This window comes from Carettochelys insculpta, chromosome 34, assembly GCF_033958435.1.
Source record: "Carettochelys insculpta isolate YL-2023 chromosome 34, ASM3395843v1, whole genome shotgun sequence".
In the NCBI taxonomy this organism is placed as follows: Eukaryota; Metazoa; Chordata; order Testudines; family Carettochelyidae; genus Carettochelys; species Carettochelys insculpta.
The window spans coordinates 274,418-340,871 of record NC_134170.1 but is presented as its reverse complement, the minus strand read 5'-3'; the positions used below and the strand labels follow the sequence as shown (position 1 = coordinate 340,871).

The window sequence follows — 66,454 nt, the reverse complement described above, 5'->3', positions numbered from 1 at the left end:
ACTCCTGGGTTCTCTCCCCTGCGCTGGGAGGGCAGTGGGGGCTGGTGGTTGGAGTGGGAGCCAGGACTCCTGGGTTCCCTCCCCGGCACTGGGAGGGCAGTGGGGACTGGTGGTGAGAGCAGGGGGTGGGAGCCAGGACTCCTGGGTTCTCTCCCCAGCGCTGAGAGGGCAGTGGGGGCTGGTGGTTAGAGCAGGGGGGGCCGAGAGCCAGGACTCCTGGGTTCTCTCCCCAGCGCTGGGAGGGCAGTGGGGGCTGGTGGTTAGGGCAGCGGGGGCTGGGTGGGAGCCAGGACTCCTGGGTTCTCTCCCCAGCTCAGGGCAGGAGTTTACACAGAGTTCCAGGCTGCCGCGCACAGACTTTTAATCTTATCGAGCCGTGTTACTTGAGAAAACAAACTCCCTCCTGCAGGCCACGATAGGGGAGTTAACCACAACCACACGGGTCACAGGGCAGCAGCCTCGGGTCCCCCTCTCCTCCGGGGCCCAACCCCTGCGTCGTCACCTGCCCCTCTAGCCTCCTATCCATGCAGCCACAAGGTGGAAGCTCGGACGCCTGGGTTCTCGAGGGCAGTGGGGGTGGGTGGTTAGAGCAGGGGTGGGAGCCAGGACTCCTGGGTTCTCTCCCGGGCAGTGGGGGCGGGTGGTTAGAGCAGGGGCTGGGAGCCCGGACGCCTGGGTTCTCTCCCAGTTTGGGGAAGGGGGTGACGGTTCAGTTTCAACAAACAGCCTGAAACTCTCTCTGCAGACTGGGTGTGGTGTTTACCTTCCAGCCATGACTTCCCTGAGGGAGCCCCTGCTCCAACCACCAGCCCCCTCCCAGCGCCGGGGAGAGAACCCAGGAGTCCTGGCTCCCGCCCCCCTGCTCTAACCACCAGCCCCCACTGCCCTCCCAGCGCTGGGGAGGGAACCCAGGAGTCCTGGCTCCCACCCCCTGCTCTACCCACCAGCCCCCACTGCCCTCCCAGCGCCAGGGAGGGAACCCAGGAGTCCTGGCTCCCACCCCCTGCTCTAACCACCAGCCCCCACTGCCCCCCAGCGCCGGGGAGAGAACCCAGGCGTCCTGGCTCCCGCCCCCTGCTCTAACCACCAGCCCCCACTGCCCCCCAGCGCCGGGGAGGGAACCCAGGCGTCCTGGCACTTTCACTTCCCCTCTGCCCCCTCCTCGTGTCGTGCGAAAAACTCCCTTGGGTGCTTTGGTTTTAGCCTCAGTGTTTGTTGGGAAGCCGGGTGGGGGGGGGGGCCAGGGGACCGGGCTCCTTATGGGGCAGCAGCGGAAGAGGTCCCCCCCCCGCCCCCCCAGGCTACAGGTGGAGGCACCTGCGTGCGGGGAGGGGGGAGCGCACTTTGGCCCCGGTCTGAGCCGCAGGGCGAGGCCCCAGGACTCACCCGACCGGTTCCGGGCCAGGGAGAGAGTGTGGGGCAGGGGGAGGGGAGATTTCATTGTACCTCGGGGCGGGGGTCCCCCTTCACTCCCCCCCCCCCACAGCCATCGCCTTTGAACGCCGGAGCTCCCGCTCCCTCCCCCACACCATCCCCCACTGCTCCCCAGCGCCGGGGAGAGAACCCAGGAGTCCTGGCTCCCACCCCCTGCTCTAACCACCAGCCCCCACTGCCCTCCCAGTGCTGGGGAGAGAACCCAGGAGTCCTGGCTCCCACCCCCTGCTCTAACCACCAGCCCCCACTGCCCTCCCAGCGCTGGGGAGAGAACCCAGGAGTCCTGGCTCCCACCCCCTGCTCTAACCACCAGCCCCCACTGCCCTCCCAGCGCCAGGGAGAGAACCCAGGAGTCCTGGCTCCCACCCTGCTCTAACCACCAGCCCCCAGTGCCCCCCAGCGCCGGAGAGAGAACCCAGGAGTCCTGGCTCCCACCCCTGCTCTAACCACCAGCCCCCACTGCCCCCCAGCGCCGGGGAGAGAACCCAGGAGTCCTGGCTCCCACCCCCTGCTCTACCCACCAGCCCCCACTGCCCAGGAGAGAACCCAGGCGTCCGGGCCCCACGCGCCCCACTCACAGCTGAGGTTGAGGATGGAGTCGTAGGCCTTGCACTGGATCTGGCCCGTGCTCTGCCACGCGCAGGACATCCACAGCCCCTGGTACACGGCCACGGCCGTGATGATGCTGTCCCCCGCGTAGGAAGACATCCGCCACTGGGGGAGGATGGTGGCCGCCACCAGCGCCACCCAGCCCAGCAGCGCCAGCACGAAGCCCAGCAGCTGCAGGCCCGAGTTGGCCATGGGTCCGCGCGTGGGGGAAAAACACGCGTGTGAGCCGGGGAAAAAAACACGCGTGGGCGCGGGGAAACCCGCGTGGATCGGGAGGGGAGGCGCGCGAGGGCAAGAAGCTCCCGCCGGGAAAAGTCGAGCGAGGGGGCGGCGCAGTGAGGGTCCCCCCCAGCGGCAGGCGGTGCGCCCCCCAGAGAAATCACGCGTGGGTCCGGAGAACAAAGGGGGGGCGTGGTCCGCGGGAACAGCGCTGGCTTCCTCCCCTGTCGCGGTCCCTTACCTGGGCAGGTGAGGGACTCACCTGTATTTATGCCCTGGGCGGGGAGGGGGAGGGGCACAGGCCCGGAGGGGGGAGGGGACAAGCCCGGAGGGGGCGGGGGGGAGGTCTGATGACATCACCCCGCGGCCATGGGGACGGAAGGCGATTCACCTGGGGGGGGGGGGCGGGTGGAGCGCGGGTTCCGGTGGCGGGGGAGGGAGCAGGACCTCCCCCTCCCCCGCGATCAGGGCCCCGCTCCCCTCCCCCCCCCCCGCCGTGACTCAGTTTCCCCAGTTTGACCAGAGGGGGCATTGCACGGCGGGGCGGGGGGGTGGGAGGGGGGTGACCCCCACGTGGGGCCGAGCCCCACAGCGGAGCAGCGGGGTAGGGGTGGGGCGAGGTGTGTGAAAGGCCGGGGGGGGGGTGCCCCGGTCCGACCCCCCATCCCCCGCGGTGCGTGTGGGGGAGGGGAGGACGGCGCCTTTCACAAGTGCGTGTGACTCACTGTGAGACGTGCAATAGAAACTCCGCTCAGAAAAGGTTCAGAAAAGGGCGACTAAGATGATTAGGGGCTTGGAAAGGGTCCCATACGGGGAGAGGCTAGAGAGACTGGGACTTTTCAGTCTGGAAAAGAGGCGATTGAGGGGGGATATGATAGAGGTATATAGAATCATGAATGGTGTGGAGAAAGTGAACATAGAAAAATTATTTACCTTTTCCCATGATACAAGAACTAGGGGACACCAAATGAAATTGCTGGGTAGCAGGTTCAAAACTAATAAAAGGAAATTTTTCTTCACACAGCGCACAGTCAACCTGTGGAACTCCTCGCCGGAGGAGGCTGTGAAGGCCAGGACTCTATTAGGGTTTAAAAAAGAGCTTGGTAAATTTTTGCAGGTCAGGTCCATAAATGGCTATTAGCCAGGGATAAAGTATGGTGCCCTAGCCTTCAGAACAAGGGCAGGAGATGGATGGCAGGAGATAAATCACTCGATCATTGTCTTCTGTTCTCCTTCTCTGGGGCACCTGGCATTGGCCACCGTCGGCAGATGGGATGCTGGGCTGGATGGACCTTTGGTCTGACCCAGTATGGCCATTCTTATAGAGAATACACACACACACACACACGCTCACACACAGATGCCTGGATATAGAGGATACACACACAGATATGCCTGGGTATACAGAATACACACACGCACACACACACACACACACACAGGTGTGGGACGAACACACACACAAAACTGGGCATAGAGAATACACACAAACACACATGCACACACAACTGGGTATAGTGAATGAACACAAACACACAGACAAACACTGGTGTGGGATATACACACGTGCACAGAACTGGGCATAGGTAATACACACAAACACACACACGCACACTGAAGTGGGTACAGAGAATGAACACAAACACACTGGTGTGGGATACACACACAGAAGTTGGGCAGAGAGAATACACACAAACACACACACACACACACACACACCAGTTTGGGATACACACACACACACACACACACACTGGTGTGGGATGCACACACACACCCCTCTCTCCAGCCATAGATCTCTCACACTCACACACACACACAGACACACACACACCCCTGCGCGTAACGAGGACCCGCACAGATAACAGGGCACCAGCGTCCGTTCCGGAGAGCTGCCGGCCGATCCAGTCCAGGTTTTCCCGGCGCTCCCCTGGCCCCGCCTCCGCCACCGCCTCCCAACAGCGCCAGGAAAACCAGGACAGGATCCCTCAGCTCCCTGGACGGGACTCTCAGGAAAAGGCGCGACCGAGCCATTCTGAGGACGGCCGCTGGGGGGCAGCCGTGCCCCAGGGCTGGGGGTGCGGGCCGATCCTGGGACTCAGCCAGGGCCCCCTACATCTATCCCCGCCACCCCCGTCCACCAGCTAGCCACCCCCACACCCCCTCTATCTCCCCCACACCCCAGCTGTGTCTGTGCCCACCCCCACACCCCTCTCTGCTCCCACGCACCCCAGCTGTGTCTGTGCCCACCCCCACGCACGTCTCTGCTCACATGCACCCCAGCTACGTCTGTGCCCACCCCCACGCCCCTCTCTGCTCCCACGCACCCCAGCTGTCTGTGCCCACCCCCACGCACGTCTCTGCTCCCACGCACCCCAGCTGCGTCTGTGCCCACCCCCACGCCCCTCTCTGCTCCCACACACCCCAGCTGCGTCTGTGCCCACCCCCACACCCCTCTCTGCTCCCACGCACCCCAGCTGTGTCTGTGCCCACCCCCACACCCCTCTCTGCTCCCACGCACCCAAGCTGTGTCTGTGCCCACCCCCACACCCCTCTCTGCTCCAACGCACCCAAGCTGTGTCTGTGCCCACCCCCACACCCGTTTGTTCCCACGAACCCCAGCTGCGTCTGTGCCCACCCCCACGCCCCTCTCTGCTCCCACGCACCCCAGCTGCGTCTGTGCCCACCCCCACGCACGTCTCTCCTCGCATGCACCCCAGCTGTGTCTGTGCCCATCCCCACGCCCCTCTCTGCTCCCACGCACCCCAGCTGTGTCTGTGCCCACCCCCACACCCGTCTGCTCCCACACACCCCAGCTGCGTCTGTGCCCACCCCCACGAACGTCTCTCCTCGCATGCACCCCAGCTGTGTCTGTGCCCACCCCCACGCCCCTCTCTGTTCCCACGCACCCCAGCTGTGTCTGTGCCCACCCCCACGCACGTCTCTGCTCGCATGCACCCCAGCTGTGTCTGTGCCCACCCCCACACACGTCTCTGCTCGCATGCACCCCAGCTGCGTCTGTGCCCACCCCCACGCCCCTCTCTGCTCCCACGCACCCCAGCTGTGTCTGTGCCCACCCCCACGCCCCTCTCTGCTCCCACGCACCCCAGCTGTCTGTGCCCACCCCCATGCCCCCCTGCTCCCACGCACCCCAGCTGCGTCTGTGCCCACCCCCACGCACGTCTCTGCTCGCATGCACCCCAGCTGTCTGTGCCCACCCCCATGCCCCCCTGCTCCCACACACCCCAGCTGCGTCTGTGCCCACCCCCACGCCCCTCTCTGCTCCCACGCACCCCAGCCGTGTCTGTGCCCACCCCCACGCCCCTCTCTGCTCCCACGCACCACAGCTGCGTCTGTGCCCACCCCCACGCCCCTCTCTGCTCCCACGCACCCCAGCTGCGTCTGTGCCCACCCCCACGCACGTCTCTGCTCGCATGCACCCCAGCTGCGTCTGTGCCCACCCCCACACCCCTCTCTGTTCCCACGCACCCCAGCTGTGTCTGTGCCCACCCCCACGCCCCTCTCTGCTCCCACGCACCCCAGCTGCGTCTGTGCCCACCCCCACGCCCCTCTCTGTTCCTACGCACCCCAGCTGTGTCTGTGCCCACCCCCACGCACGTCTCTGCTCGCATGCACCCCAGCTGCGTCTGTGCCCTCCCCCACGCCCCTCTCTGTTCCCACGCACCCCAGCTGTGTCTGTGTCCACCCCCACGCACCTTTCTGCTCCCACGCACCTCAGCTGTGTCTGTGCCCACCCCCACGCCCCTCTCTGCTGCCACGCACCTCAGCTGCGTCTGTGCCCACCCCCATGCCCCTCTATCTTCCCACGCACCGCAGCTGTGTCTGTGCCCACCCCCATGCCCCCCTGCTCCCATGCACCCCAGCTGTGTCTGTGCCCACCCCCACGCACGTCTCTGCTCGCATGCACCCCAGCTGTCTGTGCCCACCCCCATGCCCCCCTGCTCCCACACACCCCAGCTGCGTCTGTGCCCACCCCCACGCCCCTCTCTGCTCTCACACACCCCAACTGCATCTGTGCCCACCCCCACGCCCCTCTCTGCTCCCACGCACCCCAGCTGCATCTGTGCCCACCCTCACACCCCTCTCTGCTCCCACACCCCTGCTGCGTCTGTGCCCACCCCCACGCACGTCTCTCCTCGCATGCACCCCAGCTGTGTCTGTGCCCACCCCCACGCCCCTCTCTGTTCCCACGCACCCCAGCTGTGTCTGTGCCCACCCCCACGCACGTCTCTGCTCGCATGCACCCCAGCTGTGTCTGTGCCCACCCCCACACACGTCTCTGCTCGCATGCACCCCAGCTGCGTCTGTGCCCACCCCCACGCCCCTCTCTGCTCCCACGCACCCCAGCTGTGTCTGTGCCCACCCCCACGCCCCTCTCTGCTCCCACGCACCTCAGCTGCATCTGTGCCCACCCCCATGCACCTTTCTGCTCCCACGCACCTCAGCTGTGTCTGTGCCCACCCCCACGCCCCTCTCTGCTCCCACGCACCTCAGCTGTGTCTGTGCCCACCCCCACACCCCTCTCTGCTCCCACACCCCTGCTGTGTCTGTGCCCACCCCCACGCACGTCTCTGCTCGCATGCACCCCAGCTGTGTCTGTACCCACCCCCACAACCCTCTCTGCTCCCACACCCCTGCTATGTCTGTGCCCGTGCCCACCCCCACGCACATCTCTGCTCGCATGCACCCCAGCTGCGTCTGTGCCCACCCCCATGCACGTCTCTCCTCGCATGCACCCCAGCTGCATCTGTGCCCACCCCCACGCCCCTCTCTGTTCCCACGCACCCCAGCTGTGTCTGTGCCCACCCCCACGCACGTCTCTGCTCGCATGCACCCCAGCTGTGTCTGTGCCCACCCCCACACACGTCTCTGCTCGCATGCACCCCAGCTGCGTCTGTGCCCACCCCCACGCCCCTCTCTGCTCCCACGCACCCCAGCTGTGTCTGTGCCCACCCCCACGCCCCTCTCTGCTCCCACGCACCCCAGCTGTCTGTGCCCACCCCCATGCCCCCCTGCTCCCACGCACCCCAGCTGCGTCTGTGCCCACCCCCACGCACGTCTCTGCTCGCATGCACCCCAGCTGTCTGTGCCCACCCCCATGCCCCCCTGCTCCCACACACCCCAGCTGCGTCTGTGCCCACCCCCACGCCCCTCTCTGCTCCCACGCACCCCAGCCGTGTCTGTGCCCACCCCCACGCCCCTCTCTGCTCCCACGCACCACAGCTGCGTCTGTGCCCACCCCCACGCCCCTCTCTGCTCCCACGCACCCCAGCTGCGTCTGTGCCCACCCCCACGCACGTCTCTGCTCGCATGCACCCCAGCTGCGTCTGTGCCCACCCCCACACCCCTCTCTGTTCCCACGCACCCCAGCTGTGTCTGTGCCCACCCCCACGCTCCTCTCTGCTCCCACGCACCCCAGCTGCGTCTGTGCCCACCCCCACGCCCCTCTCTGTTCCTACGCACCCCAGCTGTGTCTGTGCCCACCCCCACGCACGTCTCTGCTCGCATGCACCCCAGCTGCGTCTGTGCCCTCCCCCACGCCCCTCTCTGTTCCCACGCACCCCAGCTGTGTCTGTGTCCACCCCCACGCACCTTTCTGCTCCCACGCACCTCAGCTGTGTCTGTGCCCACCCCCACGCCCCTCTCTGCTGCCACGCACCTCAGCTGCGTCTCTGCCCACCCCCATGCCCCTCTATCTTCCCACGCACCGCAGCTGTGTCTGTGCCCACCCCCATGCCCCCCTGCTCCCATGCACCCCAGCTGTGTCTGTGCCCACCCCCACGCACGTCTCTGCTCGCATGCACCCCAGCTGTCTGTGCCCACCCCCATGCCCCCCTGCTCCCACACACCCCAGCTGCGTCTGTGCCCACCCCCACGCCCCTCTCTGCTCTCACACACCCCAACTGCATCTGTGCCCACCCCCACGCCCCTCTCTGCTCCCACGCACCCCAGCTGCGTCTGTGCCCACCCCCATGCACGTCTCTGCTCGCATGCACCCCAGCTGTGTCTGTGCCCACCCCCACGCCCCTCTCTGCTCCCACGCACCCCAGCTGTGTCTGTGCCCACCCCCACACCCGTCTGCTCCCACGCACCCCAGCTGCGTCTGTGCCCACCCCCACGCCCCTCTCTGTTCCCACGCACCCCAGCTGTGTCTGTGCCCACCCCCACGCCCCTCTCTGCTCCCACGCACCCCAGCTGTCTGTGCCCACCCCCACGCCCCTCTCTGCTCCCACGCACCTCAGCTGTGTGTGTGCCCACCCTCACACCCCTCTCTGCTCCCACACCCCTGCTGTGTCTGTGCCCACCCCCACGCACGTCTCTGCTCGCATGCACCCCAGCTGCATCTGTGCCCACCCCCACGCCCCTCTCTGCTCCCACACCCCAGCTGCGTCTGTGCCCACCCCCAGGCACGTCTCTGCTCGCATGCACCCCAGCTGTGTCTGTGCCCACCCCCACGCCCCTCTCTGCTCCCACGCACCCCAGCTGCGTCTGTGCCCACCCCCGTGCACCTCTCTGCTCCCACGCACCCCAGCTGCGTCTGTGCCCACCCCCACGCCCCTCTCTGCTCCCACACCCCCCAGCTGCGTCTGTGCCCACCCCCACGCCCCTCTCTGCTCCCACGCACCCCAGCTGTGTCTGTGCCCACCTCCACGCCCCTCTCTGCTCCCACACCCCAGCTGCGTCTGTGCCCACCCCCACGCCCCTCTCTGCTCCCACACCCCCCAGCTGTCTGTGCCCACCCCCACGCACGTCTCTGCTCGCATGCACCCCAGCTGCGTCTGTGCCCACCCCCACGCCCCTCTCTGCTCCCACGCCCCAGCTGCGTCTGTGCCCACCCCCATGCCCCTCTCTGCTCCCACGCACCCCAGCTGCGTCTGTGCCCACCCTCACGCCCCTCTCTGCTCCCACACCCCCCAGCTGCGTCTGTGCCCACCCCCACGCCCCTCTCTGCTCCCACACCCCAGCTGCGTCTGTGCCCACCCCCACGCCCCTCTCTGCTCCCACACCCCAGCTGCGTCTGTGCCCACCCCCACGCCCCTCTCTGCTCCCACACCCCAGCTGCGTCTGTGCCCACCCCCACGCACGTCTCTGCTCCCACGCACCCCAGCTGCGTCTGTGCCCACCCCCACGCCCCTCTCTGCTCCCACACCCCCCAGCTGCGTCTGTGCCCACCCCCACGCCCCTCTCTGCTCCCACACCCCCCAGCTGCGTCTGTGCCCACCCCCATGCACCTCTCTGCTCCCACGCACCCCAGCTGCGTCTGTGCCCACTCCCACGCCCCCTCTGCTCCCACGCACCCCAGCTGCGTCTGTGCCCACCCCCACGCCCCTCTCTGCTCCCACGCACCCCAGCTGCATCTGTGCCCACCCCCACGCCCCTCTCTGCTCCCACGCACCCCAGCTGTCTGTGCCCACCCCCACGCACGTCTCTGCTCCCACGCACCCCAGCTGCGCCTGTGCCCACCCCCACACCCCTCTCTGCTCCCACACCCCTACTTTGTCTGCGCCCACCCCCACGCCCCTCTCTGCTCCCACACCCCAGCTGTGTCTGTGCCCACCCCCATCTCTGCGCCCACCCCCACACCCCTCTCTGCTCCCACACCCCCCAGCAGGCTCGCTCTCTCACTCTCTCTCCCTCCGCCCTCCCTCTTTCTCTTCCCACATTCCCTTGGGTAACTGAGCGTGTTTGTGTGCCTCGGAGGGGTGAGTCCAATGGGGGGGCATGTTTTCGATTGTGTGTGTGTATCAGCTGGTTGTGTGTCCCTGGGTCCTCGGGGGGGTGTGTGTGTGTTGTGGGTGCAGCATATAAGGTGGGGGTTGTGTATACTGAGTGTATGTGGCAGGGGCTGTGTGCGTCCCCCTTGCAAGCGTAGGACTGCGGGGATGTGTGTCACCAAACACCTCTCCGGCCCTGGCTGGTCCAAGACAGAGCCGGGCCAGGTGCGTCCGACCGGCCAGGGCCCCTCCCACCGGCAAAGGAATCCAACACCACAACAAACGCTGCACGGCCAACACACAGCTCCCAGCCCCCTGCTCTAACCACCAGCCCCCACTGCCCTCCCAGCGCCGGGGAGAGAACCCAGGAGTCCTGGCTCCCACCCCCTGCTCTAACCACCAGCCCCCACTGCCCTCCCAGCGCCGGGGAGAGAACCCAGGAGTCCTGGCTCCCACCCCCTGCTCTAACCACCAGCCCCCACTGCCCTTCCAGCGCCGGGGAGAGAACCCAGGAGTCCTGGCTCCCACCCCCTGCTCTAACCACCAGCCCCCACTGCCCTCCCAGCGCTGGGGAGAGAACCCAGGAGTCCTGGCTCCCGGCCCCCTGCTCTAACCACCAGCCCCCACTGCCCTCCCAGCGCCGGGGAGAGAACCCAGGAGTCCTGGCTCCCGGCCCCCTGCTCCGACCACCAGCCCCCACTGCCCTCCCAGCGCTGGGGAGAGAACCCAGGAGTCCTGGCTCCCACCCCCTGCTCTAACCACCAGCCCCCACTGCCCTCCCAGCGCTGGGGAGAGAACCCAGGAGTCCTGGCTCCCGGCCCCCTGCTCTGACCACCAGCCCCCACTGCCCTCCCAGCGCTGGGGAGAGAACCCAGGAGTCCTGGCTCCCGGCCCCCTGCTCCGACCACCAGCCCCCACTGCCCTCCCAGCGCCGGGGAGAGAACCCAGGAGTCCTGGCTCCCACCCCCTGCTCTAACCACCAGCCCCCACTGCCCTCCCAGTGCCGGGGAGAGAACCCAGGAGTCCTGGCTCCCACCCCTGCTCTAACCACCAGCCCCCACTGCCCTCCCAGCACCGGGGAGAGAACCCAGGAGTCCTGGCTCCCGGTCCCCGCTCTAACCACCAGCCCCCACTGCCCTCCCAGCGCCGGGGAGAGAACCCAGGAGTCCTGGCTCCCTCCCCCTGCTCTAACCACCAGCCCCCACTGCCCTCCCAGTGCCGGGGAGAGAACCCAGGAGTCCTGGCTCCCGGCCCCCTGCTCTAACCACCAGCCCCCACTGCCCTCCCAGCGCCAGGGAGAGAACCCAGGAGTCCTGGCTCCCACCCCCTGCTCTAACCACCAGCCCCCACTGCCCTCCCAGCGCCGGGGAGAGAACCCAGGAGTCCTGGCTCCCACCCCCTGCTCTAACCACCAGCCCCCACTGCCCTCCCAGCGCCGGGGAGAGAACCCAGGAGTCCTAGGCCATGATTTGGCAGCAGACCCCCAGCAGAGAGCTCCTGGGCAGATCAGCCTGTCCGGGGCGGGGGGGGGGGCGGGTGTGTGACAATTCAATGACTCAGAGGGGAAAAGACACCCTGGCCTTTAAGTGCCCCCACGACATAGACCCTCCCCCCCACACGTGTCCCTCACTGACACCCGACAGCTGAGAATGGCCTAAAAATACCAGCTGGGCCACAGCCCCCACCTCCGCCCCTGACCTTTCTGTGCCCACCAGCCACACCCCCTCAGGATCCTCCCTCTCCCGGCTCCAAGAGAGAACCCAGGAGTCCTGGCTCCCACCCCCCTACTCTGACCACCAGCCCCCACTGCCCTCCCAGCGCCGGGGAGAGAACCCAGGAGTCCTGGCTCCCGGCCCCTGCTCTGACCACCAGCCCCCACTGCCCTCCCAGCGCTAGGGAGAGAACCCAGGAGTCCTGGCGCCCAGCCCCCTGCTCTGACCACCAGCCCCCACTGCCCTCCCAGCGCCGAGGAGAGAACCCAGGAGTCCCGGCTCCCACCCCCTGCTCTAACCACCAGCCCCCACTGCCCTCCCAGCGCCGGGGAGAGAACCCAGGAGTCCTGGCGCCCACCCCTGCTCTAACCACCAGCCCCCACTGCCCTCCCAGTGCCGGGGAGAGAACCCAGGAGTCCTGGGAGCTCGCAGTTCTGGCCTGGCCTCCTGCCCGTCCCCCACGTTGCCTCACCCCTGCCCCCCTAATTCCCCTCCCCCACACCTGGATCCTTCCCCCTTCACCGCCAAGGTGGGGCAAGGGGTTGAGGGGTGGGTGAAGGGGGGGGCTAAGGGTGGGGGTACAGCAGGGACCCCCCAGCAGCACCCCCCTTCGAGGGCTAAGTGTAGGTCAGTGAGCCCTTTAGGGTTGTTAAAACTTGTCCAGAATTCCCCTTAACTCTGCCCCACAGGAAACGTCCTAGGCAGGGTCCCCTCCCCCCGCCGCCCCGTGACTCCTTTGTTTTCCCAGCTCCCATACGCAGCCCCGCGAGCCACCTCGTGACCCCCATCTCTCCTCACCCCACCTTCTCCAAAGCCACCCTCGGCCATCCCACATCTGGCCGCCAGGGGGGGCGCTCCCCCCAGCTCTGTGAAGAAGTGAAGGAAACCCAGGTGTCCGGGCACCGCCCCCCCGCTGTAACCACCAGCCCCCACTGCCCTCCCAGCGCCGGGGAGAGAACCCAGGAGTCCTGGCTCCCGCCCCCTGCTCTAACCACCAGCCCCCACTGCCCTCCCAGCGCCGGGGAGAAAACCCAGGAGTCCTGGCTCCCACCCCCTGCTCTAACCACCAGCCCCCACTGCCCTCCCAGCGCCGGGGAGAGAACCCAGGAGTCCTGGCTCCTGGCCCTGCTCTAACCACCAGCCCCCACTGCCCTCCCAGCGCCGGGGAGAAAACCCAGGAGTCCTGGCTCCCACCCCCTGCTCTAACCACCAGCCCCCACTGCCCTCCCAGCGCCGGGGAGAAAACCCAGGAGTCCTGGCTCCTGGCCCTGCTCTAACCACCAGCCCCCACTGCCCTCCCAGCGCCGGGGAGAGAACCCAGGAGTCCTGGCTCCCACCCCCTGCTCTAACCACCAGCCCCCACTGCCCTCCCAGCACCAGGGAGAGAACCCAGGAGTCCTGGCTCCCACCCCCTGCTCTAACCACCAGCCCCCACTGCCCTCCCAGCGCCGGGGAGAGAACCCAGGAGTCCTGGCTCCCACCCCCTGCTCTAACCACCAGCCCCCACTGCCCTCCCAGCGCCGGGGAGAGAACCCAGGAGTCCTGGCTCCCACCCCCTGCTCTAACCACCAGCCCCCACTGCCCTCCCAGCGCCAGGGAGAGAACCCAGGAGTCCTGGCTCCCGCCCCCTGCTCTACCCACCAGCCCCCACTGCCCTCCCAGCGCCGGGGAGAGAACCCAGGAGTCCTGGCTCCCGCCCCCTGCTCTAACCACCAGCCCCCACTGCCCTCCCAGCGCTGGGGAGAGAACCCAGGAGTCCTGGCTCCCACCCCCTGCTCTAACCACCAGCCCCCACTGCCCTCCCAGCGCTGGGGAGAGAACCCAGGAGTCCTGGCTCCCCCCCCATCTAACCACCAGCCCCCACTGCCCTCCCAGCGGGGGGAGGGAACCCAGGAGTCCTGGGGGTGGAGCTACCCCGAGGGGACGGACGTCCCGGCCACTCCTCGCTCAAGGACTCCCCGTCCCAGCCCGGGGCTCAGGCCAGGCGCCGGCCGGACCCAGCGCGCCCCCGTCTCTCCGCCCCCCGCCCGGCCCCACTGTCCCTGCGCCCCGCGGTGCGCCCCGGACCCCCAGCCGCCGAGATGCCGACCGGCTTCCAGCAGATCAGCCGGGAGGAGGTACCCCGGGGGGGGCCGCTGTGGGGCAGGGTGGGAGGGTGATGGGGCTGTGCGGGGCCGGGGGGTGATGGGGTTCGCGGGGGGCAGCGTGGTACTGGGAGGGGTGTTGGGGGCTGTGGGGGGTAGCGTGGGGCCGGGGGGTGATGGGTTGGGGGGCAGTGTGGGGCTTGTGGGTGATGGGGTTCAGGGGGTCAGCATAGGGCCTGGGGGGTGCCAGGAACCATGGGGGGCAGCGAGGGGTCATGGGAGGTGACGGGGTGCAAGGGGCAGCGGGGGGGTGACGGGAGCTGTGGGGTGCAGTGGGAGGGCCATGGGGGGCGTGATGGAGGCCAGAGGGGGCTGTGGGGGGCAGCGAGGGGGCATAGGGGGCCCTGGGGAGCCAGGAGGCGCCGGGGGACCCCATCGGTCAGATGCAGCTGCGTGGGGGGCCACGGAGGCTGGGGGGGTCGTGAGCTGCCCTGGGGGCGGGCGCCGGGGGAGGGGCTTCCTCTGCCTCGATTCTGCTGGGCTGGTTGAGTTTTGGAGGGGCCCAGCACCCCACATTTCACCCCCCTGGCCCAGCTCCCCTGTGATCCAACCCTCCCCAGCGCCGTGACATTAACCAGGAGAACACCGGCTATTTATACCACCGCTCTTGTGTAACCGGCGCGGGGGCACGACACTCGTGAACTGTGGGAGGGGCACAGCGACGGGGTCTAGGGGACACGGGCGTGTGAACTCACGAGGGCCCTTCGTGTGTCCAGTGCACAGCCCAGCTGCGAGGAGCCCCCGTGCGAGAAGCCTGCGTGTTATCTAGAACACGCGTGTCCAGACACGTGTCTGCTCTGTTAGAGAGGCACACGTGTGGCCCGTGTTTTACGGAACACGCGTGGGACATACGTGTGATGTAGCACGAGTTTCGGGGGGGGCGGGAGCTGGAGGTCCGGCCCGTGTTATATCGCACGCGGAAGAAGGCTACTTTTTGTAATTAATGGGAGGTGAGCGTGTTTGTGTGTCTGCGTTTCCGTGTGCTCTGGGCGCACGGGAGGAGTGCGGGGTATGGTGAACGCATACGGGGCCTTTTGTAGCTGGCCTGTTGTGCAGCACATACGACACGAGTACAGCATGTGTGTGCGGTGGCGTGTTGGATCTGTGTCCAACAGCACCTGTCAAGGCAGCCTATGATAACACGCTGGGTTGTGGTGTCAGGTCTGTATGACCGAGCAGACACATGCGGTGTCGTGCCAGGGCTGTGTGACCTACCCAACGCGTGCGGCGTCGTGTCAGGTCGTTGTGACCTCGCACACGAGGGCGGTGTCATACCAGGTCTGTGCAACTTAGCACATGTGTGCGGTGTTGTGTCAGGTGTGAGTGACCAAGCACAAGGGTGCGGTGTCGTGTCGGCTCTGTGCGACCTACTGAACGTGTGCGGTGTCGCGTCAGGTCTGTGTGACCTCGCACAATCATGCAGCGCTGTGTCACATCTGTGCGACCCACACGTGTGTGCGGTGTCGCGTCAGGTCTGTGTGACCTCGCACAATCGTGCAGCGCTGTGTCACATCTGTGCGACCCACACATGTGTGCGGTGTCGCGTCAGGTCTGTGTGACCTCGCACAATCGTGCAGCGCTGTGTCACATCTGTGCGACCCACACGTGTGTGCGGTGTCGCGTCAGGTCTGTGTGACCTCGCACAATCGTGCAGCGCTGTGTCACATCTGTGCGACCCACACGTGTGTGCGGTGTCGCGTCAGGTCTGTGTGACCTCGCACAATCATGCAGCGCTGTGTCACATCTGTGTGACCCACATGTGTGTGCGGTGTCGTGTCAGGTCTGTGTGACCTTGCACAATTGTGCAGTGCTGTGTCACATCTGTGCGACCCACACGTGTGTGTGGTGTCGCGTCAGGTCTGTGTGACCTCGCACAATCGTGCAGCGCTGTGTCACATCTGTGTGACCCACACGTGTGTGCGGTGTCGCGTCAGGTCTGTGTGACCTCGCACAATCGTGCAGCGCTGTGTCACATCTGTGTGACCCACACGTGTGTGCGGTGTCGCGTCAGGTCTGTGTGACCTCGCACAATCGTGCAGCGCTGTGTCACATCTGTGCGACCCACACGTGTGTGCGGTGTCGCGTCAGGTCTGTGTGACCTTGCACAATCGTGCAGTGCTGTGTCACATCTGTGCGACCCACACGTGTGTGCGGTGTCGCGTCAGGTCTGTGTGACCTCGCACAATCGTGCAGTGCTGTGTCAAATCTGTGCGACCCACACGTGTGTGCGGTGTTGCGTCAGGTCTGTGTGACCTTGCACAATCGTGCAGTGCCGTGTCACATCTGTGCGACCTACATGTGTGTGCGGTGTCGCGTCAGATCTGTGTGACCTTGCACAATCGTGCAGTGCCGTGTCATGTCTGTGCGACCTCCCCGTGTGTGTGGCGTCGTGTTAGGTGTGTGTGTGATCAAGCACACGCAAGTGGTGTCACGTCACAGCCGTGCGACTGACCACACGTGCATGTCGTGTCTGGGGGGGTCACATCTGCTGGTATGACTGGCCCCCCCCACTATTCCCGCCTCCCCACCAGCGCACTGAGACATGGGGGCGGGGGGTAGCCAGTGTGCTGTGGGGTTAGAGGGGGAGTCAGACATTGGGGACAGGGGGCAGGTTTGTTACCCTTGTGGGGGAAGCACTGACCCCTGCTGGTGGGAATCAGGGTGTGTGTGTGTGTGTGTGTGTGTGTGTGTGTGTTAGTGGAGTGTGGATGTATGGGTGTGTCTTTGTGTGTCTGTAAGTGATGTGTGTGTGGTGCGTATGTGTGAGTTTGTGGTGTGTGGGTCTATGGGTGTGTCTTTGTGTGTGTCTGTATGTGATGTGTGTTTGTGGTGTGTGGGTCAATGTGCCTGAGGCGTGTGTTTTTGTATGGTCTGTGAATGTGTGTTGGTGGGGTTTGTGTGTATGTCAATTTGTGTGGTGTATGTCTGTGTTTGTTGCAGTTGTGGGGTGTGTGTGTGTGTGTCTGTGTGATATGTGGCTGGCTGTGTGGTGAGTTTGCCTGTTGTCTATTTCTCTCTCTTTGGAGTGTGTGTCCACCTGTGATTGTGTTTGTGTCTGTGTGTGGTGCTTCTGTGAGCAGTGGCTGTGTGTGCTGTAGCTGTGTGTGTGTGTCTTTGTGGGGTCTATGTCCGTGTTTGGTTGTGTCCGTGTGGATGCCTGTGTGGTGTGTTTGCCTGTTGTGTGTCTGGCTGTGATTGTGTGCCGGTGTGGGTGTGTCAGCCAGCGTGTGGTGTGTGTCTGTGTGCAGTAGCTCTGTGTTTGTGGGGGGGTGTGTGTGTGCGACAAACACACAGGCCTTGCCTTCCGGGTGTGTGTGGGTGGATGGCGGGGCGGGGGGGGGCGGCTGGAAGGTGTATAGACAATGATTTGCCTCTGGTCTCTAGAGAGAGAGAAACTCTGTGTGTGTGTGTGTGTGAGAGAGAGACCCACACACACACACACACAAGCAATGCTGGTGATATTGTTCACTGGGCCAAGCTGAGGCGGTCTTGCTCAGGCCCACGTGTTCCCGTGTGAAACAGGTTGTGTGACAAGAAACACGAGTTTAAAGGGCTGCGTGAAGGGGAAGTGGCCTGTTCTCTCTCACACACACACACACATACACACACACACAGAGTCCTGGAAGGGCTCCCAGTTGTGTCTCGCTTAGCGTGCAACTCGGTGACACGCCTGGGAACACGCAGCTCACGAGCGTGCGTGAGACTCGTGCGTGAGTGAGAGACGGCTGAGACCCGATGCACAAGCGTGGGTTTGCACGGGGGAAAGGGGCGTGCAGGGGCCGGGGCGGGGGAGTCCCTGGGTTCCCAGCCATGCATGGGTGTGGGGATGTGATACCCGTTTACATTCAGATCCCTCTGGGTTTGCACACCTGGGGGGGGCCGTGTTGCCCCTCTGCTGGCGTGCGACGCCGTGCGAGCCCCTCTTCATTTGCACAAGACCCTGCGGGGACCGGCCCCCATCTCCTGGCCATTTCCCATGGGGCCGGTGTGTTTACATTCCTGGGCCTCGGCTCGGCGCGACCTTTCCTAAAAAGGGATTTTCTCCGCCGGGGCCCAGCCCCCCTGAGGGATCGGAGCTGTGGGGGAGGATGGGAAGGGCTCTCCCCGCCCCCCCATGGCCGCCCCACGGCTTCCCAGCCCCGCAGCCAGCTCAACCCCGCTCCGGGCTCTGGCAGGGCAGCAGAGGAATCTGGCGGGGGGGGGGGATCCCTCCCCATTTTACAGACGGGGGAAACTGAGGCATTTCATGGGGCCGGGTCGCAGCCAGGCAGGGAAGGAGCCAGGAGTCCTGGCCCCCCCACCCCCGTCTGCCCCGCCTCCACGAGTTCTGGGTGTGTTCTGGCACCACTGGCCCCCATCTGGCTCCGGAGAAGGGCAACTGGGACCGGGGAAGGAACCAGGCCGGCTGAGTCAGGGAGGAGAGGGTGTGGGGCTCAGCCGAATCCAGCTGGGCTTGCACGTCCCCAGGGGAAGGCGTGCTACCCCTCTGCCCTCGTGCAAGGCCGTGCAAGCCCCTCTTGTTATGCACGAGGTGCAGGAGGAGCATAATCCCTCTGCCGTTGTGTGAGAGCAGGCGAGCCCCTCTCCGTTTGCACGACGGTGGGGGAATGCGCGACCCCCTCTGCCTCTTGTGCAAGGCCGTGTTTGCACGAGGGTTGGGGGATACAGCACGCTTCTGTCCATCGTGCGAGCCCCCCTGAGTTTGTAAGCGAGCAGGGGGATGTGTTACCTCTCTGCCCAGCGTGCGAACCCCTCTGGGTTTTCATGAGAGCTGGGGCGGGGTTACCTCTCTGCCCCTCGTGCGAGACCGTGCGAGGCCCTCTGCGTTACCTCTCTCCTCGTCGTGCGAGGTGGGCTTTGCCTCCTCACCGTAGGAGATCCTGGCACCAGGACCTGGCGCCAACGCTGCGAACTTCCCTGCAGCAGTGCCGGGTACGTGGGGACGGAGGGGACCCCCCACCGCGCCCCACATGGGCAGGTAACTCACCCCCCATCCCGGGCGCCACTTGTGTCTCCGCAGGACGAAGATGTCAAGCAGGAAGCCAGGCCCGGCGTCACCTCCACGCTGGTGCTCTCCGTTTTCACGGCCGTGCTGGGCTCCCTGCAGTGCGGATACAACATCGGAGTTATCAATGCGCCCCAGAAGGTGAGATCCCCTCTGGGCCCTGGCCCCTCTAGGGCAGGGAATGGGGCAGGGCCTGGCCCCTCCAGGGGCGCCGGCTCCCCCAGCCCAGGGCAGGACTGGCTGGCTCAGGGGCAGAGAATGGGGCAGGGCCTGGCCCCTCTAGGGGCGCCGGCTCCCCCGGCCCAGGGCAGGGCTGGCTGGCTCAGGGGCAGGGAATGGGGCAGGGCCTGGCCCCTCTAGGGGCGCCGGCTCCCCCGGCCCAGGGCAGGGCTGGCTGGCTCAGGGGCAGGGAATGGGGCAGGGCCTGGCCCCTCCAGGGGCGCCGGCTCCCCCGGCCCAGGGCAGGGCTGGCTGGCTCAGGGGCAGGGAATGGGGCAGGGCCTGGCCCCTCTAGGGGCGCCGGCTCCCCCGGCCCAGGGCAGGGCTGGCTGGGGGGCAGGAAGTGGGGCAGGGCTATGGGGCGCACTGGGGTGACCCGCGCCCTGCCCCACAGATCATCGAGCAGCACTACAATGCCACGTGGCTGGCCCGGCACAATAGCTCCATCGACCTGTCCACCCTCACCACCCTCTGGTCCCTCTCCGTGGCCATCTTCTCCATCGGGGGCATGGCCGCCTCCTTCCTGGTGGGGGTCGTCTCCGAGTGGCTGGGGAGGTAACGCCTCTGCCTCTCCCCTGGCGCCGTGGGGCAGGAAGCGGGGCAGGGGCCCGGCAGGGGGCACTGTGGGGCAGGAAGTGGGGTGGGAGCCCGGCAGGGGGTGCTGTGGGGCGGGGATGGGGGTGGGAGCCCGACAGGGGGCGCTGTGGGGCAGGAAGTGGGGGTGGGAGCCCAGAAGGGGGTGCTGTGGGGCAGGAAGTGGGGTGGGAGCCCAGCAGTGGGTGCTGTGGGGCGGGGATGGGGGTGGGAGCCCGACAGGGGGCGCTGTGGGGCAGGAAGTGGGGGTGGGAGCCCAGAAGGGGGTGCTGTGGGGCAGGAAGTGGGGTGGGAGCCCAGCAGTGGGTGCTGTGGGGCGGGGATGGCGGTGGGAGCCCGACAGGGGGCGCTGTGGGGCAGGGAGTGGGGTGGGAGCCCGACAGGGGGCACTGTGGGGCAGGGAGTAAGGCAGGGGCCCAGCAGGGGGCGCCGTGGGGCAGGGACCTGGGGGGCGGGGGATGGGCCGTGGGTCTGACGCTCTCTCCCCTCCCCCGCAGGAAGCGGGCCATCATCGTTAGCAACGCCCTGGCCTTCCTGGGGGGGGCGCTCATGGGGCTGGCCAAGCTGGGCTGCTCCTACGAGATGATCATCCTCGGCCGCTTCCTGATTGGCGCTTACTCAGGTAACGGCCAGCGCCGACGGCCAGTCAGAGCAGCGGGGCCGGTTCCAGGGCGGGGGGGGCTCTTGGGGCCCCGCCCACTCCTGTGGAGTGGAGCCAGGTGTGAGGCCAGGGACCAAGCCCCGCCCCCACCTGCTGATTAGCATATAAGTCCCACCCCACTTCGAGATTAGCATATAAGCCCCGCCTTTTAAAGGGGAAACCGCTGGGGGGGCCCACAGCCCTCTGCCTTGACAACCCCCCCAATACCGACCAGCCCTTCCCCCCAACAGGGCTGGTGTCCGGCTTGGTGCCCATGTACGTGGGGGAAATTTCCCCCACCCACCTGCGGGGGGCGCTGGGCACCCTGCACCAGCTGGCCCTGGTCATCGGCATCCTCGTCGCCCAGGTAACCGGCACTGGGGGGGGCTGGGGGGGCAGCGGGGGGGGGACTTGGGGGGGGTCTCAGTGGGGGGCTGTCTGGTGAGGGGGGGGCCCTCGCAGGGGGGTTGTGCTTGGAAGTTTGAGGGGCCCAGTGGGGAAGGGGTGGGGGGATCCTGCGGGGGGCCTGGGGGTCCTGGGGGGGCCCTGCAGGGAAGCTGTGCGGGGGCCCTGTGGGGGGCCTGGGGGGATCCTGAGAGGCCCTGTGGGGGGGCTGGGGGTCCCAGAGGGGGGGCCCTGCAGGGAAGCTGTGCAGGACGGCCCTGTGGGGGGCCTGGGGGGGGATCCTGGGGGGGGCCCTGCAGGGAGGCTGTGCGGGGGGTCCCAGGGGGGGGCCCTGCAGGGAGGCTGTGCGGGGGGTCCCAGGGGGGGGCCCTGCAGGGAGGCTGTGCGGGACGGCCCTGTGGGGGGCCTGGTGGGGGCCCTGCGGGGGGGCGCGGGGTCCCAGAGGGGGGGCCCTGCAGGGAGGCTGTGCAGGACGGCCCTGTGGGGGGCCTGTGGGGGATCCTGGGGGGGGGCCGTGCGGGGGCCCAGCAGGGGGCCGCTGACCTACAACCCCGCCCCCCCCGGCAGGTGCTGGGGCTGGAGGCGCTGCTGGGCACGGGGCAGCTCTGGCCCCTGCTGCTGGGGCTGACGGTCGCCCCCTCGGCGCTGCAGCTGCTGCTCTTTCCCTTCTGCCCCGAGAGCCCCCGGTACCTCTACATCGTCCGCAACCGGGAGGCCAAGGCCAGGGAGAGTGAGTGCCCCGCCCCCGCCCCCGCCCCCGCCCCCCTCCCGTCCGTCCGCCCGCCCGCCCGTCCACCCGCCCGTCTGTCCGTCCGTCCCCTCCTCCATCCGTCCACCTCTTCCCCCATCCATCCGTCCGTCCACCTGCTCCTCCGCCCGCCCGTCCGTCTCCTCCTCCATCCGTCCGTCCGTCTGACCCCTTCTGTACCCATCCCTCCGTCTGCTCCTCCGTCCGTCCGTCTCCTCCGCCCGTCCATCCAGCTGTCCTTCCCCTCCTCGGCCTGCCCATCTGTCTGTCCATCCCCCCCCCACCCCCGGCTGCCTGTGCGTCTGACTGTCCGTCCATCCCCTCCTCTGCCCATCAGTCGGTCCATCCTGCCCCCGCCTGCCTGTGCATCCGTCAGTCGGTCTGTCCGTCCCCTGCCTCCCCGCACATCCATCCGTCCGTCCCGCCCCTGGCTGCCCGCGCGTCTGTCTGTCTGTCCGTCCGTCCGTCCATCTGTCAGTCGGTCCGTCCGTCTGTCTGTCCCCCGGCTGCCCGTGCGCCCGTCGGTCGGTCAGTCTGTACATCCGTCCGTCCCCTGGCTGTCCGCGTGTCGGTCGGTCGGTCGGTCGGTCGGTCAGTCCGTCCCCCGGCTGCCCGCGTGTCTGACGGTCGGTCGGTTTGTCCCCCGGGTGCCCGTGTGTCCGTCGGTCTGTCCCCCGGCTGCCTGCGTGTCCGTCGGTCGGTCGGTCCGTCCCCCGCCTGCCCGCGTGTCCGTCGGTCGGTCGGTTCATCCCCCGGCTGCCCGCGTGTCGGTCAGTCCGTCCCCCGGCTGCCCGCGTGTCCGTTGGTCGGTTGGTGCGTCCCCCGGCTGCCCGCGTGTCCGTCTGTCCATCCGTCCGTCTGTCAGTCCGTCCGTCCATCCGTCTGTCCCCCGGCTGCCCGCGCGCCTGTCGGTCGGTTGGTCTGTACATCCGTCCGTCCCCCGGCTGCCCGCGTGTCCGTCCGTCGCTCGGTCGGTCGGTGCGTCCGTCCGTCCCCCGGCTGCCCGCGCGCGTGCCCGGCGGCGGGTGGGTCAGCGGGTCGGCCCGGCTGCCCCTCACGCCCGGGCCCCGGCAGGCCTGCGGCGGCTGACGGGGCAGCCGGAGGTGGGCGAGGCGCTGGCGGAGATGAAGGAGGAGAAGCGGCGCATGGACATGGAGCGGAAGGTCTCCCTAGCCCAGCTGCTGCGCTGCCGGGTCTACCGCCAGCCCCTCCTCGTCGCCGTCGTCCTGCAGCTCTCCCAGCAGCTCTCGGGCATCAACGCGGTGAGCGGGGGCGGAGCCTGAGGCAGCGGAGGCGGAGCTTGGGGCGGAGCCTGGAGGGGGCAAATGGGGTGGACCTGGAAGGGGGCGGAGCCTGGAGGATCGCGGGGGCGGAGCCCGGATGGGAGAGAGGAGGACGGAGTTGGGGGGAACAGGGCCTGGGGGAGTTGGGGTGGAGATGAGAGTGAGGGGCGGAGCCTGGATGGGAGAGGTTGGGCGGAGCTTGCAGGGGGCGGAGCCTGGTTGGAGGAGGAGCCTGGGGCAGGGGCGGGGCCTCCTGGTGGGGCTGCCTCGGGGGCGACTGACCCCCTTTCTCTGCCCCCCGCAGATTTTCTATTACTCCACCAGCATCTTCGAGTCGGCCGGGCTGGAGCAGCCGGTGTTCGCCACCATCGGCGCCGGGGCCGTCAACGCCGCCTTCACCGTCGTCTCGGTAGGAGACCCCCCCTCGCCCCCTCGGCCTTGGGGGATCCCCCCGCCCCCCGCTCTGATGTCTCCCCCTTGTCCCCCCAGCTGTTCCTGGTGGAGCGGGCGGGGCGCCGGACCCTGCACCTGGTGGGGCTGGGCGGCATGATGGGCTGTGCCGTGACCATGACCGTCGCCCTGCTGTACCTGGTGAGCGGTGGGACCGCGGGCAGAGGGGGGGAAGGTAGCCCTGCCGGGCCCCCGCCCCACTCCCTGCTCCCCGGCGCCCCCTGCAGGGCCCCCGCCCCACTTCCAGCCCCACGGCGCCCCCTGCAGGGCCTGTACCTCAGTCCCTGCCCCACGGCGCCCCCTACAGGGCCCCCACCCCACTCCCTGCTCCCCGGCGCCCCCTGCAGGGCCCCCGCCCCACTTCCAGCCCCACGGCGCCCCCTGCAGGGCCTGTACCTCAGTCCCTGCCCCACGGCGCCCCCTACAGGGCCCCCGCCCCACTCCCTGCTCCCTGGCGCCCCCTGCAGGGCCCCCGCCCCACTTCCAGCCCCACGGTGCCCCCTGCAGGGCCTGTACCTCAGTCCCTGCCCCACGGCGCCCCCTACAGGGCCCCCGCCCCACTCCCTGCTCCCCGGCGCCCCCTGCAGGTCCTGTACCTCAGTCCCTGCCCCACGGCGCCCCCTGCTGGGCCCCCGCCCCACTCCCTGCTCCCTGGCACCCCCTGCAGGGCCCCTGCCCCACTTCCAGCCCCACGGCGCCCCCTGCAGGGCCTGTGCCTCACTCCCTGCCCCACAGCGCCCCCTAGCGCCACCCGTGCCTACCAGAGGAAGGGGCCCCCTGCAGGGCCTGTGACCCGTTCCCTGCCCCACAGCGACCCTGCCGGGTCCCTGCCCCACCCCCTGCCCCACAGCGCCCCCCTAGGTGTTATGAGGATCTCAGCCTGCCCCACCTCCCTGCCTCCCCCCAGGAGCGGGTACCGGCTATGAGCTACGTCAGCATGGTGGCCATCTTCGGCTTCGTGGCTTTCTTCGAGGTCGGGCCAGGGCCCATCCCCTGGTTCATCGTGGCCGAGCTCTTCAGCCAGGGGCCCCGGCCGGCTGCCATCGCCGTGGCCGGGGCCTGCAACTGGACTTGCAATTTCATCGTGGGCATGGCCTTCCAGTCGCTGGCGGTGAGTGCGGCGCACGAGCGCGTGCGAGGCTGTGGTGGGTGTGCACATGCGCACGGGGCTGGCGAGGCCGGTGCGTCCCCACAATGCCCCCCAACTGGGTGCGTGCCCAGCTGTCCCCCCACAACTCTGCGGGCATGGGGAACCGCCCCCCCATTCTGACTCCCTCCGCCACAAGTGTGCGTCCGCTTTCCCCAAAGTGGCTTGCCGCTTGTGAATGCACAAGGTGCACGTGGGCGTGGACACACGAGTGCATCGGTAACAGAGCGCGCGGGGGCAGGCGGTGCTGCGAGGCTCCCAGCCCTGGTTCGCTGCTGCTGGTCCCAGCTGGGGCCTGCCCCCAGTGGCTCGCCCGCTGGCGTCGACACGACTACTCGTGCGAGAGGCCACGTGGTTCCCAGGCGTAGCTGGAGGGACTCCCGCCCTGCCCCCTCCTGCGAACGTTGCTTTCAGGGCCGGGAACGCCACAGCACCGGCACGTACATCTCAACCCCCTGCCGGCTTTTTCCAAACAAGCCCGTCTCTTGTGAAGGCAGGGCGCTTCCCAGACAAAGCCCAATCGCAACAACAAACAGAGCCCGGCGCCAGACTAAACGAAGCCAGGCTCGCCGGGAGGCCGGCTTTCTCCCCGCTGCAGACTGCCCGGACCCTCCTACACCCCAGCCGGTGCCATGCTCCGGTTGGTGGAGCTGCCCCGGTTCCCCTCGCCCGCCTGGGTCCCGAGCCGGGTTGCCGCCAATGCTGTTCGTCTGGGGTAGAATAAATTTTGTTCTGCGTACGGCAGCGTGTGTAGGTGCACGCGAGCTGTAGAAACGCCCGCTGCTGGCGGGGGCCGGTCCGCGACTGTCTCCAGGGCCGGCTTACAGGGAACGCCGGGTGCCCAGCTGCAGCCAGCTGAGGAAGGTAGGCCGTGGGCTGGGCTGGAGGGGGTGTCTCCCCCATCTGCAGTCATGGACTTGGTGGGGGACCAGACGCCCCAAAAACCAGGCATCTGGCCAGCCTGGGTAGCACACCACCTCGCACGCACATTCACTGACCCCCCCCTTGTTTCGCACACCAGATTGTGCGTTGCACGTGAGCTCCCCATGTGCAAGGGTGCGACAGCCTCTCTCTAGGCCACTGAATGACCCCCCTCCCGCTCCTTTCCGGCAGGACGTCTGCGGGCCCTACGTCTTCCTCATCTTCGCGGCCCTGCTGCTCGCTTTCTTCCTGTTCACCTACTTCAAAGTCCCCGAGACGCGGGGCCGCACCTTCGATCAGATCGCCGCCGGCTTCCGCCGCACCCCCTCGCTGCTGGACCACGAAGTCAAACCCTCCACCGAGCTGGAATACCTGGGGCAGGACAACCCCTGAGCGGCGGTGGGAGCGGCCGGCCAGAAACCCACCCCCAGAGGAACGTAACTCTGCTCTTTAAGGACACGGCGCCGTTTAGCAACTGGTTTTATTTTAGGTTAGCTGTGGTGGTTTTTTTTTTTTTTTTTTAGCCTCGCTGGGTTTCATTGCTAACGATGATCTGCACAACCGTTGTGGTGTATGGCCGTGTGTGTCGGGGAGTGGCCGAAGGAGCTGAGGAGAAGCGAGATTGGAAACGGGCAGAGACCAGGCTGAAATCTCATCCAGAATCCCGCCGGCGTTGAGACAGCCCCAGGTGGTGTAAGACACTGGGCCGCACCGGAGGAACTGGGGCTACCTACGGAGCAGATTTGGGGCTGATTTAGGGATGGGAAATTGTAGGAGGACGCTGCCAGGCCCTTGTGGGCTCAACGGAGTTGAGCGGGGCTTCCTCCTGTGAGGTAGAAAGGTGTTGAGAAGTCCAACCGTCACGGAAGCTATCGAGTGCCTTTCTCTCGGAGACCGGACGCAACCGGATCCATTGTGGGCAGGTGTGGCTGGGAGGACACCTTTCAATGATATGTTGACGTCTCCTCTTTGCTCTCCCCCCGGCTGGCGACTGACTCCTTGAGGCAAAATATCTTGAGAACGTGCAGGAAGGTTCTTCCATCCAAGCCAGCAGAGCTGAGGTCTGGAGGTGGGATCTCCCACGGCGCCCACCAGTTTGGGACACCGAACCAATGTCTAGCGTAAAGTCAGTCGTCTCGGGGCACGTCCTTCATTACACTGACGCCGCTCTGAGCTGGGACACCTCTTCCCCTCCATCTTTGGCGGTCGGTAGGAGGTCTGGGGGAATCTCATGGCCCTTCTTGGAAAGGGTTCGTCAGGACAGGACAACTCATCCTCAGAGGGGAACTAATTACCGGCTCCCCAAAGACCGGGATGGTTCTGAGAACGACTGCAAGTTACCAAACCCGCTGCAGCCTTTGCGGAACTTGGGGCATCTGATCATGTCTAGAGGGACAAGAAACCAGCAGATGGGACCGGGGGTCTCAGCCTTTTAACAGGGCGGCGTCCTCGGCCTTATGGCGACTGGGAAAAGGCCCCATCAGCGGACAAAATCAGCCCAAGACAACGGGATGGCCGTGAGCAGAGATGGTGGAGTTACGGCTCTCCGCTTCGGCTGCTGGACGACTACCGGAAGTCTAAAGCCGGCAAGTCGAGCTGACTCGCAAAAGCCCAACCTTTCCAAAAGGTGAACGATGAATCCAGACCGCCCCGCGGGCCAGCTGTTTCGGTGGATAGGAGACCCACCGACCGAAGCAGGCCACAGGCCCCCAGGCTCTACGGCTGCACTTGAAAACCGTTTGAGTATTAGAAGGGGTTAGTTGCGTCCGAGTTTCTGCTTTGCAATTCACGGAGGCGCTTGTCTTAAGGCAGGGACACAGGGAGAGAGGCGGTCGCGCATTACATGACCTTTTGTATTCCAGTGAGGGAAAAATGTAAGTAATTGTTTGTATATAAAGGACGGGGGCTGAGGCCAGGGTGGCCGTTTGCTTCTTTCTAGGCACTCATGAATACAACTCTTCCTACGGCAGAGGGAGAGGTTCTGAAAGAGAAATGGATTGAAGGGGAAAATAGAGCTAAGGGTTTTTTCCGGATGAAGAGAGCCGGCTGGTTCACAAGCTGGGGAGAGTTTCAAACTGACCAACAAGCGATAGTTCGCTTCCCTCTCCCGGGAGCGCAGAGCCCTTGAGAAAAACCTCCCCTCTTGAATCCAAAACCGCCACCAACGGTGAATTCCCCTCCCCGCAGGCCAACTGTTCCGATAGTTAACTTCCCGCGCCGACGAAAACCAAAGCTTTCTTTCCAGGCTGAAATGTGCAAACCCTCAGCCTCGTCACACGCGATGCGGACAGAGGCGGTCTGAGACGGGCCATCGAGCAAACCTGCTTCCCCATTTCGGGTGATGCTAATTTGAATAACCAACGAACTTGGAAACCATGCTTCGCCACTGCGGGCTCTGGTTTAAGGTGGATTCCGAGCAGGCCCTGAAAGAGGCAACCACCACCCTGCAGTTCAGAGGCCAGAAAGGAGGCGTTGAAGCAGGGCTACTCCAGACCCTGGTTGGCCGGCGTGCCTAGGGCTGTACCAGACCTTGGCTGGCTGGGCCAGTCTGGGGTTGCTCTGTACACCCTAGGAAATCACCAAAAGAACCAGCCAAACTTAACGAAGGCCAATCCTGGACTTGGAATGGGCAGGGACCACGAGAGGTCGTCAAGTCCAGGCCGGCACGACCAAGCACAACCTGGACCCTCCCTGACAGATGTCCGTCTGACCTGCTCTGAAATATCTCCAGTGATGGAGCTCCTACGACCTCCCCAGGCAATTTATCCCAGTGTTTGAGTTTTTCCTCACGTTCAACCTTCCTTGCTCCAGCTTACGCCCATAGCTTTGTCTTGTTCTCAGAGGCCCCGGAGAACATTTTTTCCCTCCTCCTTGTAACGCTCTTTTAGGTGCTTGAAAACCACCTGTCTTCTCTTTTCCACACTAAACAAGCCCAGGTGGTTTAGCTGCCCCATATCCCTCACGTTCTCCAGCTCTTTCCTCGCTTGTGCGAGGTCAGCGTCTCTTTCGTTGGCGAAAGAAACGTTTTCAAGCTCTGACGCAAGCCTCGTCCGGTCGGGAAAACGTCACTGGAACAACAGTTAAAAGAAAGCGCGGCAGGTTGTTAAACAATCCGGCCAGGCAAAGGTGCGTCGTGGTGACTGTATGTCTGGTGTGTCACACCCCACTAAAAGGTTTAGGCTGGATGTCATTTGGAGTCACATGCCACTTCCAGGGAAAGGGCTTATCTCGCTTCCTGGGGGCGGTTTAACCACGCCCTTAGACGTGCTGTTCTACAAATAAAACTGGGTTTCCGTAACAGACGCATCCTTGGGCCGTTCTGCTAGAAACGCGCCCTGATTTCAAAGAGACGGTCGCTGGCGGCTGTTGCGGTTCTTGGGCACAGATGGCCTGTGATGGGGTTCAGGGGTTCCCCCGGGATCTGCACCCCGGCCGCAGGCAGGAGTGACTCTCGCTCGGCAGGAGAACAGCGGGTTTATTAGCCGACAGGGGCACAGGGTCGTACAGAGGAGTCAGTGCAGCTGGCAGAGACATCTAGGCCAATCCATGCTGGGGTGAGGAGGCCCCCGGAGCTGGGGCCTGGCCCCCTCCTTTGTCTCTCTCACTGCTTCCAACTCCCAGTTCCAATTCAAACCCCTCAGGCTCCACCTCCTCCTTTGTCTGCAGCCCAGAGGTGTCACCTGGTTGCCTCAGTTACCCTCAGCAGGAGCCACACACCCTGTGTGAGACACACACCCGTCCCTCACTACATCACATGGCCATTTCTCATACCGTTGGTCCCAGCAAAGCTGGTCTTCCTTAAGAGAGAGGTTTTCCTTTTCCTTCCCAGAGGGCTGGGGACGGTTATAAGGTGCCACCCAGTTCTGTTGAAAAATGCATTAAAGATAGCACCAGAACCCGCCCGTGCTAATAAGTTTTTTTCCAAGAGTTCGTCGCTCCTTAAACAGAGTTATGACTTGTCATTGCCTCAGCTCAGAAAAGAGTCTGTGCTTCCTGCTGGGTTTAATCCATTGTTTTACACCCAGTGGGGGCCCGGCCCTGGAATTTCCTTGTCCTGCCCAGGGCGTAGCTTCAAAAGGTTGGCTGCTGGAGGAAGAATTTGCATGTAATGCCTAAGAAAGGCACTTCAGATGCACCGGTCTAAACAGACTTCAAACGTTGCCTCAGGCTGCTTTTCCTGTTCAAGCCGCTTCATCCCCTCTCGCGTTGGCACAAACATTTCGGTTTCTAATAAAAGAAGGATGAGAGTCCTGGAGAACGTGAGCGAGGAGGGAAAGAACTGGGCATGTGTAGTAGGGGAAAGAGATGATAGAGGGGACGGGATAGTGGTTTTCAAGTACCTCAAAGAGGGTTACGAGTAGAAGAAAGGAAAATGGTTCTCCTGGGCCTCTGGGGAGAATGCAAACGCCCATGGGCTTTAACTACAGTGAGGGAGGTTAAGGTTGGACATCAGAAAAACCTTCCTAACTGTCAGGAGGAGTTAAACACTGGAATTAATTGCCTGGGGAAGTTGTGGGATCTCCATCACCGGCGGTATTGAAGAACACATGAGACAGACATCCATCAGGGATGGTCCACCTGCTTGGTCCTGCTGTGAGGACAGGTCCCTTCCAGTTCTAGCATTCCATGAAACCTTGAGGAATTAACCTGAATTCTACCACCACTAAACCCTTGTCCTCTGAGCGGAGCCTAGGTCACCTACAAGTCTCCTCTGCTTCACTCTGTCTGGGGACAAAGCTTCTAGCCGACTCCAGGAGCACCCCTGTTGTCCAAGGCCTTCCCCTTTTGTGTCTTCCTCGCCCGAGGTTAACTAGGCTCATGGTCACCTTAATTCAAGAAGGTTTAATTTACGCATTCAGGGCATCACGCCTGTGTCATGGCCACCATCTTTTGAGGGGACCTGCCCCCCAGCTCCCAGCTGTGCTTTGAGTTAGGACACTTCTCACCCCCTGCTAACACCACCAGCTTCTTCTGCCCTGGGTGGGCAAGGCCAGTCAATCAACTTGTGTTTAGAGTAGCACGCGGCTGACTTAAAACACATTAAATACGCTGATGATTAGAGCAGCAGGCAGATTTCCAGCCAGCCTGACTCGGGCAACAGCAGCAAAGTCACGAGGACCCAGGCAAGAAGAAACCAAGGCCCAAATGCCTATTTTTAGGCTTCCAGCTAACAGGGTGGCGCTGGCACGTTTCCCACCTGTAATAGGACCTGCGGCAGTGCAGGAAAGCAGCGTTAGCTGGTGCCAAGCACCCAGGGAGGTTAAGCTGGGTGATAAGAAAAGAGTGGCTACGTATCAGAAAGGCCCAACGTGGTTTGACTTGCAAAACTTTTCCAACCTCCCTGCAAACGTGTCTTAGCTTTGTCATTTGCCAACCCAAGGCACATCTACAGCCTTCCGCCAGCCTCCTAGGTCGAGTGCACCGAAGCTGGAAGGCAGCTTCCTCGTAACTTACAGCAGGGTAAGAGCACGGTTGGGCCCGGAAAAGGGGATGGGCCCAGAAGGGGACTGTTTCTCCAAAAACCATACAGCAAGGAGACAATCGCCTCTCTTCCCCTCCAGGGCTGCCTCAGCCCCCCAGGTGCCCTAGGGGAAGGCTGAAATCCACATTGAGGAGGGGGAACTTCTCCAGGAGCTGTTCCCCTGTGTCGGAAACCGAGCAGAAGTACTCCTGTTGCTACCCTTGGGTGAGAGGGGTGAAGGGAGCAGACGAGCCCTGGACTTCACGCTCATTTCCTGTTCTTTGAAAAACGCAGTCATTTAAACAAAACACGGCCCCGGTGCTTTTTATTAACAAAGAAACTCAATTAAGGACCCAAACAGCTGCAGGTCGCTCTGCTCATTTGGGTGTGTTTTACAGGGGCGTCTAAGTCCATCTGTTCAAGAACTCCTAAAGGGTTGAGTTGGGCCTGCGACTTCCTCTGAGTGGACCTGGAAGTGAGGTCCGGGTGGGGTTGTGCCAGGACAATGGGATGTGCCGGGAACGGGAGTGTTGTCCATCAAGCAGGAAGGGAGGGGGCGAAGAAGAGGGACCACATATGACAACGTGGCCACGGGGAGCAGCCATAGCATGAGGAGAGGGGCCAGTGGGAACAAAGCTCTGCCTCCCCCCCCGCCCTTGGCCCTGCCTGAACCTGCTGGGGGGAGCCCCCTACCCCTCCATCTTGTGCTCTGGGGGGGGGGGGATCAGGCCCAGGGGTGAGTAAGCAGCATAGCCCTACTCCCACCCCAAAAATACCCCCTCCTCTAGCCCCTTGCAGACTATAGGGCACAGCTGGAAGCTGAATCCAGCACCTGCAGGGCTGCCCTATAGCCTGAGGAACAGGTGGCAGGTGCCCTCCAACTCAGATCTCACCCCCAGCTGGAGGTCACAGAACTCAAAGCTACACCCCCCCCTCCCCGCAACAAGCTGGACAGACCCAAGCAATGCTGGCTCCAGCCGTAGTCAATTCTATGGCACGGTTACACCCCACGGCAGAAGGGACCTGGTTAAAAGGTGCAGCCATCAGGAAGCAACGTGTGGTTAAGAGTACGTGCCCCCCCTTACGTCACCCTGGGTGCTTATGGGACCTCCATCCCTGGAGATGGTTCAGAGCAGCTTTGACAGATCTGGCAGGGACCATCTGAGGCTCATCCTGCCAGGAGAACAAGGGACCATTTAACATGGCCAGCACCATTTCTGCGAATGGGACCACAGCTCCGATCTGACAAAGTTGGGGAGGTCCCAGGTTGGGCTGGACTCAAGACTGCTCCCCAAACAAAGCTGGGTTGAGGGACACTTCCCCCTGGGGAGATACATCACCCCTTGTCAGAACCTTTAGTAGAGACACTTCTGAGATGAAAAGCAGAGTTTAGGGGCTTAGCTCCTTGACCCCATCAACCTTGTTTGTTACTCCCAGCTCTTCCCTCTTTCAGAAACAGTCGCTCTGCTTGGAGGTACTTAAGCTCTACTTCTGGTCGATTTCAAAACTGGTCTCCACCCCAGGGCTCAGAAGTCGATTTTAAGCAGCTGTAATGCCACAGGCTGTACAGCTCACTTCCCACCAAAGTTACTTGGGAAAAAAAAAAGTCAAAATTTGCACTGTTGAGCTAAACTGGAGATTAACTAGGGTTAAAAATCAATTATTGCCCCCAAAGTCCCTCCAGCTGAGTAGGAAGTAGGTGAGAGGAAGCCCAGGAATGCCGATTACATTTCCCTTCCTCCAGGCCCAGCAGGGCAAGCAGACATGTGGATTACATCTCCATGGCCTACCTAGGGGCTATCACTTCCCAGGATCGTAGGAGATCTTGTTTCAGGGTGGAGCACAGAAGCTATAAGGAGACAGCTCACACCCTGCAAAAGAAATGCTGATATTTATGCTGTTGCAAAAAAAAGCAAACCAGATTCTGGGATGCATTAACAGCTGTGTTGTGAACAAGACACGAGAAATCATTCTTCTGCTCTACTCTGTGCTGGTGAGGCCTCAGCTGGAGTGTTGCGTCCAGTTCTGGGCACCACAGTTCAAGAAAGATGTGGAGAAATTAGAGGGGGTCCAGAAAAGAGCGACAAGAACGATCAAAGGTCTCGAGAATGTGACCTATGAAGAAAGGCTGAAAGAATTGGGCTTGTTCAGTTTGGAAAAGAGAAAATTGAAGGGAAGACATGAGAGTGGTTGAAAAATTGCCTGGGGAGGTTGTGGGATCCCTATTGCTGGAGATATTTAAGAACAGGTTTGATGAAATGTCCATCAGGGCTGGTTTAGCCAGTACTTGGCCCTGCCATTGGGGCTGGACTGGATGGCCTCAAGGTCCCTTCCAGTTCTAGGATTCTACCAGAAATGCAGACAGCCCAGGGGCTGGCAGGGGCGTGACCCCAGCAATGCCACTAATGCCATGAGCTGGCTGCAACCTCTTCCCCACGAAGTTAAGACTCCGCTAGAGCCGACAGCATTAGAAACAGGCCTGCCCTGCTGAGAGCGCAGCCATGCAAGGGGCTAGGGTGTAAATTAGGTCCTGAATTGTCTGATCTTTGCTCAGTTAGAAGTCAATCAAGTGCATTTTGAAGTTTAAGGGGGATATTTTTCACCTAACTCGGAGCTGAAAGACTTGGAAGTTGTTTTCCAGCCCCTTTGAGGATTGTCCGATTTGAAACTTTTATTCGGGAGGGGGAAGCGCTTGAATTCAAGTCTCAGCTGGTTTCTGGGAGCACCACGTTGAACAGGGGCTTGGCTGCAAGGAAGCCCGTTCTCCCGCCAGCTCCTGGAGCCTGTGCATTTCTCCTGGCTTGTGGGGCAGATTAGCAGAAGCCCACCTGGACTTCCAAGGGGCATTTGAACGAATCACACTCCCCCCAACAAGGGTGGAGTTGTCTGTTCCAACCAGCTCCATGACTTCCCTTCCATCAGTAGAGAGGCCCAGCTGGACTCCATCTCAGGGGAGTTTGGGTTAAGTGGCAGGATCTTAACTGAGCCCAAATCTCTTTAGGTTGGCCCCTTAAAAGCCCTGGTGACTGCTGTGAGAGGGATGATCTGACCACAGCACGGTGGTAAGGCCAGGGGGTACTTCTTCCCACCACAGTGGGGAGACACAGGGTCTGAGCATCCCAAGAACATGAGCTGCTGTCCACAGCATTGTAAGGTATCACCTTACAGCAAGAGTCAGATCTTGCTGTCTCTCCTGGAGACAAGGAGGTGGGCTCCCAGCCCTGGCTGCTGAGCCCTTGAGGGAGGAAAACTTAAAGGCCTGAACGTATGGGAGGCGTGAGCTACAACCAAGCCCCTCCACCGCACCCAGGAGAGCAGCTTCAATCCCCACACTACCGCCAACCTCTAAGGCGGAGGGGCTACAGGAGAGACCCCCCCTTTCCCCGCCTCCGCAGGAAAGACCCAGTGACTGCAGAATCTGTGCACATTTTTTACTGACACCCAAACCGCACACGAACATTCGCCAAAAAAAAAATGCTCTTCCAGAAGAAATCCGGGGGAGGCAAGGCTATGAACTCAGGTTCCAACAGCCAGTTTCTCTTTGAACTGGGAAGCTGCGGAAGGGGGGGGGGGGGGGACTAGCCCCTCAAAAAGTCTTTTTTTTTTTTTTTTTAAACTGAAAGATTGTTCCGCTCCCCTCCAGGGGTTCGTATTCTTGGCTTTGATCAGCAGCGAGGAACGGGGGACCAGGTGGAGTTTGGGGGTGTCTGCAGTGTCAGGTAATGGGGGATACAGGCAAGGTGGACACCTAAGGGAGAGAGGACAGCTGGTCACGTCAGGAGAGGGGACCCCAGGAAAATGAGAACGCAGATGACGGGGGGTGCGGGAGGTTATGCCAGTGGCCAGGCAGTAGCTGGTTGAGAGCTGGGCCAGCAGCCCTCATGCGGGGGCCAGCTGGATGACTAGCCCTGCTCCACCACTGGCGTCTAACCCCTCTCAGAGCTCAGGCCTCCTCTTACCCGCTGGCGGCTCTGCCTCCCCTCACCGCGTGCAGGGTCATTACGCCAGCAGGACTGGAGGGGGCTCTCCCCGGGCTCAGGCGTCGAAGTCTGCAGAGAGAAAGCCCAGGTTAGCGCCCGATCTCAGAGCCCCTCGAAGGCCGGCTCATACCACGCTCCGTCGTCCAGAGCCCTCTGGTGGCAGAAGCACGAGCTCGGTGCAGATCTGGCTGAGAAGCTGCCGTCCCCCCGCCGGGCTGGCTTGTAACCCTGCTGCCAGTGACTCACACCTGGGTATGCCAGTCCCCGGGGGCAGCCTGCCAGGACAGTTGGCAGATCTGGTTTCACCCAGCCCAAGGCCTTGGGTTTTTTTTTAATTTAACCTCTCACCACACCCTGCAGCTGGGGGCAAGATGCCCACATCAGCGCGTGCCGGGGGGGGGGGGGGGGGGAGGGGGGATCCAGGAAGTGCCAGAAGCCACCCCCCCGAGCTGGTGAGAATCCAGAGACTGCCTTGCGCCCCCAGTCCCCGACCTACATCCACAAGCTGTCGCTGGCTCTCGGGCGGCGGCTGGGAGGGACCCTCCGGCGGCAGGACAGCAGGTTTGCTGGCTTCCACCGCTGGCTCCTGCGTGGTGGCTGGGGGGCTGGTAGCCGGGGTGTCCCCCCCGGCAGCAGGCTGGTCTCTGGGGGCGGCAACGACAGGCTGCAGGGGAGAGAACAGACGGTATTTCAGTAACCAGCGGGCCCGGCCTGGCCAAAGCCGACCGGGGACAGAACTCTCCTTGCGCTGGCATTCGAGGCTCGTGCCTCCTGGCGTGGGGGGTAGGGAACCGGCAGGGAAAACACCTTAACACGAGCGGAGCCAAAGCCAGGCAGATTATGCTGTGGAACCAGGAGTTTGCGAGGTGGCCGAGGACTGTGGTTTTCTACAGAGGGGGTTGTGATCTGGGCAGGGCAGGATTTTGGCTTGGTGGGGAAGAGGGTTAAGGGGGCTGGGAGGATACCGGGGCAGGCTCTGGCTCAGAGGTACATCTAAGCCCACCAGCTGCGGCTTTCTGCGCTACCCTATTGCCGGCCCCGGCAAAATCTCCGCTCCTCTTGGTTTGTTTCCAGCCTGTGGGAGCCGAGAGGTTTTGCCCTGTCTACGATTTTTCCATTGCAAGTACGAGGTGAACCGCTGTAATCCGGCTCCTCCGGGACCCGGCCCACGTGATGTCAACACTAACAGCATCGCCGACCCTTCCGCTGCTTGCTGGGCTCTTGGAAGATGTTTCGGGGTAAATTACAGCTAAATCACAGCCCAGAGCCGGGCCTGGCAGCTGGCAACAAAACCGTATGGGACCACAGGAAACTTGGCTACAGCCACGATAAACCGACACTCATCCAACTAAAACCATGCTGGATTACGGAGGCTGCCAGAGGAGTGCGTGCCGGATTAGGGAGGTTCAACCCATCTCCAGTATTTCAGCTACACTGGGGACTAGAACAGGCCAGCCTGGTAACCCAGCCATCATCTCGGGAGATTTTTCCCCCTTCCGCTGTGGGGCACTTGGACTTCCCAACAGGCTGCGCTGCACTTAGGCGCTTCCTGTCCTACAGGAGGAGAGAAATCGATGAGGGAAACAAAGCACCTATTTTCTTGGGGCCGGGGAGCTGCCTTTGGCTTCCAGTCCAGAAGAGAAGCCAGGAATTCTCTGTCTCTCGATGGCTTCATGTCCCTGCTCCCTCCACCTGCCACTAAGAACGTGCTTTAAGCAAGTTTAACGCCCGTTCTATCCAGGAATCAGACCCGCGAGCCCTTTCAAAAACCAAGCCTGAAACCGGGCTTCAGTCCAGTGTTGGCTGAGCAAGGCGGGATACCCCAGTGGTTTAAGCGTTGGCCTGCTAAACCCAAGGTTGGAAGTTCAGTCCCTGAGGTGGCCCTGTGGTCCGGGGCAGAGAGACAGTGCTTGGTCCTACCGAGAGGGCAGGAGCCTGGACTCTATGAGATCCCTTCCAGCTCTAAAGAGGTGCATCGCCATTTATCATAGGGCCAGGAGCCACCTACCTTGGGGCTGTGCCAGAGGGGCCCAACCTCGCGTTTGTTTCCTTGAGCAGCTATGGCTGCAGCCCAGGGCAGGGGAGAAAGTTCTCTAGTGAGCTCGTGAACAGCGGCCAAGCAATCTGCCCCGTGGTTGGTGCCAGCCTCAGCGACCAGGCTGAGATACTTCTGCTAAAATGGAAAAGCCTCTGATCCTGGCAGTTCAACCTTCACTAGGTCACTCTCTGCCCCCTGGCTGTAGCACCCGAGGGCGTCGCTAGTTTAAGGTGGAGGGGAAAGGCTCCCACAAGGAGGCCAGTGCTACGGATGCAATGTGAGGGAAACTGAGGCAGGATTTGAGCTTGAGTCTCTGGATGGTGTGCTGGCCAGCTTTCCTGCAGGCACGGATGCTCTCGGCTCTCACCTCTGCCCCGGCCGGCCGGGCGCCGGCCTGCTGCCGTCTGCGCTGGAAGTAAGGCCGGTTGCGCTGGCGCTGGGGCTCGGGACGGATGCCGTCTGCCGGGGCTTGCGCCACTTTGGTCTCCCCGTCGCCTCCTTCGGTGGTGAGCTGTTGCGGCGGGCGGGGGCGGAAGGGTCTGGATCAGGGTGCAAGAGGGTTAGGAGCTGGCCACAGTCTACGAAGCCTCAGCTGGTTGGACCGGACCCCCAGAGAACCACAGAATCCCAGGATGGGACGGGGCCTCAGGAGGTCATCGGGTCTGGCCCCCTGCCCAGAGCAGGAGCAACCGAGCTCCACCTCTAGGGCTGGAGATCCCCCCCACCACTCTGGGGAACCCGTCCCAGTGCCTCATCGCCCTCCTGGGGGGAAGAGTTTTTCCTCATCTCCAACCCCCACCCCGACATGAGCCCATCACTCCTCATCCTGCCTCCCGCCACCCCCCCCCCCCCCCCCCCCCCCCCGAGAACAGCCTCCCCCGGCCTCGTCAGAACCCCTGCAGGTTGCCATTCCCCTCAATGGGGTGGAGGCCTTGGCAGAAACTACATCTCCCATAATGCACTGCCCTACCTGAAGGGTTATAGTGCATCATGGGAGTTGTAGTTCAGCCAAGGCCTCTACTCCACAGATGGGAATGACTGGCTGACACAAACTACAACTCCCATAATGCACTGCCTGGCCCAGAGGACTATGGTGCATCATGGGAGTTGTAGTCTGGCACCTCACGCCCATTCCCTATGGCAGGGGAGGGAGACCTTTGGGGGTGGGGGCCAGTGACCCCTAAACAAGACAAAAGGAAATATGCCCCTCATACAGCAGCCCACAGTTAGTATGTTTTGTGGGCCTTCTGGGCTCCGGGTTGGGTCCAGCGTGGGAGGGGGCTGCCGTTAGCTGCCCGAGGAGCGTGCAATCAAGCAGTGCCGCAGCCTTCGGTTCAATCCCCTGCTAGGGCAGCACCAGGATGGGAGCCCGGTTTGCTGGAGTGTAAGGGGTGCTGGGAAGGGCTCTCTTCAGAGCCCACAGCGCCTCTGACCCGCACACAACAATATTCCGCTCGCCTCTTTGCGGCTGTGGGTGTCCCAGGCCAGCGCCAACTCCCCTCCCTTGGTTATGGGGAGCCCACTCCATTTACGGGCCAGGCCTGATTTAGAGCCAGAAAGCAACTGCCTCATTTGAGACCTCAGGGACCCCCCCTCCAACCCCCAATGGGCAAGGGGCCAGTTGCTCTCCGCTTCCTGCTTGCCAGGTGTCCCACTGGCTGCACGAGCTGGGCCTCTGCGCGTTACCTGCGGTATCTGGGCCGGAAGCGAGGGGCTGGCGCTCTCCCCACAGCCTGCACGGGCTGCTGCTGGTCTCCCTCTGGCTGGGGGGCTTCTTTAGGTTCTGGGCCTTCCATGCCCTAGGAAGAACGCAACTGTTATGGTGCCCGGGATGGCGCCCCACCGAGCCGGGGGAGCTAAGCTAGTACCAGGAACCTTGATTAATACTTCATCTACTATCCCCCAGTGCCAAGCTGCTCTCCCAGCCCTCACCTGTGCCGGGGGAGCTTGCTGCTGGGTCGGAGGCCGTGGGCCTCGCACGAATCTCCGACGGAAGAAGAAGGGGGGAGGCCGGCGGCGGCGGGGTAGCTGCTGCATGTCGTCAGCTCTCTCCCCCTCGCCGGCCGGCTCGGCGGCCCCTTCTGTTCTGGCGGCCTCCTGCGGCGGCAGCTGCTGGGCCTGCCGGGGCCGGGGGATGAATCTGCGGAAGCGGCGGCGGTTGGGGGCGTAGCGGCTGCCTTTCACCGGCACGCCACCCGGGCCGGTGACGTTGGCTGCCTCGGCGCCCTGCAACAGATGGGACAAGCCCTGAGACGGGGGGTGGCGGCGGCGGGGACGGGGGGAACAGACCCCGTGAGATCTTTGCTGGCGCCTCCCCACGCAGCAGCCCAGCCTCAGCCTCACCTTCTCTCCTTCCACCACGTCGAACTCCACCGTCTCCCCATCGCCAACGCTGCGCAGGAACTTCCGGGGGTTGTTCCTCTTGATTGCTGTCTGGAGATGGCAGCAGAAAGGGGCGTGGGGGGGGGGGTTTCAGCTTGCCCCAGGAGATGGGCAGATTTCCAACAGGCTGCACAGAAGGAACCCCTCCCACCCCAGCTCTTTGCCTGGAGAGGGGACCACGTCCATGGTTTTCTCCACGCAGGGCCCTAATAAATTCATCGTCCCTGTATGGACCATTTCACAGCATAGGAGCCTTCCTTCTGCCAGCGCCGTCTTCAGAGCTGGGCTCCTGGCCAGCAGCTGCTGCTAGCCAGCTGCCCAGCTCTGAAGACAGCTGAGATGTAAGAGGGACAGTACAGCAATGCCTACAAAGTAACTGGGAGCCCCCGCTGGGGGGTCAGAACTCCCAGTGTGAGAAAGACCCATCTCCCCTGTGACATTTGTACAGTAGAGGGCAGGGGATGCCCAACTCTGGTGGAGGGGACTGCGGTTTTCCCCTCCATCCACCGCTATTTTGGCTCGTCTCTAACCAGTTGGCCACCCCCGGCATGGAGTGAAAGATCACGAGCAGCCAGATTTCACCACTGGTGATTTTGGTAGGGCCCAGCCCATGGTGTAAGAAACTAGATCAAGTCCCTTCAAAACCCAGGTGCCAACAGGGTCATTGCCCACCCAGAAACCAAGAGCACAACCCTGTTTGCCTCCAAGCTCCACCAGCACCCATCTGCTGGTCCTGGCAAGGCCTCGGAGACCCACAGACTCACAAGCCATGTGGGACTAACTCATGCTTCACCTCCGATCCCAGAGATCAACCCCCCCATGCTCTCTCTCAGGGCACGTTCCCAGGGATGGGAAAACCATGGTAGCCAGCTGCACTCAGCCCAAGGAAGGCTCTCTGGCCACCTGGCACGCCAGCCAGTTACTGAACTGTGCAGGAAACTGACCGAAGCCTCACCTGGTGTACAAAGACATCCTCCTTGGTGTCGTTCCTGCAGGGACAGAGAGAAGTCAGCATCACACCACTGCTGTGGCCTGCACGGATCGCCACGCAGGCCCTGTGTAACCTTACACCCCCTCATTCAGTGCTCACTGCCCCAGCCCAGACTGCCCTCCCCTCATCCCGTCTCAGTGCCCGGCGGAAGCACATTAGAGCAGAGAACGGATCAGAGGGGACTTCATGGTGCTAGAAAGCCTTCGTCAATGCTTCCAGTGCTCCTGACTGCAGCTCGGTGTCCCATGGCAAGGCTGAGAGCACCAGCAAAGTCCCCCGCTTACGGCATTAGTGCTTGGAAGAGGCCTGGCGCATAAGATCTCAAATCTACACCTAAACCATAGGTCGAGCCAGCTCTGGCGCCGAGGGCTGTGAAAACAGCGCTGCTGTAGTTAAGCAAACCTCACCCTGGTGTAGGCCCAACAACGGCAACAGGGAGGTCCTCCCAGGAGCTAGCTACTACCCCCAAGAGGCACAGCTACCTACACTGACCGAGAAGCCCCTTCAGTGGCAGGAGGGGGGAGTCCATGCTGCAGCGTTATGCCTGTCCACAGAGGCAACTCGCTGGGTGCTGGCCCCACTGAGAACTGGATACTCTTTATAGAGTACTAGGACTGGAAGGGAGCTCAAGAGGCCATCAAGTCCAGCCCCCTGCCCTCACGGCAGGGCTGAGGTCTGCCTGGACCATCCCTGACAGACGTTTGTCTAACTTGTGGGATCTCCATCGCTGAAGATATTTAAGAGCTACCTCCCCAGGCAACTTATTCCAGTGTTTGAACACCCTGACAGGTCGGAACTTCTCCTAACGTCCAACCTAAACCTGCAGCAAGGAGGTTAAGCCCGTTGCTTCTTGTTCTGTTCTCAGAGGCCAAGAGGAACACGTTTTCCTCCCTCCTCCTTCGGACACCCCTTTTAGATCCCTGAAAACCGCTCTCCTGTCCCCCCATAATCTTCTCTTTTCCAAACTAAACAAGCCCAGTTCTTTCAGCCTTTCTTCAGAGCTCAGATCCTCTAGACCTCTGATCGTTCTTGTTGCTCTTTTCTGGACCCTCTCCGATTCCTCCCCATCATTCTTGAACTGGACGCAATACCCCAACTGAGGCCTAACCACTGAAGAGTAGAGCCCTCTTTTGGGCAGACACGCAGTAAGACGGAAGCTTTTTAGGTCAAGAGCCCAAATGGAGGGCTTGAAACCAGCTGAACCCTCCTTCAAGCAGGCCTGCTTTGGGGATCGCCACTTGGCCGAGGAAGCAACGGCTCATGATTTCCAGATTAACTCGGGTAGGGTTTAGCATCTGGCTAGCATAACCCTTCCAGCAGCAGAGAGCACATCTCCCCGGACCTTGGCGCTGTCAGAGACACATCCCTGTTAGCGTGGGAACACGTCCTCCCCTCAGCTAACTCATTTAAGGCGCCAAAGAGGGGCCTTGGGTTTGATTAATTTGCTTAGACCACGTCTACACCCTGAGATAGTCAATTAAATTCAGTTTTTTTAAACCTTGCTCTTATGAATTTGAATTTCAGTGTCCACAAACCTTCTTGCAACTTAAGCCCCAGGTTTTCCACGGCGGGTTCCTGCACCCCCATTGCCCTAGGCAAGTCTGACAGCGTGAGCAGTGCATTGGGGGTACCGAGCTCACTGTGCCTTAACCCCAGTTGCCTGGGGTGGGGGGCGGGGGTGTTTCATGTTCGAATCCCTTCAGCCCTCACTGGGTTCCCTGCACTGCAAAGACGCTGGCTCGGTGGGATACACCCAGGGCACTTCTAGAGGCCAATAAATGTGAATCAAAGACATGGCGCTGCCACAAGGGCCTTTGTTGGAAATTGATGCTACCCCCATCCCATAATATCGATTTCTTACCAGTATTAGGGCTCAAGAAATTGAGCTAACGCCTTCCAAGGTGATACTATCTTGTAGTGTAGGTGTAGCTTCCCCAGAACCGGGCACCCCCAGCCCCTCCTGCTCTACCCCAACTGCCGTGGCCCTGCCCCCCCCCCCCCGCAAGAACCAGGCACCCCCAGCCCCCCCCACTCTATCCCAACCCCCCCAGCCCTACGCCTGACCTGTTAATAAAGCCGTATCCATTACGGACGTTGAACCACTTCACCGTACCCAGCACTTGGGTTGCTGTGGATGGAGCCCCAGGGAAGAAAGCAGAGAGGTTACCCATCAGGCAGCCCCTGAAGCACGGCTGTAGGGCCAGCCCCGAGGCAGGGACACCACACTGCTCAGCCCCCCCAACATGCTCGGCTTCCCAAGCCCCACACCACCCCAAGCCGCACCTCCAGAACCCATGTGGGCCCACCCTCCACCCCAAGCCTCACCCCCATGACCCCACCCCAAGCCTCACTTCTAGAAGCCACTTGGCCCCACCCCCTACTCCAAGCCCCACCCCTTGGCCACACCTCCCTTCTAAGCCCCACCCCGGACCCACTTGGCCCCTCCCATCACCCCAAACTCCACCTCCAGATCCCTGTTCACCCCACCCTCCACTCCAAGACCTGCCCTCTTGGGCCCACCTCCTCCCCAAGCCCCACCCCCAGGACCCATTTGGCTCCTCCCACCACCCCAAGCCCCACCTTCAGAAGCCACTTGGCTCCACCCTCCACCCCAAGCCCTGCCCCCTTTCCAAGGTCCATCTCCAGGACCCACTTGGACCCTCCCTCCCCTCCAAGCCCTGCACCTTGGCCCCACCCCCAGGACCCACTTGGCCCCACCCTCCCCTCCAAGCCCCTCCCTTGGGGATATTTCCTGTCCAAGCCCCACCTCCAGATCCCACTTGGACCTGTCCTCTCCCCCCTCCAATCCAAGCCCTGCCCCTTGGGCACACCTCCTTTTCAATCCTGCCCCCAGGCCCCACTTGGCCCCTCCCACCACCCCAAGCCCCATGCCCAGGACCCACTTGGCCCCATCCACCACCCCAACCACTACCCCTTGGCCATGCCTCCTTTCCAAGCCCCACCCACCAGGACAGCTTAGCCCCTCCCACCACCCCAAGCCCTGCCCCCAGGACCCATTTGGCCCCTCCCCAGGACCCCCTTGGCCCAGTCCACCACCCCAAGCCCTGCCCCACCCCCAAACCCCCTTTGGCACCACCCTCCACCCAAAGCTCCCCCACCACCTTGCTCACACCTCCTTCCCAAGCCCCCACCCCCAGGACCCACTGGGCCCCCCACACCACACCAAGCCCCGCCCCTTGCTCACACCTCCTTCCCAAGCCCCCACCCCCAGGACCCACTTGGCCCCTCCCACCACACCAAGCCCCGCCCCTTGGTCAGACCTCCTTCCCAAACCCCCACCGGCCCCCCCACCACACCAAGCTCCGCCCTTTGGTCACACCTCCTGTCTAAGCCCCCCACCCAGCCCCGCCCCACCCAAGCCCCACCCCTTGGTCACACCTCCTTCCCAAGCCCCCACCACCATGACCCAACTGGCCCCTCCCACCACACCAAGCCTCACCCCTTGCTCACACTTCCTGTCTAAGCCCCGCCCCCATGACCCAACTGGCCCCGCCCCACCCAAGCCCCGCCCCTTAGTCACACCTCCTTCCCAAGCCCCCACCCCCAGGACCCAACTGGCCCCCCCACACCACACCAAGCCCCACTCCTTGGTCACACCTCCTTCCCAAGCCCCCACCCCCATGGGGCAACTGGCCCCCCCCACCCCACAAGCCCCGCCCCTTGACCACACCTCCTGTCTAAGCCCCGCCCCTATGACCCACCTGGCCCCGCCCCACCCAAGCCCCTGCCCCTTGGTCACACCTCCTTCCCAAGCCCCCACCCCACAAGCCCCGCCCCTTGACCACACCTCCTGTCTAAGCCCCGCCCCCATGACCCACCTGGCCCCGCCCACCACTACCAGTTGGCCCCTCCCACCCCCGGCCGGGCTCACCCAGGACGCGCTTGGCCGCCTGGCCGCGGGCCGCGGCGGGTGGGGGAGCGGCAGGGGCCGCCCCCGGGCCGGGCTTGGCCGGCTCCCCCGCGGGGCTCTCCCCGGCGCCGGCCCCGCTCTCCGCCTCGCTCAGCATCGCCGCCGCCTCGCGCCCCCGCCCCCCAACCGCCGGCCCCGCCCACGCCGCAACGGCCGCGCCGGCCTCCCGCCTTTTATAGCCGCCGCCCTCGCGCCGCCACCGCGCGGCCCGCCCATTGGCCCGGCCCCCGGCCGCGCCCGCCCATTGGCCGGGCCCCCGGCCGCGCCCTCGCGCCCGCGCCCAGGCGAGCCCTCGCGCGCCCTCCCATTGGCCCAGCGGCGCGGAGGCCACGCCCCCGCCCCCCCCCTCCTCCCTTCCCAGCCTGCCGAGCGCCTGGCCGGGCACGTGGCGGCGGCGGGCACGTGCCGGGCTGGGCGGCCGAGGCTCGAGCGCGCTGCTTGGCCGTGGGCGGCGGAGGCCCCTGTTCCTGGGGCGTGGAAGGGGAGCGTATTTGCATATATTAGCATAGCGTGGCTGTTCGCCGTGTTGCGCCCACTGATTGGCCTACAACGTGCGTATTTTCGTGTGTTTGCCTGATTTGCATGTGTTTGCATGGGGCAGCCTTTTCACCGCGTTGCACGCGTCTAGTTGCGTATCCCACCCTTATTTACATATGTTTGCGTATATGTTAATCTTCCGGGTGCCTTGTTTGCATATATTGGCGTTGTGCATCCATTCACCGTGTTGCACTAACCCTATTTGCATATCATGCATATATCAGTATATATTTGCATATACGCTTTAGTCATCAGGGTGTCTTATTTGCGTATATTTGCATAAGCAGCCGCGTGATGTGTTGCACTAATGTCTTTGCATATCCTGCATACATTTATATGTATTTGCAATACATATTATTCCAGGTGCCTTATTTGCATATATTTGCATTTTATCTATTTGGTGTGTTGCACTAATTTAGTTGCATGTCATGTACGTATTTATAAGTATTTGCATATATACATCTATATTATTTTTCCGGTGTCTTATTTGCATAGGCACCCAGGCTCTATTGCTCTGTGTGCCTGTAGTTGCAATGTGTGCATAATTTTACATAGATCTGCATGTGCTTGTGCCATGTAACTCCATGTGCTCCTGTTTATATAGGTTCCTTGGATTTCCCCATTCATACTTTCGCATGGCTAGTTTGATAGCTGCATAACGCTACTTAGTTTGCATCCATTTACATGTATGCATATATCCGCGGTGTGAGTTATATATTTCTCTCCCTAGTAACACATTCTTGCACTGAATCTCTGTGGATGAACATGCATCTGTTTTACTTGGCTGGTTTTATAGCTGCATAACGTTGCATATTGTTTCTGTGTATGTGCATATATTTGCATATATTTGGGTGTATTATTGCCTTGCGTGGTTCCTACTTGTTGCTGGGACACTTCTAGTTCCATGTTTCTCTAGGTTTCTCTGTGTGTTACATGCATTTATTTGCATATAAATTATGAGAGGATTTACCTGGACTAGATGGGGTCTCTGTGGGGGCTCACGACGAGAGGGGGGAGGTGCAGAAGTGGGAGTAGGAGGTTGGGTGGGGAGGGACCCCTTGCCTGGTGCTGAGATGCGCCCACCTCTGGGGCGGGGCGGCCGGTGACACGGGGACCCCTCACCCGGCGCTGAGATGCGCCCAGCTCTGGGGCGGGGCAGCTGGTGACACAAGGACCCCTCGCCCAGCGCCGAGATGCGCCCAGCTCTGTGGTGGGGTGGCCAGTGACACAGGCACCCCTCGCCTGGTGCTGAGATGCTCCCAGCTCTGGGGCAGGGCGGCTGGTGACACAGGGACCCTTCGCCCAGGGCTGAGATGCGCCCACCTCTGGGGTGGGGCGGCTGGTAACACAGGGACCCCTCGCCCGGCACCGAGATGCGCCCAGCTCTGCGGTGGGGCGGCCGGTGACACAGGGACCCCTCGCCCAGTGCTGAGATGCGCCCACCTCTGGGGCGGGGCGGCTGGTGACACAGGGACCCCTAGCCTGGTGCTGAGATGCGTCCACATATGGGGCGGGGCACCCGGTAACACAGGGACCCCTTGTCCAGCGCTGAGATGCACCCACCTCTGGGGTGGAGCGGCTGGTGACACAGGGACCCCTTGTCCAGTGCTGAGATGCACCCACCTCTGGGGTGGAGCGGCTGGTGACACAGGGACCCCTCGCCCGGCGCCGAGATGCACCCACCTCTGGGGTGGAGCGGCTGGTAACACAAGTACCCCTCGCCCGGCACCGACATGTGCCCAGCTCTGCGGTGGGGCGGCCGGTGACACAGGGATCCCTCGCCCAGTGCCGAGATGCACCCACCTATGGGGCAGGGTGGCCGGTGACACAGGGACCCCTCGCCCGGGGCCGAGATGTGCCCAGCTCTGGGGTGGGGCGGCCAGTGACACAGGGACCCCTCGCCCGGCGCCGACATGTGCCCAGCTCTGCGGTGGGGCAGCCGGTGACACAGGGACCCCTCGCCTGGTGCCGAGATGCACCCACCTCTGGGGTGGAGCGGCTGGTAACACAGGGACCCCTCGCCCGGTGCCGAGATGCACCCACCTCTGGGGCGGGGCGGCCGGTGACACAGGGACCCCTCTCCCGGTGCTGAGATGCACCCAGCTCTGGGGCAGGGCGGCCGGTGACAGGGGGACCCCTTCCCTAGTGCCGAGATGCGCCCACCTCTGGGGCGGGGTGGCCGGTGACAGGGGGACCCCTCGCCTAGTGCCGAGATGCGCCCAGCTCTGGGGCGGGGTGGCCGGTGACAGGGGGACCCCTCGCCCAGTGCTGAGATGCGCCCAGCTCTGGGGTGGGGCAGCTGTTCCAAGGTGCTGCTGTTGGAGTTGGTTTTCCCAGTGGTGAGTGGCTCGCTTTTGCCCCAGGGTGCGTGCGGTTCACAGCTTTGTGCAAAGGCTGGATGGCCGGGCCGGGAGAGTCCAGGGCTGCTCCCTTTGATCAGTAACCAAAGAGGTTGTGGTGTGTGGCTGTAAGAGCTGGGCTGGCAAGTCCCCCTCCTGGCCTCCTGCCTGCACTCAGGCGCTGTCACACCGTTTCTCTCCAGCAGGGGGCACCACACACACACACACACACACACACACACACACACACACACACACACACTGATCTCCCCCGCACGAGGAGCTTTTGCGCACACACACACCCCCCCCCACAGGAAGTGGCACTGTGCACCCCTGTGAAATTTGCTGCACAAGGCAGCTCTTACACATGCATGTGAGCACACAGACACACACACACTCCCCCAGCAGGAGGCAGCGTGTGCTCCTTCGATCTCTTCCACATGAGGCAGCTGTTACACACGCATGTGAGTGCACACACACACTCCCCCAGCAGGAGGCAGCATGAACCACTGCGATCTCTTCCACACGAAACAGCCCTTACACACGCATGTGAGTGCACACACACACTCCCCCAGCAGGAGGCAGTGTGCACCCCTGTGATCTCTTCCACATGAAACAGCCCTTACACATGCATGTGAGTGCACACACACACTCCCCCAGCAGGAGGCAGCGTGTGCTCCTGTGATCTCTTCCACACGAGGCAGCCCTTACACACGCATGTGAGAGCACAGACACACACACACTCCCCCAGCAGGAGGCAGTGTGCACCCGTTACCTCTTGCACACGAAACAGCCCTTACACATGCGTGTGTGCACACACAGGGACACCCACACACCAGGTGTGGTCACTTACCCTGTGGGACTGGCCCAGGCCGTCTTGCCCTCCCTCGGCAGGGGACAGGCGTGGAGCGACCCTGGTGCAGGAGAGCAATGGGGGTCCTGGAAGGAGGTGACCCTGGGTGTGACCCCTTAGAGGGCAGAGCGGGGGGGGAGGAAGAGGGGTGAGCCTGATGCCGGAGGAGGGGTGAATGTAAAGGGGGAGGGGGGAGTCCTGGAAGGAAGGGGAGCCCAGCTGGGGGAGGGGAGGGGTGGGGTGATTCCCGGGGGGAAGGAGTCTGGGGGGGAGGAGAAGAGGAAGCTGGGGGAGGGGTGATCGTGGGGGGGAGGGGAAGAGGAGCTGGGGGAGGGTGACCCCCAGGGGGATGGGGAAAGAGGAGGATGGGGGAGGGGTGACCCCCATGGGGTAGCGAGCTGGGGAAGGGTGACCCCAGTGGGGCAAGGGAGGAGGAAGCTGGGGGGAGGGAAGAGGAGGACGGGGGAGGGGTGATCCCAGGGGGAGGGAGCTGGGGGAGGGGAGGGGAGGAGGAGCTGGTGGGAAAGGGTGACCCCCCTGGGGTAGGGAGCTGTGGAGGGGTGACCCCAGTGGGGGAAGGGAGGAGGAAGCTGGGGGGGAGGGGTGACCCCAGTGGCGGAAGGGAAGAGGAGGATGGGGGAGGGGTGACCCCAGGGGAGCTGGTGGGAAAGGGTGACACCCAGTGGGGGAAGGGAAGAGGAGGGGGAGGGAGGGAGGGGTGACCCCAGGGGGAGGGGAGGAGGAGCTGAGGGGAAAGGGTGACCCCAGGGGGAGGGAGCTGGGGAGGGGCGACCCCCAGTGGGGGAAGGGAAGAGGAGGATGGGGGAGGGGCGACCCCCAGTGGGGGAAGGGAAGAGGAGGATGGGGAAAAGGTGACTCTCGTGGGGTAGGGAGCTGGGGGAGGGGTGACCCCCGAGGGGGGGAGGGGCGACCCCAGGGGACAGAGGGCGGGGGCGTGCCTGCTACCATTCACATCGGTGCTAACCAGTGAGCCTCATTAGCATGCTCTGATTTGCATAAATGCATGAAGGAGGCGGAGGGGGCGTGATATCTCGGTTGCTATGGCAACCACGGCGGGGCCACCCGCCTTCCAAGATGGCCGCCGCGCTCCTTTTCACCCGCGCCTTCCCCGACCCGTGGCGGTTGGACGCTCTGTCCTCCCGGCGCCCGCTCTATGGTACGCGCCATTTCCCCCCGCGCCCCGCCCCGTAGGGCGGGACGTAGAGAAGGTCGGAGGGGCGGTTGGCAGCGCGTGCGCATGCGCGTAGGCCGGGTTGGGGGGGGGCGCGCATGCTCCGTGGCGGTGGAAGAGGCGGCCGAGCACGAGGGGAAGGAGCCATGGAAAGGGGCGGGGAAAGGGGGGGGGTCGCGCATGCGCCTCGTGGCGTTGGGCCGCGCGGCGATGAGGCAGGCGTTTCTCGGCGCGCGCATGCGCCCCACGCGGGGACGACCTTGCCCCTCCCCGTCTCCCTCCGCGCACGCGCGCTGGCGGCCTGGCGGGCCGCGGCCGGCGTGGGCAGAGGGCGGCGCCCGGCCGCGCGCCCGCGCCCCTCAAACCGCTCCGCGCGCATGCGCCGCGCCGCGCCGGCCTGCCGGGCGCAGGCGCGGCGCCCTCCGGCGCAGGCGCAATGCGGCGCCGGCGTCACTCGACCCGCCCCCTCCCCCTCTCCCCCTCCCCCTCGCGCCGCTGTCAGGCGGGGGGCCCGCCTCGTTTGGGTGTGTGGGGCCAGGCACAAAGCGCGCGTGCGCACTGCGGGCGGGGTTGCAGCAGCGAGCGAGCGGCGGCGGCGGTTGAGCTCGCGCGGTCGGGTGAGCGAACGTTCGGCGGCGCGCGCCGCGCTGGCGGCCGTTGGAGCCGGGCGGGGTTGGGGGAGGGGGCGCGCGCGCGCCGAGCCGAGCCGAGCCGGGCCGGGCCGGGCCGGGCCGGGCCGCCCCTCCCCCCCCCCCCCCGCCCCACACCGCGTGGAGAGGCCGGGCCGGGCCGCGCGGGGGAGGGGCACGTGGCTGCGGGGGGAGGAGAGATGTGGAGGGGGGGGGCGCCCTTGAAGGGGAGGGACGTTGGGGGGGACCCCTTAAGGGGGCGGGGGCAGCCTTGAAGGACAGTGGGGGTGGCTTGGGGCGCCCTGGGAATTTTGGGGGGCCTTGTGGGGGGGGGTCAGGCCCCCTGGGGGCTTTGGGGGGCTGGGGGTTCCCTGGGAATTTTGGGGGGTCTTGTGAGGGGGGGTCAGGCCCCCTGGGGGTTTTGGGGGGCTGGGGGCTTCCCTTATGGGCGTGGGGGCAGTGGGGGTTGCTTGGGGTACTCTGGGAATTTTGCGGGGGCTTGGGGGGTTCAAGCCCTCTTGGGGGGTTGGAGGGAGTCCCCATATAGGTGAGGGGGGCTGGGGGGGTGCCCTTAAGGTCAGTGAGGGTGTCTTGGTGTGCCCTGGGAGGTTGAGGGTTTTCTTATGGGGGTTCAGGCATTATGGGGGCTCCCCTTATGGGCAGTGGGGGTGGCTTGGGGTGCCATGGGAATTTTGGGGGGCTTTGGGAGGGGGTGTTCAGGCCCTCTGGGGTCTTTGGGGGGATGGGGGCTCCCCTTATGAGTGGGGGGTGCCCTTAGGGACAGTGGGGTGCCTTGGGGTAGCTTAGGAATTTTGGGGGACTTTGTAGGGGGTTCAGGCCCTTGTGGGGGCTGGGGGATTCCCCTAATGGGCTTGGGAGTGCCCTTTAGGACAGTGAGGGAGGCTTGGGGTACCCTAGGAATCTTGTAGGGCTTTGAGGGGGTTCAAACACTCTAGGGGCTGTGGGGGGCTGCAGCGGAGTTGAGGATCCTCTTAAGGGTGGTGGGGTGTCTTGAGATACCCTGAGAACTTTGGGGGGGCCTTTGTGGTGGGGGTTGGAGGGTTTCAGGCACTGTAGGGGCTGCAGGGATCCCCTTGAGGCTGCAGGGGTTGGAGGGGAGCTGGGGGTCCCCTGAAATGCGGTGGGGGTGACTTGGAGTACCCTGGGGCCTTTGGGAGTGTTATGAGGGGGTTCAGGTACTCTTAATGACTTGGGGGGCTGGGGGTGCACTGCAGGACAATGGGCGTGGTTTGGGATACCCTGGGTCTTTGGGGGGCTCATGAACGGGTTAGAGGGTTTCAGGCACTTTAGGGGCTTTGTGGGGCTGGGGGGGGTCCACTTAAGGAATGGGGGGCTGCGGAGGAGGGGGTCCCCTGAAGGACAGTGAGGCTGGCTGAGCATATTCTGGGGCTTTATGAAGGGGTTGGAGAGGTTCAGGTAGTCTGAAGACTTTGGGGGGGAACATGGGGGTTCCCTTAGGAGTGTGGGGGGTTGGGGGGAGTGTTTCAGGACGGGGAGGGGACCCTCCCTTTGCGCAATGGGGCTGGCTTGGGGTAGCCAGGGGGCTTTGTGTGAGGGGGGTCAGAGGGATTCAGGCACTCTAGGGGGGTTGGGTGTCCCCTCAAGGGTGGGGGGGGGCTGCTGGGAGTTGAGGATCCTCTTGAGGCTGCTGGGGGCTTTGGGGTCCTTTGTGCGAGGGGGTAGAGGCGTTCAAGTACTCTAAGGGTTTGGGGGGCTGCAGGGGGGTTGGGGTTTCCCTTAAGGGTGGCCAGGGTGGCTTGGGGTACCCTGGGAATTTGGGGGTGCTGTGGAGGTTAGAGGGGTTCAGGCATTCTAAGGGCTTTGGAGGGGCTGGTGGGGGTTTGGGGGTTCCCTTAAGGGCATGGAGGGCTGATGGGAGATTGGGGGGTCCACTTAAGGGTGTAAGGACCTGGGGCATACCCTTCAGGATAGAAGTGGTGTCTTTGTGAGGGGGTTGGGGAGGTTGAGGCCTGCTGAGGGCTTTGGGGGGCTGCAGGGGGCTTGGGGGTTCCTTTAAATGCAGTGGGGGTGGCTTGGGATACCCTGGGGGCTTTTGGGGGGCTAACTGGTTAACTTGGGGGTTGAGGTTTGGCTACGGTAAGGGTGTGGTGGGGCTGAGGGGGTGAAGTACTGGGGAGCTCTGGGGGAGGGTATTGGGGTCCCCCAGGATATGTGGGGCAGCTTGGGGTCTCCAGGGAGGTTGGGGGCAGCTTGGCATCCCCCCAAGGGGGTTGGGAGGGATGAGGGGCTGGGGTCCCCTAAAGGTTTTGGGTGCGGATTGGGTCTCTTACAGGCAAGGGTGGGGTCCAGGGGGCTGCCCCAAGGGGGTTGGGCCCCTGAATGGATGGGGCAGTTGAAGCTGCTGTGGGTGGGGGGTTCTTCGTGTCACCTTGGTGTATTAGGGCGACTGGGTTGCCCCAGAGCAAAGAGGATGGGGAGGTTCCCCACAGCATAAAGGGATGGGAGGGACCCCATAGGGAATGGGGGGGGCTGGCCATGAAGAAGGATGTGGGGGGGTCTTTGGGAGGGAGAACAAGGACTGGTGGGGGAGAGCTGGGGGGGGGAAATCACCTCTCCTGCTCGTCCCCCAAAATGGGCCGGGGGCTGGTGAATGTGGGGGGCAGAAGTCCTGAGTGTGGGTCTCTGGCCTGGCTTGGAGGCATTGGGGGTGCAGACTGGGGGTTTGGGGGTGCCCCGGGCCGCCAACAGCTGCACCAGCTCCAGAGCCCGGCCCGAATGATGCATGGGGCAGAGCCTTGGGGCAGGGAGGGCCCTGGCGGTGCGTGGGGCTGCCCCATGTCTCTGCCCGCCTCCTCCCCGCTGCAGGCGGAAGCACATGTCCAGAGCTGTACGGCAGAGGCTGTCAACCCGCGTGAGCTATGCCCAGCAGTTGGGCTGATCAATTACGGGGGGGGGCTGGGCCTGCACCCCTTGCCTGCCTGCTCCCTGCTAATTAACTACCCTGCTCGTTAGCCTGCAGTGGGGGAGCCCCATGACTCTGTGACCCCCCCCCCCCCCCCCCCCGGTGTTTGACCCTGCGGTCACTGCAGGATTGGGAGCGGGGCGGCCTGGGCTTTGGGGGTGCCAAAAGGCTGGAACAGTGCGCAGAGCTGGGGAGTGGGAGCTTGGCTGGCACCAGGGCGCCCCCTGCTCAAAGTGGGGCAGCTGGGGGGCAAAGAGGAAGGTTTTCGGCAGTTTTGGCGTGGAGGTGGGATTAGAACCCAGGAGTCCGGGCTCCCTGCTCTAACCACCGGCCCCCACTGCCCTCCCAGTGCTGGGGAGAGAACCCAGGAGTCCTGGCTCCCACCCCCTGCTCTAACCACCGGCCCCCACTGCCCTCCCAGTGCTGGGGAGAGAACCCAGGAGTCCTGGCTCCCACCCCCTGCTCTAACCACCAGCCCCCACTGCCCTCCCAGTGCTGGGGAGAGAACCCAGGAGTCCGGGCTCCCTGCTCTAACCACCGGCCCCCACTGCCCTCCCAGTGCTGGGGAGAGAACCCAGGAGTCCTGGCTCCCACCCCCCGCTCTAACCACCAGCCCCCACTGCCCTCCCAGCACCAGGGAGAGAACCCAGGAGTCCTGGCTCCTGGCCCCTGCTCTAACCACCAGCCCCCACTGCCCTCCCAGTGCTGGGGAGAGAACCCAGGAGTCCTGGCTCCCGGCCCCTGCTCTAACCACCCGCCCCCACTGCCCTCCCAGCACCAGGGAGGGAACCCAGGAGTCCTGGCACCCCTCCAGGGAGTGGGTGCCAGTTGCCCCCAGGCTGTGCCTACTGATCCGGGGGACAACCGCCTCCCCTGGCAGAGGGGAGGCGCCAGCGCGGGGGACCTGGCCCACGGCCGGTTCTGCCTGTCATGGCGCTTGGCAAGCAGGCCCGGCCTCTGTGCGGCTGTGGGTGAAGTCAGGTCAGGGCTGAGTCAGCTGGGGCGGGGAAGCCAGGCCTGCTGCCCTCGCCTGCCCTGCCCCACCTCGCTGTCTGGGGGGGGGGGGGGGGGGGGGTCTCTGGCTGCCCAGTTCAGTGGCGAAGTCTGGGCCCCCTGCCCTCCCAGTGCTGGGGAGAGAACCCAGGAGTCCTGGCCCCCGCTCTAACCACCTGCCCTCCCAGTGCTGGGGAGAGAACCCAGGAGTCCTGGCCCCTGCTCTAACCACGAACCCCCACTGCCCTCCCAGCACTTGCGGGGAGAACCCAGGAGTCCTGGCTCCCACCCAGCCCCTCTGCTCTAACCACCAGCCCACACTGCCCTCCCGCGCTGGGGAGAGAACCCAGGAGTCCTGGCCCCCACTCTAACCACCTGCCCTCCCAGTGCTGGGGAGAGAACCCAGGAGTCCTGGCCCCCACTCTAACCACCTGCCCTCCCAGTGCTGGGGAGAGAACCCAGGAGTCCTGGCCCCCACTCTAACCACCTGCCCTCCCAGTGCTGGGGAGAGAACCCAGGAGTCCTGGCCCCTGCTCTAACCACGAACCCCCACTGCCCTCCCAGCACTTGGGGGGAGAACCCAGGAGTCCTGGCTCCCACCCAGCCCCTCTGCTTTAACCACCAGCCCACACTGCCCTCCTGCGCTGGGGAGAGAACCCAGGAGTCCTGGCCCCCACTCTAACCACCTGCCCTCCCAGTGCTGGGGAGAGAACCCAGGACTCCTGGCCCCTGCTCTAACTATGAGCCCCCCACTGCCCTCCCAGCACTGGGGGGGAGAACCCAGGAGTCCTGGCTCCCACCCAGCCCCCCTGCTCTCCCAGCACCGAGGGAGAACCCAGGCGTCCTGGTCCTGGGGTTGGCGGGTTCTGGGAACATAGGGTGGGGGTGTCGGGGCGACTCGCCGGCTGGGCTGGGCTTGCAGAGGGAAGTCTGCCTGGCAGGACGCCTGGGTTCTCCCCGCAGCTGTGCCACTGACTTAGTTAGCAGCTCCCCTGCCATCGACTGGTTTGGGGGGGTTCTCCTGCCCCATGCCCGGCTGGGCTGCCTCGGGATTCACCCTGCTCTGGTGACCCCCTCGCTGCCGGGCCTGGGGGTCGGGGACTCCCCTGTGCATACAGGTGACTGGCTGGCGACTCCCTGGCTGCCATCGTGCTGTGCCCCACAGCTCCCTACTGCAATACAGGGCAGAGGTGTCCAGGGCGGGGGGTGTCACCGGTGCTGCACGCCCCCCATCTGCAGAGACCAGACCTCCAAGCGCCATGGGTCGGCTTTGGGGCAGGCTTCCTGGCGTGCTGCCAGCATTCAGCCCTGGAAGCTGCAGCCGCCTCTCCCCAGAGCTGGCCGCAGCCTGGTGGGACTGCAGCTGCCTGTGGGGCAGGGCCCTGCCTCCCCTCAGGGCACGGGGGCGGGGCAGGACCAGAGCGGCAGCTGCCCCAGGGCTGCTCGGGTGATTTAACGCCGCCTTGAGCCCGTCTCCCTTGCAGTCCTCTTAGCCCCATCACCATGGCCGATGACCTGGACTTCGAGACCGGGGACGCCGGCGCCTCGGCCACCTTCCCCATGCAGTGCTCGGCCCTGCGCAAGAACGGCTTCGTGGTGCTCAAGGGCCGCCCCTGCAAGATCGTGGAGATGTCCACCTCCAAGACCGGCAAGCACGGCCACGCCAAGGTAAGGGGCCCCCCCGGGGCCGTGGGCAGGGGGCCGGCCCTGAGCCCGGCCCCCTGGCTGAGCCCGTCCCCTCTCCCCCAGGTGCACCTGGTGGGCATTGACATCTTCACCGGGAAGAAGTACGAAGACATCTGCCCTTCCACCCACAACATGGATGTACCCAACATCAAGAGGAACGACTTCCAGGTGAGACGGGGGGCTGGCCCTGGGAGGACGGGGATTAGGTCCCGCTCCAGGTTGGAGCCGGGCGCCTGTCGCGGGGCTCAGTTTCCCCGGGCACCTCTTGCCTTGCAGCTGATCGGGATCCAGGACGGGTACCTGTCCCTGCTCCAGGACAGCGGGGACGTGCGGGAGGATCTGCGCCTGCCCGACGGGGAGCTGGGCAAAGAGATCGAACAGAAATACGACTGCGGGGAAGAGATCCTGGTGAGACCCCGGGGCCGGGCGCCGTGGGGCGCTCCCCTGTTGGCGGGCGGGGGGTTAACGTTCCTCCAGAGGCGGCGGGGGGTGGGGATCTCCTAGGGTCACCCCACCAGCCGGGGGAGAACACAGAGGGCCTGCTCCCCACCAGCTCCTTCCAAAAGGGGGGTGAGACGGGGGACCCCCAGGAACCGGAGCTGGGGCGCTAAGGGCACAGCCTGACTCCTTCTCTGTCCCCCCAGATCACCGTGCTGTCCGCAATGACCGAGGAAGCTGCTGTTGCCATCAAAGCCATGGCTAAATAAAGGAACCCCAGGTGGGTGTGGGGTGCAAGGGGCAGTGGGGGGGGGGGGGGGCGTGGGGCTGCCCCCGGCCCCGCCCCCACCCCCGCCGTAATTCCTCCTTCCTCTTCCAGAGCGGCGGCGGCGGCGGCTTTTCCGACGAACCAGAGAGAATTGCGACCCCCCGAAAACTGGCCCCCTTAGGCCCCGCCCCTGGGAATGAAAACCCCGCCCCCTGCAAACTGAGGGAGACCCCTGTTCTAATTTCCTTCCTGATCCCCTGCCCCGCCCCCCCCCGGGGTGCGCGGAACACTACGGCGGTTTGGGGGGGCTGTTGGAAGTGGGGGGGGGGGGGTGAAATTGACAATTGCCTTTGGACACTTGGTTTCTTTTTGTGGGGCGGGGGCTCCCCCTCAAGCCTGACCACTGTGGGTCCTAGAATCCCCGCGCGTCCCCCCCCAGCCCTGCGGATCTCAGGTCCCCTCCCCCCCCCCCAGCCCCCTTAGGTTCAAAGGCTAGCGAGTGACAAGGGGGGTGGGGGGGAAAAAAGCTACTCATCCTGCTGCCTTCTCATTGGCCGAGCCAGCTGTCTGCTTCCTGTCGACCCCTCCCCCAGCTGTAGGGCAGCATTCACCAGGGCGCTGCCCCGTTCCCCCTCCCTCCCCCGCCAGGGCTGCCCTGGCTGAGGGCACAGCTGTGCCGGACGCAGGGCTCTCTCCCCCCTGCCCCCCCAGAGCTGTGGGGTGGGGACCTAGGGGGGCCCTGGGTCCCGCACAAGCCCCCCTTCTCCAGGTTCAGCCCCTCCTGCCCTGCTGTCAAGGGGTCAGCGCCCGCCCCCCACATTTGTTAATCAGCCTCAATAAAACAAGTTTAATATGAAGCCGCCTGTCCTGGTGCAGCCTGCTCTGGGGGGGTGCAGGGAAGGGGGGCTCTAGCAGGCGCCTGGCCCCAGGGGTATTCCTTCCTCTTCCCCCTGCTCCCAAGGGGGCCGGGCCCACCCTGGGGGCGGGGTTACCTTGCAGGGCAGGAAGTGACAAGCAGGTCCAGGCCCACCCTGGGGGCGGGGTTACCTTGCAGGGCAGGAAGTGACAGGCACGTCCGGGCCCACCCTGGGGGCGGGGTTAGGCTCCCCTTTGGGGCGGGGTTACCTTGCAGGGCACGTCCGGGCCCACCCTGGGGGCGGGGTTAGGCTCCCCCTGGGGGCGGGCTTACTTTACAGGGCAGGAAGTGATAAGCAGGTTCAGGCTCCTCTGGAGGTGGAGTTAGGCTCACCCTGGGGGCGGGGTTACCTTGCAGGGCAGGAAGTGACAAGCAGGTCCAGGCCCACCCTGGGGGCGGAATTAGGCTCCCCTTGGGGGCGGGGTTACTTTACAGGGCAGGAAGTGATAAGCAGGTTCAGGCTCCTCTGGAGGTGGAGTTAGGCCCACCCTGGGGGCGGGGTTACCTTGCAGGGCAGGAAGTGACAAGCAGGTCCAGGTCCACCCTGGGGGCGGGGTTAGGCTCCCCTTGGGGGCGGGGTTACCTTGCAGGGCAGGAAGTGACAGGCAGGTCCAGGCCCACCCTGGGGGCGGGGTTACCTTGCAGGGCAGGAAGTGACAGGCACGTCCGGGCCCACCCTGGGGGCGGGGTTAGGCTCCCCTTTGGGGCGGGGTTACCTTGCAGGGCACGTCCGGGCCCACCCTGGGGGCGGGGTTAGGCTCCCCTTTGGGGCGGGGTTACCTTGCAGGGCATGTCCGGGCCCACCCTGGGGGCGGGGTTAGGCTCCCCCTGGGGGCGGGGTTACTTTACAGGGCAGGAAGTGATAAGCAGGTTCAGGCTCCTCTGGAGGTGGAGTTAGGCTCACCCTGGGGGCGGGGTTACCTTGCAGGGCAGGAAGTGACAAGCAGGTCCAGGCCCACCCTGGGGGCGGAATTAGGCTCCCCTTGGGGGCGGGGTTACTTTACAGGGCAGGAAGTGATAAGCAGGTTCAGGCTCCTCTGGAGGTGGAGTTAGGCCCACCCTGGGGGCGGGGTTACCTTGCAGGGCAGGAAGTGACAAGCAGGTCCAGGCCCACCTGGGGGCGGGGTTAGGCTCCCCCTGGGGGCGGGTTACTTTACAGGGCAGGAAGTGATAAGCAGGTTCAGGTTCAGGCTCCTCTGGAGGTGGAGTTAGGCTCACCCTGGGGCGGGGTTACCTTGCAGGGCAGGAAGTGACAAGCAGGTCCAGGCCCACCCTGGGGGCGGGGTTACCTTGCAGGGCAGGAAGTGACAGGCAGGTCCGGGCCCACCCTGGGGGCGGGGTTAGGCTCCCCCTGGGGGCGGGGTTACTTTACAGGGCAGGAAGTGATAAGCAGGTTCAGGTTCAGGCTCCTCTGGAGGTGGAGTTAGGCTCACCCTGGGGGCGGGGTTACCTTGCAGGGCAGGAAGTGACAAGCAGGTCCAGGTCCACCCTGGGGGCGGGGTTAGGCTCCCCTTGGGGGCGGGGTTACCTTGCAGGGCAGGAAGTGACAGGCAGGTCCAGGCCCACCCTGGGGGCGGGGTTACCTTGCAGGGCAGGAAGTGACAGGCACGTCCGGGCCCACCCTGGGGGCGGGGTTAGGCTCCCCTTTGGGGCGGGGTTACCTTGCAGGGCATGTCCGGGCCCACCCTTGGGGCGGGGTTAGGCTCCCCTTTGGGGCGGGGTTACCTTGCAGGGCATGTCCGGGCCCACCCTGGGGGCGGGGTTAGGCTCCCCCTGGGGGCGGGGTTACTTTACAGGGCAGGAAGTGATAAGCAGGTTCAGGCTCCTCTGGAGGTGGAGTTAGGCTCACCCTGGGGGCGGGGTTACCTTGCAGGGCAGGAAGTGACAAGCAGGTCCAGGCCCACCCTGGGGGCGGAATTAGGCTCCCCTTGGGGGCGGGGTTACTTTACAGGGCAGGAAGTGATAAGCAGGTTCAGGCTCCTCTGGAGGTGGAGTTAGGCCCACCCTGGGGGTGGGGTTACCTTGCAGGGCAGGAAGTGACAGGCAGGTCCAGGCCCACCCTGGGGGCGGGGTTACCTTGCAGGGCAGGAAGTGACAGGCACCTCCGGGCCCACCCTGGGGGCGGGGTTAGGCTCCCCCTGGGGGCGGGGTTACTTTACAGGGCAGGAAGTGATAAGCAGGTTCAGGCTCCTCTGCAGGTGGAGTTAGGCCCACCCTGGGGGTGGGGTTACCTTGCAGGGCAGGAAGTGACAGGCAGGTCCAGGCCCACCCTGGGGGCGGGGTTAGGCTCCCCTTGGGGGCGGGGTTACCTTGCAGGGCAGGAAGTGACAGGCAGGTCCAGGCCCACCCTGGGGGCGGGGTTACCTTGCAAGGCAGGAAGTCAAAGGCAGGTCCGGGCCCACCCTGGGGGCGGGGTTACCTTGCAAGGCAGGAAGTCAAAGGCAGGTCTGGGCCCACCCTGGGGGTGGGGTTAGGCTGGGCCCAGGAAGTGAGGGACTGGAGGCGGGGCCAGGCCCATCCTGGGGGCAGGGTTACCTGACAAGGCAGGAAGTGAGGGCCTGGAGGCGGGGCCGGGGCCGGGGCCAGGTCCAGCCAGCCCCAGGCAGCGACTGAGGTGGGGTGGGGGGCGCGATACGCCGAGCCGGGGGCAGCTCGAGCCCTGCCCCCCCTCTCCCCGTCCCCAGGCGCAGAGACCAGACGGCAGGCCGGGCAGCTCCTGTTTATTGGGGTGCAGAGCGGCAGCGGGGGGGCTCAGCTCACTTGTGGTAGAAGCGCTGGCCTTGGGGGTGCTGGATGAAGGGGTGACGTGAGGCCGGCTGGCCACTGGCGGGGGGGAACCCGGCCTGCAAGAGACAGACAGACAGACAGACAGGGGGGTGAGCGGGGGGCTGAGCTGGGGGGCGGGGCTGAGCATGGGGGTGGGGGTCGTGCTCACCTTGGCGGCCGGCTGCATCTGGACCTGGAGCTGGGGGGCGGGCGGCAGGAGGGCCGGGCTGGGGTGCAGGGCCTGGGGGTGCATGGGGCGCAGGGTGGACTGCGGAGAGGGGAGCAGAGCGTTAGGGGCCGGGGCCGGCCATGGGGGGGGGGCACGGGGGGGGGCGGGGGCACTCACCGAGTCGGTGAAGCCGGACTGCTGGTTCGCGTGTTCCAGCTGCTTCTGCAGGGGGATGGTGGTGCTGGGGGGGATGAACCCTGAGCGAGAGAAGGGGGGGGAGCAGGAACAGGGGAGTCTAACCTGGCCGGCTGGAGGAAGGGCAGCAAGGGGGGGGGAGTCTCACCTGGCCAGGGAGGGGGAAAAGGTGGGGGGGGGGGTCTCACCTGGCCGGGGAGGGGGTCTCACCTGGCCGGGGAGGGGGTGAAGCGGCGGGTTTGGGGGGGGGGTCTCAGCTGGCCGGGCAGGGGGAGAGGCAGCAGGTTTGGGGGGGCGGGTCTCAGCTGGCCGCGCAGGGGGAGAGGCGGCGGGTTGGGGGGGGGGTCTCAGCTGGCCGCGCAGGGGGAGAGGCGGCGGGTTGGGGGGGGGGGTCTCACCTGGCCGGGCAGGGGAAGTGGCGGGTTGGGGGTGGGGTGTGTCTCACCTGGCCGGGCAGGGGGAGAGTTGGGGGGGGGGGGGTCTCACCTGGCCAGGCAGGGGGAGAGGCGGCGGGTTGGGGGTGGGGTGTGTCTCACCTGGCCGGGCAGGGGGAGAGGCGGCGGGTTGGGGGGGGGGGGTGTGTCTCACCTGGCCGGGCAGGGGGAGAGGCGGCGGGTTGTGGGGGGGGTGTGTGTCTCACCTGGCCGGGCAGGGGGAGAGGCGGCGGGTTGGGGGGGGGGGGGTGTGTCTCACCTGGCCGGGCAGGGGGAGAGGTGGGGGGGGGGGGGTCTCACCTGGCCGGGCAGGGGGAGAGGCGGCGGGTTGGGGGTGGGGTGTGTCTCACCTGGCCGGGCAGGGGGAGAGGTGGGGGGGGGGTGTCTCACCTGGCTGGGCAGGGGGGAAGTGCCCATGCAGAGCAAAGCCGGGCGGCTGCTGCGACAGGTACTGCATGGTGGGGAAGGCCGAGGGGCCTGTGGGGCAGAGAGCCGGGGGTCAGGGCTGAGTCCCGGCCCAGCCCCCCGCCCAGGACACACCCCCCCTCGCCCCCCACCCCCCAGGGCCCGGCTCACCGCGCAGGGGCTGGCTCCCGGCGTAGCTGACGGGCCCGGCCGGCCCCGGTGCGAAGTGGGGGCCCTGCCCCACGGCGCTATAGGGGCTGTGCCCGGCCTGCCCGCTGGGGTACTGGCCGTGCTCCGGCGTGCCCGGTGGGAAGGCGGGCTGGGCCGGGAAGTGCCGCGTCTGCCGGACATAGGGGGAGGGGAGGGTCGGGTCAGCGGCGTGGCGGACACCCCTCCCCCCACCCCGCCCCCCCGCCCAGCCCCACACTCACCGTGATCACGGGGGGAGCAAAGATCTGCTTGGTGCGGTCGGCTGAGATCAGCGTCCCGGCCCGGCTGGGCCCCCCGGGGCTCCCTGCGCGCGGCGTGGGTCAGCGGGGGCCGGCCCCATGGGCTGGGTGGGGCCTGGCCCCCACGGACCCCCCATTCCTTCCCCGGCCCCCCAGTCCCTGCAGCCCTCACCCCCCCCAGACCCCCCATTCCTTCCCCGGCCCCCCAGTCCCTGCAGCCCTCACCTGGACCCCCCCCCCATCACCCGTCATGGACCCCCCGCACCCCCCATTCCTCCCTACAGACCCCCAGGTCCTTCCCTGGCCACACCCGTCCCCCCACCCCCTGCGGACCCCCCAGTCCTTCCCCGCTCCCACAGCCCCGGCCAGCCCCCCAGCGCCTACCCTGCATGTTGAGGATGTGGGCCCCGGCGTGCACAGCCATGCCCTGCTGGTAGGCCGCCGCCGTCAGCGTGGTCAGGTCGCTGGCGGGAGAGAGAGGGGGCGGAGGTTGGCACTGCTGGCCCCACGCCTGCCCCATAGCCCCCTGTCCTGCCACTGCTGTGGGGAGTGCCCTGCCCTGCCCTGCCCCACAGCGCCCCCCGGCTCAGCCCCATCCGGCCACTGCCTGCCCCCCAGCGCCCCCCGGCTCAGCCCTGTCCAGCCACTGCGGCGGGGAGCTCCCTGCCCTGCCCTGCCCCACAGCGCCCCCCGGCTCAGCCCCGTCCGGCCACTGCCTGCCCCACAGCGCCCCCCGGCTCAGCCCCGTCCGGCCACTGCCGCAGGGAGCTCCCTGCCCTGCCCCACAGCGCCCCCCAGCTCAGCCCCGTCCGGCCACTGCCGCAGGGAGCTCCCTGCCCTGCCCCACAGCGCCCCCCGGCTCAGCCCCGTCCGGCCACTGCCGCAGGGAGCTCCCTGCCCTGCCCCACAGCGCCCCCCGGCTCAGCCCCGTCCAGCTACTGCGGCGGGGAGCTCCCTGCCCTGCCCCACAGCGCCCCCCAGTCCAGCCACTGCCGCAGGGAGCTCCCTGCCCTGCCCCACAGCGCCCCCCGGCTCAGCCCCGTCCAGCCACTGCAGCGGGGAGCTCCCCAGCAGAACAGAGCGACCGCTCGCCCCCTCCCACCCCACCCAGGACCGCCCCCGCCCCCGCCCCCGCCCCACCTCTGCTCCTTGCGTCTCCGCTTCTCCTCTTCGTGCAGCACCTTCTTGAGCTGCAGAAACAGCTGGTGCTTTTCCTCCTGCAGCGCCTGCAGCCGCTCCTCCAGCTTGCTGATCTGGGGGGGGGCAGCGTTAGGGGCGGGGCTCAGGGAGGGGGAGGCGGGCGGCCGCCCCCCCGCCCCCGGCCGCTCACCTGCTCCTTGGTCTCTTCCAGCGACATGCGCTCCTCCATCTCCTTCTTCCGCCGCCGCTCCTGCTCCTCCCGCACCTTCTGCTCCATCATCTTATCCACCTCCTCCTCCTCTGCCGGCACAGGCGGGGGTCAGCCCCGGCGCGGGGGAGAGAGCCCAGGAGTCCTGCTCTAACCACCAGCCCCCACCGCCCTCCCAGCGCCGGGGAGAGAGCCCAGGAGTCCTGCCCTAACCACCAGCCCCCACTGCCCTCCCAGCGCCGCGGAGAGAACCCAGGAGTCCTGCTCTAACCACCAGCCCCCACTGCCCTCCCAGCGCCGGGGAGAGAGCCCAGGAGTCCTGCTCTAACCACCAGCCCCCACTGCCCTCCCAGCGCCGCGGAGAGAACCCAGGAGTCCTGCCCTAACCACCAGCCCCCACCGCCCTCCCAGCGCCGGGGAGAGAGCCCAGGAGTCCTGCTCTAACCACCAGCCCCCACTGCCCTCCCAGCGCCGGGGAGAGAACCCAGGAGTCCTGCCCTAACCACCAGCCCCCACCGCCCTCCCAGCGCCGGGGAGAGAGCCCAGGAGTCCTGCTCTAACCACCAGCCCCCACTGCCCTCCCAGCGCCGCGGAGAGAACCCAGGAGTCCTGCCCTAACCACCAGCCCCCACCGCCCTCCCAGCGCCGGGGAGAGAGCCCAGGAGTCCTGCTCTAACCACCAGCCCCCACTGCCCTCCCAGCGCCGCGGAGAGAACCCAGGAGTCCTGCCCTAACCACCAGCCCCCACCGCCCTCCCAGCGCCGGGGAGAGAGCCCAGGAGTCCTGCCCTAACCACCAGCCCCCACCGCCCTCCCAGCGCCGGGGAGAGAGCCCAGGAGTCCTGCCCTAACCACCAGCCCCCACCGCCCTCCCAGCGCCGGGGAGAGAGCCCAGGAGTCCTGGCTCCCACCCCCTGCTCTAACCACCAGCCCCCACTGCCCTCCCAGCGCCGGGGAGAGAGCCCAGGAGTCCTGCTCTAACCACCAGCCCCCACCGCCCTCCCAGCGCCGGGGAGAGAGCCCAGGAGTCCTGGCTCCCACCCCCTGCTCTAACCACCAGCCCCCACTGCCCTCCCAGCTCCGGGGAGAGAACCCAGGAGTCCTGCTCTAACCACCAGCCCCCACTGCCCTCCCAGCGCCGGGGAGAGAACCCAGGAGTCCTGCTCTAACCACCAGCCCCCACTGCCCTCCCAGCGCCGGGGAGAGAACCCAGGAGTCCTGCTCTAACCACCAGCCCCCACTGCCCTCCCAGCGCCGGGGAGAGAACCCAGGAGTCCTGCTCTAACCACCAGCCCCCACTGCCCTCCCAGCGCCGGGGAGAGAACCCAGGAGTCCTGGCTCCCACCCCCTGCTCTAACCACCAGCCCCCACTGCCCTCCCAGCGCCGGGGAGAGAACCCAGGAGTCCTGGCTCCCACCCCCTGCTCTAACCACCAGCCCCCACTGCCCTCCCAGCGCCGGGGAGAGAACCCAGGAGTCCTGGCTCCCACCCCCTGCTCTAACCACCAGCCCCCACTGCCCTCCCAGCGCCGGGGAGAGAACCCAGGAGTCCTGCCCTAACCACCAGCCCCCACCGCCCTCCCAGCGCCGGGGAGAGAGCCCAGGAGTCCTGCTCTAACCACCAGCCCCCACTGCCCTCCCAGCGCCGGGGAGAGAGCCCAGGAGTCCTGGCTCCCACCCCCTGCTCTAACCACCAGCCCCCACTGCCCTCCCAGCGCCGCGGAGAGAGCCCAGGAGTCCTGCTCTAACCACCAGCCCCCACCGCCCTCCCAGCGCCGGGGACAGAACCCAGGAGTCCTGCTCTAACCACCAGCCCCCACTGCCCTCCCAGCGCCGGGGAGAGAACCCAGGAGTCCTGCCCTAACCACCAGCCCCCACCGCCCTCCCAGCGCCGGGGAGAGAACCCAGGAGTCCTGCTCTAACCACCAGCCCCCACCGCCCTCCCAGCGCCGGGGAGAGAACCCAGGAGTCCTGGCTCCCACCCCCTGCTCTAACCACCAGCCCCCACCGCCCTCCCAGCGCCGGGGAGAGAACCCAGGAGTCCTGGCTCCCAGCCCCTGCTCTAACCACCAGCCCCCACTGCCCTCCCAGCGCCGGGGAGAGAACCCAGGAGTCCTGGCTCCCAGCCCCTGCTCTAACCACCAGCCCCCACTGCCCTCCCAGCGCTGGGGAGAGAACTCAGGAGTCCTGGCTCCCGGCCCCTGCTCTCACCACCAGCCCCCCCGTCCCACATGGGGGTGTGCAGCCCAGCAGTGCGAGTGACCCCAGACGCCAGGGTCAGGCCTTTGCTTGCCCCCAAGCCCTGCCCGTCGTGGGGCTGCCCCACGTCTCCATCGGCGGACCAGCCTGCCCTCCAAGCCGTCCAGGAGGGACGCAGGTGACGCCCGGCGGAGCAGCGGGACTCCTTGGCGGAGCGTTTTGGTCTCCTGGGGGTGCAGCCGCGGATGCTGGGAGAATCTGCGCCTCACCCTTCCCCTCCCCCTCCAGCCCCCCAACCTCACCCCCCAACCGGTGGGCAGCCCGAGGGGATGGGCCCCACGGAAAGGTTTTGGGGCGCGCTGGAAACACGGGGCACGGCCCCGGGTGAACGGGGGGGTTCGGGGCAGCTGGGGGGGGGGAGCCCTGGGGGCGGAGGGGAGACCGGGGGGGTGGGGGGGCAGGTCTGGTTCTCAGGGGACGCCCAAGTGGCTTGTGGGGGGGCCCAGGTCGGGGATTGGGCTCCCCCACCCCATAGCATGTCCCCCTCCCCCGCCCATGGGGCACAGGGGGTCCCAGGAGGGGGGAGGGGGCGGAGTTCCTGGGGGACGTGTGGGGTCCAGGTGGGGGGGGATCCCTGGGGAATGGCTGTGGGGGTCCCCCGGGGCCTGTGGGGAGGGGGAAGGGTCCGCTGGGGGTGGGTGTAGTGGGTGCCTGGGAGGGGTGGGGGCGGGGCTGGCGCAGGCCCCGCCCTCCGGCACGGGGGGCGGGGCTTGTGACGCACAAGGGGGGGTGTCTGACGCACAGCCTTTGGGCGGGGCCGTGTGAGGCCACGCGCCTGGGGAGGGGGAGGGGGACGGGGGGGCGTTGCCGGGGCGACGCGCGGCGCGGGGGGGAGTCGGGGAAGGCGTTGCCGGGGCGACGCGAGGGGCGGGGGCGGGGGAGGCGTTGCCGGGGCGACGCGAGGGGCGGGGCCGGGGCGCGTTGCCGGGGCGACGCGGGGCGGGGCGGGGCTCACCCTGGCGCTTGCGCTCGCGCTCCACCATGACGTGGCGGTGCAGGGCGCGCGCCATGGCCGAGGAGAGCTTGGGCCGCTCCAGCAGCGCCGGCATCTTCGCTGCCCTCCGCGGCGCTGCGCTGCGCGCGCCGGGCCCCGCCCCGCCCCCGGCTTCCGCTTCCGGGGGGCGGGGCGGGGCCTGGCCGCCGCGCGCTCAGAGCGAAGCCCCGCCCCCTCCCCTCCCGCGCTCAGAACGCGGCCTGGCCCCGCCCCCTCCCCCCTTGCTCAGAACGAGGCCGGGCCCCGCCCCCTCCCCCCTTGCTCAGAACGAGGCCGGGCCCCGCCCCCGCTTGCCTGCATCCCGCCTGGTGGTGGCAGCCGTGGGATTCCAGCCCGGCCACGTGAGCGGGGGACGTGGAGGGGGAGGAGTCATCCCCCCCCCAAGTCAGTCAGGGCCCCCACCTTCCAACGGGGGGGGGGGGCTATGCCCGCTTGGGGGGCAGCAAAGGTGACAGGCTGCCCCCCATTTCCTTAGGGGCCCTGCTCTGCCGCACCCCTCCCCCCACCCTCGGGGGGGGGGGGGGGGCAACCCTGGGGCCGGGCCCTGCTGCTGCTCAGCCAATGGGAGCTGAAGGGGCGGGTGCCTGGCCAGC

The 66,454-nt window shown here is 65.2% G+C and overlaps 5 protein-coding genes across 5 annotated transcripts in view; 2 read left to right on the top strand and 3 right to left on the bottom strand.

Annotated features, from left to right (window-relative positions):
- Positions 1-2,486, bottom strand: part of CLDN7 (claudin 7) — a 9,387-nt gene extending 6,901 nt beyond the window's left edge. Inside the window, exon 1 of the mRNA XM_074982972.1 lies at positions 2,013-2,486. Within this exon, the coding sequence (XP_074839073.1) occupies positions 2,013-2,235 (223 nt within the window). The 5' untranslated portion in view covers positions 2,236-2,486. The remainder of the gene's footprint in view (positions 1-2,012) is intronic.
- Positions 2,487-13,669: 11,183 nt separating this feature from the next.
- Positions 13,670-27,177, top strand: SLC2A4 (solute carrier family 2 member 4). The gene is made up of 11 exons (XM_074983085.1): positions 13,670-13,827; positions 18,875-19,000; positions 19,473-19,633; positions 20,170-20,294; positions 20,564-20,679; positions 21,285-21,447; positions 22,540-22,727; positions 23,053-23,157; positions 23,238-23,339; positions 24,106-24,309; positions 25,459-27,177. The coding sequence occupies exons 1-11, from the start codon at positions 13,792-13,794 to the stop codon at positions 25,657-25,659; spliced, it is 1,527 nt and encodes a 508-aa protein (XP_074839186.1). The 5' UTR covers positions 13,670-13,791; the 3' UTR covers positions 25,660-27,177.
- Positions 27,178-33,804: 6,627 nt separating this feature from the next.
- On the bottom strand, positions 33,805-44,352 carry YBX2 (Y-box binding protein 2). Its single transcript, XM_074983052.1, has 10 exons — positions 44,011-44,352; positions 42,183-42,246; positions 40,083-40,116; positions 39,089-39,178; positions 38,678-38,971; positions 38,432-38,544; positions 37,113-37,284; positions 35,204-35,371; positions 34,687-34,776; positions 33,805-34,475 (listed from the first exon to the last, which is right to left on the bottom strand). The coding sequence occupies exons 1-10, from the start codon at positions 44,144-44,146 to the stop codon at positions 34,443-34,445; spliced, it is 1,194 nt and encodes a 397-aa protein (XP_074839153.1). The 5' UTR covers positions 44,147-44,352; the 3' UTR covers positions 33,805-34,442.
- A 5,076-nt stretch (positions 44,353-49,428) lies between these two features.
- EIF5A (eukaryotic translation initiation factor 5A) lies at positions 49,429-56,785 on the top strand. Its single transcript, XM_074983056.1, has 6 exons — positions 49,429-49,587; positions 55,021-55,204; positions 55,286-55,390; positions 55,499-55,630; positions 55,867-55,940; positions 56,040-56,785. The coding sequence occupies exons 2-5, from the start codon at positions 55,040-55,042 to the stop codon at positions 55,927-55,929; spliced, it is 465 nt and encodes a 154-aa protein (XP_074839157.1). The 5' UTR covers positions 49,429-49,587; positions 55,021-55,039; the 3' UTR covers positions 55,930-55,940; positions 56,040-56,785.
- Positions 56,786-59,549: 2,764 nt separating this feature from the next.
- On the bottom strand, positions 59,550-65,983 carry GPS2 (G protein pathway suppressor 2). Its single transcript, XM_074983019.1, has 10 exons — positions 65,823-65,983; positions 62,593-62,702; positions 62,403-62,515; positions 61,647-61,726; positions 61,245-61,327; positions 60,985-61,153; positions 60,799-60,885; positions 59,957-60,036; positions 59,780-59,878; positions 59,550-59,687 (listed from the first exon to the last, which is right to left on the bottom strand). Exons 1-10 carry the CDS (start codon positions 65,914-65,916, stop codon positions 59,601-59,603), a joined length of 1,002 nt encoding a protein of 333 aa, XP_074839120.1. The 5' UTR covers positions 65,917-65,983; the 3' UTR covers positions 59,550-59,600.
- Positions 65,984-66,454: the final 471 nt, after the last annotated feature.

Excerpts from the sequence above, each read along its gene's own strand:
- EIF5A (XM_074983056.1), top strand. The coding sequence starts at position 55,040 with ATGGCCGATGACCTGGACTTCGAGACCGGGGACGCCGGCGCCTCGGCC. Across the intron at positions 55,205-55,285 it reads GCAAGCACGGCCACGCCAAG|GTGCACCTGGTGGGCATTGA; the intron begins GTAAGGGGCCCC and ends CCTCTCCCCCAG. Across the intron at positions 55,631-55,866 it reads ACTGCGGGGAAGAGATCCTG|ATCACCGTGCTGTCCGCAAT; the intron begins GTGAGACCCCGG and ends CTGTCCCCCCAG.
- GPS2 (XM_074983019.1), bottom strand. The coding sequence starts at position 65,916 with ATGCCGGCGCTGCTGGAGCGGCCCAAGCTCTCCTCGGCCATGGCGCGC. Across the intron at positions 62,703-65,822 it reads GCGCGAGCGCAAGCGCCAGG|AGGAGGAGGAGGTGGATAAG; the intron begins GTGAGCCCCGCC and ends CTGTGCCGGCAG. Across the intron at positions 61,328-61,646 it reads CCACATCCTCAACATGCAGG|GGAGCCCCGGGGGGCCCAGC; the intron begins GTAGGCGCTGGG and ends CGCCGCGCGCAG.
- YBX2 (XM_074983052.1), bottom strand. The coding sequence starts at position 44,146 with ATGCTGAGCGAGGCGGAGAGCGGGGCCGGCGCCGGGGAGAGCCCCGCG. Across the intron at positions 40,117-42,182 it reads GGATACGGCTTTATTAACAG|GAACGACACCAAGGAGGATG; the intron begins GTCAGGCGTAGG and ends CTGTCCCTGCAG. Across the intron at positions 34,777-35,203 it reads GCCAGCGACAGCTTGTGGAT|ACTTCGACGCCTGAGCCCGG; the intron begins GTAGGTCGGGGA and ends TTCTCTCTGCAG.
- SLC2A4 (XM_074983085.1), top strand. The coding sequence starts at position 13,792 with ATGCCGACCGGCTTCCAGCAGATCAGCCGGGAGGAG. Across the intron at positions 19,634-20,169 it reads GTCTCCGAGTGGCTGGGGAG|GAAGCGGGCCATCATCGTTA; the intron begins GTAACGCCTCTG and ends CCTCCCCCGCAG. Across the intron at positions 23,158-23,237 it reads CCGCCTTCACCGTCGTCTCG|CTGTTCCTGGTGGAGCGGGC; the intron begins GTAGGAGACCCC and ends TTGTCCCCCCAG.